The sequence below is a fragment of the Theropithecus gelada genome, chromosome 14 (genome assembly GCF_003255815.1).
Source record: "Theropithecus gelada isolate Dixy chromosome 14, Tgel_1.0, whole genome shotgun sequence".
NCBI classification, from domain to species: domain Eukaryota; kingdom Metazoa; phylum Chordata; class Mammalia; order Primates; family Cercopithecidae; genus Theropithecus; species Theropithecus gelada.
Window position 1 is genome coordinate 9,234,767 of NC_037682.1, and position 67,369 is coordinate 9,302,135.

Sequence of the window (67,369 nt, forward strand, 5' to 3'; positions counted from 1 at the left end):
GAAGGTGCTCCATGGACTTATTTTTCTCCCCGAGTTCCACATCTCAGATGCACACACGTTGCATTACCAGGACATGTCAGTGACGTGGCCCTGAGGGTAGGTGGTTTCACACCTGCCTCTTTGGGGCCCCAAGTCTCCTCCCAGCCTGGGAACACCTCAAGGTCTCCTAGGCTGTTATATAAGATTGCAAGGGCTCACGTGACTGCTCCCTGGAAAAACAGAGTGTCTGTCCTGGTTTTCTGACATAGACATATATTAATAATCATTTGAGAGTAGAGATAGTCCTTGGGAGTCCTTGAGTTCAACCTTCTCATTTTACAGATGAGGAAAACTGAGGCCCAGAGGAGAAGGGACTTGTCCAGGATGAGAATGGGCCAGGACCCATTCTCCTGACCACTGCCGAGAGAGCTACGAGTTACAGGCCACTGCCAGCGCCGCGTGGATCCCTGGCACGTGCCACGAAGTGTCCATTTCACAGGCAGGGAACTAGCCCGAAGTCCCAGCGTGGGCATGCCAAGGCCCCTAGCCTGATTCTCGAATCTTCGCCAAACCCTCTTACAGGCCAACACTCGGGGCCTTTGTGAGGGGAAACTAGCCCTGGATCACTCGGGTGGTGGCGGGGCTTGTACGTGACGCCACCACCCCACGGGCGTGACTAGACACGCGAGGCTGGCGTCCGGGCATGCGCGGGCCGCGCGGGGCGGCCCTGGGCTCCCATTGGCTCCCGTCGGCCGGAGGGGCGGGGCCTCGCGCGCCGCGCTTCCTCCCGCCTCAGCTTCCGCGTAGCTTCCCGGACAGCTGGATCCTTAGCGGGAGCCAGAGTGCGGCCGGTGGCGGGCTTGGCGGCGGGGCAGGATTCCGGGCAGGAGCCTGGCCTCTCAGGTGGCGGGCTCTGTGTCCCTGCGTGGTGAGAGCACGGCGACGTCTGGCCCGGGCCCCCGTCCCCGGCTGGCGGTGCGCCTTGTGCTGCCTGGGCATCCCGGTCGACCTCCGTTCTTGACCGTAGCAACCCGCACCCCTCCCACCAGTGCCCGGTCTGCACTCTTGGCCCCTCCAGGCAGCGCCGCTCAACCTTGCGAACCCAGCCTGGGACCCCTTACCGTCCTCACTGAGAGCTTGAGGAGACCTCCAACTCCCCCATCCCTGGCTCCCGGTAACTGCTGTTTCTCTTTGCCTTTGCAGATGGACGGGACAGAAGGCAGTACCGGGCAGCCCGGCCCCGCTGAGCGGTCCCACCGAAGCAGCGTGTCCTCCGTGGGAGCCCGAGGTGGGTCCCGCCCGCATCTCCTCTCTTCCACACCCTCCTGGGACCCTAGCCCTGGAGAAGTGGCTCTGGCTTGTCTTCTTTTTCATTAAAGATAATTTATGTATCAACTAAGAAATAATAAGGTACATTCAGATGTGGAAAACTCACAGAAGTCAGAGGCTCTGTCACTAGTTTACTGGCCAGGTTGGGTCCTCGTGAATCTCACATTCATTTGTAAAATGAGCTTATTTAACATAGCTGTGAAATTCAAATGAGATTGTATGAATGAAAAGTGAGGTCTGATGTGGTTCACGCTTGTAATCCCAGAACTTTGGGAGGCCAAGGTGGGCAGACCACATGTGCCCAGGAGTTCAAGACCAGCCTGGGCAACATAGAAAAGTGACACGTTCACTTTCTCTGTATCCTTTCTTTGTGTTTGTTCGTTCTTTCTTTTCTTTCCTCTCTTTCTTTCTCTCTTTCTCTCCTTCCGAGTCTCGCTCTGTTGCCCAGGCTAGAGTGCGGTGGCGAGATCTTGGCTCACTGCAAGCTCTGCCTCCTGAGTAGCTGGGACTACAGGCACCCGCCACCACTCCTGGCTAATTTTTTGTATTTTTAGTAAAGACGGGGTTTCACAGTGTTAGCCAGGATGGTCTCGATCACCTGACCTCGTGATCTGCTCGCCTTGGCCTCCCACAGTGCTGGGATTACAGGTGTGAGCCACCGCACCCAGCTGTGTCATTTCTTTCTCCCAAATAGCCTTTTGAAAGCAGGGATCAGGCCTGGCGCGGTAGCTCACGCCTGTAATCACAGTAGTTCACGCCTGTAATCCCAGCACTTTGGGGGGCCGAGGCAGGCAGATCACTTGAGGTCGAGAGTTCAAGACCAGCCTGACCAACATGGAGAAACGCTGTCTCTACTTAAAATGCAAAATTAGCTGGGCATGGTGGCGCATGCCTGAAATCCCAGCTACTCAGGAGGCTGAGGCAGGAGAATCGCTTGAACCCGAGAGGCGGAGGTTGCAGTGAGCTGAGATTGCACCATTGCACTCCAGCCTGGGCAATGAGAGTGAAACTCCATCATCTCAAAAAAAAGAAAAAGAAAAAGAGAAAAAGAAAGCAGGGATCATGATCTTCATTTGATAGGGAGAAAACTGGGCCCTAGGGAGGTTAAGTCGCAGGCAGGCTATGGAAGCTGTCCAGGTGATCACGTACTGCAGCTGCCAGTGCCTCAGTTCTCCTTGCCTGTGAAGTGGATCTGAACCTGAGCCTCCTGGAAGTGATTTTTTGATCTCTGAGAGTAGCTGCTGGAGCATAACAGACTGGGGGTCCAAGAAGCACCTTCCCTTGTGTAGACGAGAAACCGTGCCCTTCCACACACTCTTGGAGGGAGGAGTATTAGCTCTACTTTTACAGATGAGGCAACTGACACTTAAATTGGCTCGCTGAAGTTGGCCAGCGACCAGGCAGGGATGGGAACCCGAGTATGTCGGCCCCAAAGCTCGGCGTTCCTTCGCCTTGCCTGCAGTCCCAGGGATGGGGATTTGAATCTGGTTGCTCTTCTAGGTGTCTCCGTTTGGCTCTGGAACCCACAAGTTGTCACAGGGAACTCTCAGCTATTTGGGCTGTTCTTCCCTAGGCTGCTTCAGGCTGACCTGAAAGACCCAGTATTGACTCCTGAGGCTTAAAGAGTCCTAAGACTTGAAGAGTCCTAAGGAAGCTGAGAACTTGCTTTAACCTGGGTGACCTAAGGAATCCTCTCTTCCCATCTTAGCCTGAGTCAGAGAGAGACTTGCCTGAGGACAGCAGTGGGTTACCAGCTCTCGCTGCTGCCAGACAGACAGACAGACTGCCATAGCCTCAGGATGGTTTCAGCCTCTCTGTGCCGTAATTTCACATCTGTGGAATGTTCTTGTTCAGGGCAGAACAGCTGAATCCTTGGGGCAGCTATGGCGGTGAGGGGCAGGTTTGCAATGGCCAGGCTTAATTTTAATCTTGGGGGACTGGGGTGGGGCTGGTCTCTGGGCAGGAGTTACTGGGTTTCTGGGTGGTTTGAGGGCGTCGAGGAAGCACTAATAGACAGCAGCCATGATAGGGTCTTTGGGGGCTGCTGGGGCTGTGCCTCTGGCGTGGACTCTTGTCTCAGGAGTGTAGCCCTGGTCACCCCTGAGGGGTGTAGGGTGGGGGCTCCAGCCCCAGTGGGTGGTAGAGGGTACCTGGTTGGCCTGGCCTGGTTGTGCCAGGCAGAGGCCTCAGCTGAGCCTGCCTGGCCTCCATCACAGCAGCTGACGTGCTGGTATACCTGGCGGATGACACGGTGGTGCCCCTGGCTGTGGAGAACCTACCCTCGCTCAGTGCCCACGAGCTGCACCGCGCCGTCCGCGAGGTCCTGCAGCTCCCGGACATTGCCCTGGATGTCTTCGCGCTCTGGCTGGTCTCCCCTCTGCTGGGTAAGGCTTGGCAGTGAGGAGCCCAGGCTGGAGGGTTGGAAGAGCACTGACCAGTGTAGGAGGGAGGGGCAGTGTTTGGAGCCGCTGGCCACTGCGCATGGGGGAAGGTGGGACTTGGGTTTATCCTGAGCTGTCCACCCATCTAAGCACCTAGAGCCCTGAGAAGGCCCCCGCTCCTGGCCCTGCTGTCTGTCTTTCTGCTGGTGGTGGAGGGGTGGCCACGCCTGCCCCCCAGGTCGTGCTGGGGCTGGGTGGTCTGGGAACGGTACTGCAGGAGGGAGGGAGGAAGGGGGCCTTGTCTGCCGAGCATAACCTTTGCCACAACCTGGGTGGTGTTTGGGAGCCTTGATTTCCACCTTATCCTCAGGCCCAGGCCAGTCTTGCAGATGAGGAAGTTGTGGTTAAGGTGGTGAGACCACTGTGTGGCAGGAGCAAGACAGATTCAGACCTGAGTGGCTTCCCGGTCGGCCTCTTTGAACTGTTTCTGTTCCTTGGGAACAGGGAGGAGAGGGGACATGGCCCAGGAAGTAGGCCCCTCTGACCCTGAGGCTCTTAGCGAGGGTGGGAAGAGTAGACTTGACTTCTCTGGGAGGGGGGCCTCCAGCCCTGCCTGGCTGGCCTCATGACCACCCACATCCTGCCCTTTCAGGCTGAGATTGCAAGATGGAGGGACTTGGGGGCAGTGGCTCTCTGGACCCTCAGCCCGGGGTCCCTCAGTGAACAGGGTCTCTGAGCCTGCTGGTTCGCACAGGAGGGGGTCAAGGAAGAGGCTGCCCCATGTCGTTGTTTAGTAAATCGGTGCCATGGCCAGGCGAGTTTTCTTAGCTTACACATTCCCTTCATTGTAGAGGAACGCAGGCAAGAAGGGGGTGACCAGTCCCAGGACAGCCTGGGTCAGGCCCAAGGGTTACGTCTTCTGAGGTTGCTGGTGGGGGGAGAGGGAACATTTGGCGCCCCTGTTCCCCACCCTTATCCTTCCCTCCACCCCCTCCCCTCTGCCAGTAGGAGCTTCCTGCTCAGCTGCTGCTGGGAGCTTCTCGCCCATCCTCTTCCTGCTGCCCCGGCTCCTCGGCCGCCCCATGCCCAGCCCAGTCACCTCCCCTTCACCTCCAGGCCTCGGGTCAGGACTGTGGGCCCCTTGGTTTGTGTCTGAAAGCTAGGGGTACAGTTCTGCATGGGTCGGCCCCTGCCCTGCCTCGAGAAGCTCCCCGAGCCTGCTGGGCAGCCTGTCTCCGCCTCTCACCTCCTCCATCCCCGCTCCCTCCTCGCCACATTCCCGCTCCCACAGCCGGAGGCTGGAACTGACATGAATGGGCTGCTTTGTTGCCCAGCCCACGCAGGAGGATGGTGGCAGAAGACCCCGGCACATAGTCAGCACCCACTCTGTTCCCAGGCTGGGTTCAGGGAGGTTGAAAAGCCACTTCAGCTGTGAGTTGGGCCTCCCAGAACCCTTGCCCCCCTGCCCCCACACTCCTGATAGGGTGAACCAGTGACAGATGCTCCAGGGCCACGAGTGCCCTGCAAGGGCAGGGAGGGGCGCCGGCTTCTGGAGCTGCTCTTCATACCGGATGTTTTGGCAGGACTTAGCCTTCTCAATGCCATTGTCGCTCTGCATGGAACAGGGCTCCAGGGACCTTCCGTCCCATTTAGACAACAGCCTCCAGGCAGGAAGGCCCCATCTGGAAGTTCTGGGACTGCACTGAAGACAGGAAGGGGTCTTTTGAGTTGCTGGGGCTTGGGGTTAAGGCTGGTCAGGGCTGGGCTGTAGACAGCAGGAAGGGCATCCTTATCTCCAGGGTGTCTCTAGGCCCCATCTAGTCAGTTACTGCGCTCGTTCCACGAGGACGTGCAAAGCCTCTCTCAGGCTACGTGGTATTCTAGATGCTGGGAATACTGGAGGGAAGGCACTGGTGGAACTTAATTTAACTTTAATAATTTATTTATTTATTTATTTATTTATTTATTTTTTTTTTTTTTTGAGACGGAGTCTCGCTCTGTAGCCCAGGCTAGAGTGCAGTGGCCGGATCTCAGCTCACTGCAAGCTCCGCCTCCCGGGTTCACGCCATTCTCCGGCCTCAGCCTCCCGAGTAGCTGGGACTACAGGCGCCCGCCACCTCGCCCGGCTAGTTTTTTGTATTTCTTAGTAGAGACGGGGTTTCACCGTGTTAGCCAGGATGGTCTCGATCTCCTGACCTCGTGATCCACCCGTCTCGGCCTCCCAAAGTGCTGTGATTACAGGCTTGAGCCACCGCGCCCGGCCTAATAATTTATTTTTTATTTTTTATTTTTTTGAGACAGAGTCTCACTCTGTTGCCCAGGTTGGAGTGCAGTGGTGCAATTCTGGCTCACTGCAACCTCCGCCTCTTGGGTTCAAGCGATTCTCCTGCCTCAGCCTCCCGAGTAGCTGGGATTACAAGCAAGTGACACCACGCCTGGCTAATTTTTGTATTTTTAGTGGAGACGGGGTTTTGCCGTGTTGACCAGGCTGGTCTCGAACTCCTGACCTCAAGTGATCCACCCGCCTCAGCCTCCCAAAGTGCTGGGATTACAGGCATGAGCCACCGCGCCCAACCACCATTGGAACTTTAGAACCTAAAGTATGGTGAAGGGAGGTTTAGGAAGCAGAGTTCTGTTCCTGGTTTAGCCACTAGCCCCATGTGGCCTCAGGCATTGTGCCTTCCCGAGCTTCAGTTTCCCCGCTGTAAAGTGGGTGATCTCTGTGTCCTCCAACCCTGACATCCTTTGAGTTTCCAGACAGAGAGAGCATGAGGACTCTATGAGGGGAGTTGATGGAGCCCTTTCACCCAGTCAATAGGGAGGCGACTACTGGGGGTAAATAAATGGTGTTTCCCTACTGGAGATGGTGACATGGGTGGGGCCCAGGGTTTAGGTTGTAAAGGAGGGCTGTGGAGCCTCTGGGAAATCTGGACCAGAAATGATGGGAACAGAAATGATGGGACAAGAAAGGGCTGCAGAGGCTGGATGCAGGGATGAGTCGAAGGGCTGTGGGAAGGGGGCCCAATTGGAGGCTGTGACTGCTCTTCCAGGTGGAAGGCCCAGATAGCCCAAAGAGCAGAGATGAGGACCCCTGGCCTCAGGCCAGCAGGAGAAGCGATCGGCCATCAGTGGGGACCACGGAAGGGTAGAGCGGGGAGATGTGGATCAGGCAGGGCTCAGGAGGCTTGGAGCAAGCTCTGGCTCCTGTACCCCGGTGACAGACATCCCCATACATCTCTGGATGAACTTGGAAGTGGCCTCACACCTCTCAAAGGCAGAGACCCCCATGGCCACTTTTTTTTGGTGGGTGCTGGTGTGTGAGCTGAAAGGCTTTGTCCCTCCTGGCCTGAGGCACTGAGTCCTGGGTCCAGAGCAGTGGTGGCATGGGGCAGCCTGGAGTTTGAAGGGCTGGACTGGTGCACTTGGTCATTCTGCCAACCCCTGGTGAGGTCACTGCACCCCAGGGATACAGCGGTGGACAAGTCCGCAGCCCTGTGGGTGGCAGCAGCAGGGAATGTCAGGTAGTGATCAGCCTGTGAAGGCAAACAGATGTGGCGCCATCGGGGTGATGGTAAATTTTGAGGAAGGGCTGCCTTAGTAGTTAGGCGTCCAGGGAAGGCGGTCCTTGAACTAAGACCTGAGTCAGCCACAGGAGGATCTGGGACAAAGGAGTCCAGGAAAAGAGGAACAGCAGGTGCAGAGGCCTTGGCACAAGCAAGCTGGGGATGACTTGAGATTCAAGTCAGGAAATTTAAGAAGGCCAGGGTGGCAGGAGCAGCGCGGGAGAGGCAGTGAGAGGAGATAAGGTGGGAGGGCCAGGCAGGAGCTGGGTTGCGGGTGGGCCACAGAGGTGCAGAGCTTGCAGGATGGAAGGTCAGCTAGAGCTCCTTGGAGGTGTTGGGGGTGGGAAGTGACGACGGGGAGGCCCAGGCTCTGCCAGGGGGAGGGCAAGGCAGCCCCTCGGGTCTCTGGGCCCCAGTTGCCAATTTCAGGTTCTGCTTCCTGATGGCATTGCGGGTTCCTTTGTGCCCTAGCACCTTCCTTTAGCCATAGCCTCCAGCTTCAGCTTGCCCCGGGGCTGCAGTGAACAGTTAGTGGCTGGCTGTGCCTGGAGCCAGACCCTTGTCGCTTGCTGTGTGACTTTGGACAAGGAACTTGACCTCTCTGAGGCTCGTTTGCTCCATGGGTGAAATGGGGGATAGGATTATTGCAGAGTAAATGGCTCTGGACCCTTGGCACCTGCTCAGTTACTATTGGTTGTGACTGTTGTCATGCTATGCAGTGTGAAAGGTGGGAGGGCAGCCGCTGGACTGGCCGGAGGCTGCATGGGCCGCTCCCCATCTTGTCCTGCAGAGGTGCAGCTGAAACCCAAGCACCAGCCCTACAAGCTGGGACGCCAGTGGCCGGAGCTGCTGCTGCGCTTCACCAGTGCCCCGGACGACGACGTGGCCATGGGTCAGTGCTGCTGCCTGTCTGTCCTTGTCTCAGGACCACCTGAGTCTGCAGCTCTGGCTCCCAGCCCAGCCAGGGCCCTGCCAGCAAGGAACTGCCCTGACTGAGGGGCAGGGCCTGCGTCTCCCCCAGGCTCCGATAGCCACCACTGGCAGGGGAGGACGGGGTCCCTGAGAGAAGCCCCAGTGGGGGTGGGCTGGGAGCTGCGGGGGCACATTGGGATGAGCTGCGCACTCCACCCTCTGCACAGCCCTCCGGTTTTCTCAGCCGGGGTCAGTGAGGTTGGTGGCCAGCGCCTGGGCCAGTCAGGGGAGAGGGCAGGGCTAAGCAGAATGGGGATGCCTGGCAGTGACCTAGCCTGTCTCCCCAGATGAGCCTTTCCTGCAGTTCCGAAGGAACGTATTCTTCCCAAAGCGGCGGGAGCTCCAGGTGAGGCAGGAGCCCTGGTAGCCCCACCAGGCCCAGCCCCTTGTGCCCAGCCTCCTTGTCCCTAGACCTCTGGACATTCGCACCTCACCCCAGCCCAGCTGAGCGGCTCTCCCTGCCACACCCACCTGCAGATCCGCGACGAGGAGGTCCTGCGGCTTCTCTATGAGGAGGCCAAGGGCAACGTGCTGGCTGCGCGGTATCCGTGCGACGTGGAGGACTGCGAGGCTCTGGGCGCCCTGGTGTGCCGCGTCCAGCTCGGGCCCTACCAGCCCGGCCAGCTGGCAGCCTGCGCCCTGAGGTGAGGGCCTGTGTGACCTGAGGCGGGGGCGCTGGATGGGGGAGTTTGTCCTTGGAATCGAACTTACAAGCAGTCTTCAAACTTACAAGCAGTCTTCGGTCTCGCAAATTGGGGCAGGGTCCTGGAGTCAGGAGGCCTCAGCCCCGCATGCTCACTCTGGCCCTAGGCAGTTGCTCTGCCCCTCAGCCTCCTTTTCCTCACCTGCCCTGGGTGGGAGCCTCAGGTGAAGTGAAGTCTGGGAGAAGAATCTGGAGCCCTGCCTCCGGCCGAGGTCAGAGGAGCTGGGCTTTTGGAGTCACAGCCAGAGACCAACCAAATACTGACCCTTTGTCACCAGTAACAGGCCAGCTTAGTTCCAGACCACCAAATACTGACCCTTTGTCACCAGTAACAGGCCAGCTTAGTTCCAGACTCCTGGGATGTTCCCTAGGCAGTCAGCATGCTGGTTGTCCACCTCCCAGCCCTTTCTCCAAGAGCCGAGCTCTCTGCTGTGTAACTTAGCAGGGCCTTGGGTGGTGAGGATTGGGTCTGCCCTGCCAAAGCCCAGGCCAGTCTCTGGTCTCCATGGAGGATTATCCTGAGGTTTAGAAATAATTCCAGTGAAGGGGCCAGGCATGGTGGCTCACGCCTGTAATCCCAAAATTTTGGGAGGCCAAGGCAGGCAAATCGCTTAACGTCAGGAGTACGAGACCAACCTGGCCAACATGGTGAAACCCCATCTCTACTAAAAACAACAAGTAGGCCGGGCGCGGTGGCTCAAGCCTGTAATCCCAGCACTTTGGGAGGCCGAGACGGGTGGATCACGAGGTCAGGAGATCGAGACCATCCTGGTGAACACGGTGAAACCCCGTCTCTACTAAAAAATACAAAAAATTAGCCGGGCGAGGCGGCGGGCGCCTGTAGTCCCAGCTACTCGGGAGGCTGAGGCAGGAGAATGGCGTAAGCCCGGGAGGCGGAGCTTGCAGTGAGCCGAGATCGCGCCACTGCACTCCAGCCTGGGCGACAGAGCGAGACTCCGTCTCAAAAAAAAAAAAAAAAAAAAAAAAGAAAATGGTTTACTGACTGGGCGTGGTGGCTCACACCTGTAATCCCAGCACTTTGGGAGGCCGAGGTGGGTAAATGACCTGAGGTCAAGAGTTCAAGACCTGCTTGGCCAACATGGTGAAACCCCATCTCTACTAAAAATACAAAACACTAGCCGGGCGCGGTGTCACATGCCTGTAATCCCAGCTACTCAGGAGGCTGAGGCAGGAGAATCTCTTCAACTTGGGAGGTGGAGGTTGCAGTGAGCCAAGATGTTGCCATTGCTCTCCAGCCTGGGCAACAAAAGTGAAACTCAGTCTTAAAAAAAAAAAAAAAGAAAAAAAGAAAAGAAAATGGTTTTACCTGGAAAGGATATGGGCTTTGGACACACTCTAGCTGGTAAAAATACAGGCTGCAGGCTGGGCACAGTGGCTCTTGCCTGTAATCCCAGCACTTTGGGAGGCCAAGGTTGGTGGATCATTTGAGGTCAGGAGTTCAAGAGCAGCCTGGCCAACATGATGAAACTCTGTCTCTACTAAAAATACAAAAATTAATCACGCATAGTGGCGCCCATCTGTAATCCCAGCTACTTGGGAGACTGAGGCAGGAGAATAGCTTGAACCCACGAGGCAGAGGTTGCAGTGAGCGGAGATCGCACCATTGCATTCCAGCCTGGGTGACAGAATGAGACTCCGTCTCAAAAATAAAAAATAAAAATAAAAATACTCTAGGCCGGGCGCGGTGGCTCACGCCTGTAATCCCAGCACTTTGGGAAGCCGAGGTGGGCGGATCACAAGGTCAGGAGATCGAGACCACAGTGAAACCCTGTCTCTACTAAAAATACAAAAAATTAGCCGGGCGCGGTGGCGGGCGCCTGTAGTCCCAGCTACTCAGGAGGCTGAGGCAGGAGAATGGCGTGAACCCAGGAGGCGGAGCTTGCAGTGAGCCGAGATCGCGCCACTGCACTCCAGCCTGGGCGACAGCGTGAGACTCCGTCTCAAAAAATAAATAAATAAATAAATAAATAAAAATAAAAATACTGGCTGGGCACGGTGACTTAACGCCTGTAATCCCAGCACTTTGGGAGGCTGAGGCAGGTGGATCACCTGAGGTCAGGCGTTCGAGACCAGCCTGGCCAACATAGTGAAACCCTCATCTCTGTCAAAAATAAAAAACTAGCCGGGCGTGGTGGTGGGCACCTGTAGTCCCAGCTATTCAGGAGGCTAAGGCAGGAGAATCACTTGAACTGGGAGGTGGAGGTTGCACTGAGCCAAGATCACGCCACTGCACTCCAGCCTGGGAGATAGAGCGAGACTCCCTCTCAAAAACAGAATAAATAAATAAAATAAAAATACAAGCTGCATGCCAAAATCCTAAGGGTGACCTTTCAGTCTCCACCATTGGCAATCACAAGAATTTTGCCTGGCAGGCCTCATGGAGGGAAGCTGCCCTCCCACCCCAGTTTAGTGCATTGCCTGTGCATGGCAGATTTCCGGAGAGAGTTGCAGTCAAAGACTCCAGGCCCCCAGACTGCCCTGCTCCTAAGCTCACCTGCATTCCTAGACGGGCACCTCTATTCGGGGACCTGGGCTGAGGCAGTTTCCAACAGCTTCTACCAAGACCTCCTGACTGGAAGCAATGACTGAGATCCTTTCTCCGCTTCGACTCAGTACCTCTCATTCCAGCCCTTCTCCCCTGCCTCCCTAAAGTCCACTTCAGGTCAGGTCTGTAAAGAGCAAGGAGCTTTTATTCTTTTTATTCTGAAACTCCTTGACGGTGAAACTGTTCCTGTCTGACCCTCGTCCCGTGCTGTTCTGTAAAATGGAACGCTGGGGAGCTGGGACCTGTTTTTGCCTCTTGCTTGTAGGTTGCAGTGAATGAAAAGAAGCTTTTGTGTTACTTCAGCTTGCTTCGTTGTCCTAATTGACCACCTCCACACCTGGCAGCTTGAACTAACGATTCCCTTTCAAACACTTACGAAGCCACCTGCCGGCCTTCCATTTTCTAGGCTGAGATCCCAAATCATTTAGCCTTTCCTCATAGGGTCTATTTTTTTCTACCCTGAATTCATATAAATTGTTCTTTTCTGAAACTTTTCCAGTTCTGACATATCTCTTTTTATTTTATTTTATTTATTTTTGAGACAGAGTCTTGCTCTGTCACCTAGGCTGGAGTGCATGGCACGATCTCGGCTCACTGCAGCCTCCGCCTCTCGGGTTCAAGCGATTCTCCTGCTTCAGCCTCCCGAGTAGCTGGGATTACAGGTATCCGCCACCATGCCCAGATAATTTTTGTATTTTTAGTAGAGACAGGGTTTCACCATGTTGGTCAGGCTGGTCTCAAACTTCTGGCCTCCCAAAGTGCTGGGATTACCCAGGTGTGAGCCACTGCACCCAGCCTATTTATTTATTGTTTGTTTGTTTGTTTGTTTTTGAGATGGAGTTTTGCTTTTGTTGCCCAGGCTGGAGTGCAATGGCATGATCTCAGCTCACCGCCACCTCCACCTCCCGGGTTCAAGCAATTCTCCTGCCTCAGCCTCCTGAGTAGCTGGGATTACAGGCACCTGCCACCACGTTGGGCTAATTTTGTATTTTTAGTAGAGATGGGGTTTCTTCATGTTGGTCAGACTGATCTCAAACTTCCAGCCTCAGGTGATCCACCTGCCTTGGCCTCCCAAAGTGTTGGGTATTACAGGTGTGAGCCACCGCACCCAGCCCATATCTCTCTTTTTTATTTTATTTTATTTATTTTTTGAGATGGAGTTTGGCTCTTGTTGCCCAGGCTGGAGTGCAATGGCACGATCTCGGCTCACTGTAACCTTGAAGGGGTGGCCTGCCCCTCCACACCTGTGGGTGTTTCTCATTAGGTGGAACGAGAGACTTGAGAAAAGGAATTGGACACAGAGACAAAGTATAGAGAAAGAAAAATGTGGGCCCGGGGACCGGCACTCAGCTTACAGAGGACCCACGCCGGTACCGGTCTCTGAGTTCCCTTAGTATTTATTGATAATTATCTTTACCATCTTAAAGATAAGGGAGTGGCAGGACAATAGGATCATTTTAGGGAGGAAATTAGTAGTAAGACATATGGATAAAGATCTCTGTGACATGAATAAGTTCAAAGGAAAATGCTGTGCCTTGATATGCATATGCAAACATCTCCATAAACCTCTTAGCAGCATTGCACCAGCAAGTCCCGCCAGCAAGTCCCACCTTATGCCGTAAGGCGGTTTTCTCCTATCTCAGTAAACAGAGCATACCATCCGGTCTCACACTGAGATTTTCCATTGCCCAGGGACGGGCAGGATTTTTAACCAGCAAGCTGCCTTCAGGCACTTGTTTAACAAAGACACATCCTGCACAGCCCAAAATCCATTAAACCTTGAGTCACCGCAGCGCATGTCTCTTGCAAGGACAAGGTTGGGGGTAGGGTCACAGATTAACAGCATCTCAAATACAGAAACAAATGGAGTCTCTTATGTCTACTTCTTTCTATATAGACACAGTAACAGGCTGATCTCTCTTTCTTTTCCCCACAAACCTCTGCCCCCAAGTTCAAGCAATTCTCCTGCCTCAGCCTCCAGCGTAGCTGGGATTACAGGCATGCACCACCATGCCCTGCTAATTTTGTATTTTTAGTAGAGATGGGGTTTCTCTATGTTGGTCAGGCTGATCTCAAACTCCTGACCTCAGACAATCCGCCCACCTCGGCCTCCCAAGTGCTAAGATTATAGGTGTGAGCCACTGCGCCTGGCCCTACATCTCTTTTTAAATGTTGAAATCAAAATTACAGGCCGGGCGTGGTGGCTCACGCCTGTAATCCCAGCACTTTGGGAGGCCAAGGCTGGTGGATTACCTGAGGTCGGGAGTTTGATGATCAGCCTGACCAACGTGGAGAAACCCCGTCTCTACTGAAAATACGAAATTAGCCGGGCGTGGTGGTGCATGCCTGTAATCCCAACTACTTGGGAGGCTGAGGCAGGAGAATCCCTTGAACCCGGGAGGTGGAGGTTGTGGTGAGTCGAGATCGCGCCATTGCACTTCAGCCTAGGCAACAAGAGCGAAACTCTGTCTAAAAAAAATACACAATCTCTCCAGGTCTTACCAAAGCAACAGAGAGCAGACAGATTAGCTCTCTGTCCTCAGGTGTCCCGCTCCTGTCAGAGTAGCAGAATATAACACAATGCTTTACAGCTGGTCTCTTCCCAGAGTTTTTTTTTTTTTTTTAAAAAGACCCAAAATTAATCTCTTCCTTGAATTGCTGTCATAAGGCAGACATTTCCCAATTGCAGATAACTTCATCTGCTCATGCAAGCAATATTCCCCGAACGCTTAGCTTGTGGCTCAGGCCCTGTTCTGGGACTGTAACGTCAATAGTGAATAAGACAGAGAGGATCCCGTCTGTCAAGGCCCTTACTTTTTGTTGTTGTTGTTTGTTTTTTGTCTTGTTTTGTTTTGCTGTGTTTTTTCAGATGGAGTTTTGCTCTCGTTGCCCAGGCTGGAGTGCAGTGGCGCCATCTTGGCTCACCACAACCTCTGCCTCCCAGGTTCAAGTCATTATCCTGCCTCAGCCTCCCGAGTAGCTGGGATTGCAGGCATGTGCCACCACATCTGGCTAATTTTGTATTTTTAGTAGAGACGAGGTTTCTCCAGTGTTGATCAGGCTGGTCTCGAACTCCCAACCTCAGGTGATCCACCTGACTCTGCCTTCCAAAGTGCTGGGATTACAGGCGTGAGCCACCACGCCCGGCCAAGGCCCTTACTTTTTAGAAGAGGGAGAGCAAGAATAGACATTAAATCCATGAGCACAGTCATTTTAGACAGTGAAAGGTATCAAGATGAAAATAAAATAATGATGTCAGTGAGTGACAGGGTGCGTAGTCAGGAAAATGATCTGTGAGCTGCGTTGTGAATGATTTCTCTGCAAAGGGAACTGTGGGTACCAATCCAGATGGTTAGAAACAGCTTCATAGGGTTAAGAAACAGAAAGCAGTGCCTACGGCAGCAAGTGAGGGAGGCCAAGGAGGGGAGGATGTCAGAGAGGTGGACAGGCGCCTTTCACCAGGGAGTGTTTAGATTGCATTCTAAGCAAAATAGGAAGTTGGTTTGCCTTTTCTTTTCTTTTCTTTTTTTTTTTTTTGTGGGGTGGGTTGGAGCTGTGTGGTTTAGATAAAGGAGGAACAAGATATGTTTTTGTTTATTTGAGGCAAAGTCTCACTCTGTCGCCAGGGCTGGAGTGTAGTGGCGTGATCTCGGCTCACTGCAACCTCCGCCGCCTGGGTTCAAGCGATTCTCTTGCCTCAGCCTCCCGAGTAGCTGGGACTAAAGGTGCCCGTCACTACGCCCAGCTAATTTTTTTTTTTTTTTTTTTTAAATTTTTAGTAGAGATGGAGTTTCACCATGTTGGTCAGGCTGGTCTCAAACTCCTGACCTCATGATTCATCCGCCTCAGACTCCAAAAGTGCTGGGATTACAGACATGAGCGATCGCGCCTGGCCCCGCAAGATATGTTTTATGTGTGTGTTTCTGGTTTCTTGTTTTTTTTTTAGAGACAGGGTCTCACTTGGGTGCCAAGACTGGAGTACAGTGGCATAATCACAGCCCATTGCCACCTCAAATTCCTGGGCTTAAGCAACCCTCATGCCTTAGTCTCCTGAGTGGCTGGTACTACAAATATACAAGTGTGCACACCACACCTAGCTAATTAAAAAAAAAAATTTGTTTATAGAGAGACTCTCTCTCTATCTTGGCCAGGCCAGTCTCAAAGTCCTGGTCTCAAGCAATCCCTTGGCCTTCCAAAGTGCTGGGATTACAGGTGTGAGCCATGGCGCCCAGCCTATGTTTTTGTTTTGTTTTGTTTTGTTTTTGAGACAGAGTTTCACTCTGCCACCCAGGCTGGAGTGCAGTGGCACAATCTCAGCTCACTGCAACCTCTGCCGATTCTCCAGACTCGGCCTCCCGAATAGCTGGGACTACAGGCACACGCCACCAAGCCCGGCTAATTTTTTTGTATTTTTAGTAGAGACAGGGTTTCATCATGTTGGCCAGGCTGGTCTCAAACTCCTGACCTCAGGTGATCCACTGCCTCAGCCTCGCAAAGTGCTGGGATTACAGGTGTGAGCCACCGTGCCTAGCCTATGTTTTATGTTTTTAAAAAATCTCATTCTAGGCCGGGCGCGGTGGCTCACGCCTGTAAACCCAGCACTTTAGGAGGCTGAGGCAGGTGGATCATGAGGTCAGGAGATCAAGACCATCCTGGTTAACACGGTGAAACCCCATCTCTACTAAAAATACAAAAAATTAGCCAGGCGTGGTGGCAGGCGCCTGTAGTCCCAGCTACTTGGGAGGCTGAGGCAGGAGAATGGCATGAACCCAGGAGGTGGAGCTTGCAGTGAGCTGAGATCACGCCACTGTACTCCAGCCTGGGCAACAGAGTGAAATTCCGTCTCAAATCATCATCATCATCATCTCATTCTAGTTGCTGTGTGAAGAACAGATGGGGAGATGGGGAGCAAATATGGAAATTCAAGACCAAGTAAGTTAGGAAGCTCCCACAGTTGCTTGGACATCCCAAGAGGTAGGATAGAAAGGAAAGAGAGGGCTGGGCGCGGTGGCTCAAGCCTGTAATCCCAGCACTTTGGGAGGCCGAGACGGGCGGATCATGAGGTCAGGAGATCGAGACCATCCTGGCTAACACGGTGAAACCCCGTCTCTACTAAAAAATACAAAAAGCTAGCCGGGCGAGGTGGCGGGCGCCTGTAGTCCCAGCTACTCGGGAGGCTGAGGCAGGAGAATGGCGTAAACCCGGGAGGCGGAGCTTGCAGTGAGCTGAGATCCGGCCACTGCACTCCAGCCTGGGCGACAGAGCAAGACTCCGTCTCAAAAAAAAAAAAAAAAAAAAAAGAAAGGAAAGAGAGGCAGCAAAGGCAGCATCTACTATTCCCAACAGACCTCAGCTTTTATCAAGGCCAGGCAATCCTATCCAATTCTGCAAGTGTTGCCGCATGTACACCAAGGCAGGGGAGGGAAGGACAAAGATGTTATGTGTTATTTCAGTGTATTTCCAAGCCTCTAATGAACACCTTCTATGTTCGGATGGCACCTAAGGCTCCCGGGCAACAAAGATAAGGAAGACACAGTCCTGTTCCTAAGTTGCCTTCAAACTAGAGGGAGAAATAGAAAATTGCTGCAATATAGGTTACAGAACAAGATAGACAGGATCACTCCTCTTAAGGCCCTTTAAACAAATCAATATTTGTTTTATATAATTTTTATATGTCTAGTAGAAATGGGGTTTCACCATGTTAGCCAGACTGGTCTCAAACTCCTGACCTCAGGTGATCCACCTGCCTCTGCCTCCCAGAGTGCTGGGATTACAGTCATGAGCCACGCAGGAAGCCTGGCCCAGTATTTGTCTTTCTGTACCTGGCTTATTTCACTTTGTATAATGCCCTCCCGGCTTATCTACATTGTCACTGTGGGGAAAAGAAAGAGAGATCGGACTGTTACTGTGTCTATACAGAAAGAAGTAGACAAAAGAGACTCCATTTTGTTCTGTATTTGAGATGCTGTTAATCTGTAACCCTACCCCCAACCCTGTCCTTGCAAGAGACATGTGCTGCGGTGACTCAAGGTTGAATGGATTTTGAGCTGTGCAGGGTGTGCTTTGTTAAACAAGTGCCTGAAGGCAGCTTGCTGGTTAAAAGTCATCACCATTCTCTTAATCTCAAGTACCCAGGGACAAGCACACTGCGGAAGGTCGCAGGGACCTCTGCCTAGGAAAGCTAGGTATTGTCCAAGGTTTCTCCCCATGTGATAGGCTGAAATATGGCCTCGTGGGAAGGGAAAGACTTGATCGTCCCCCAGCCTGACACCTGTGAAGGGTCTGTGCTGAGGAGGACCAGTACAAGAGGAAAGAAGGCCTCTTGGCAGTTGAGATAGAGAAAAGCATCTGTCTCCTGCCCGTCCCTGGGCAATGGAACATCTCGGTGTAAAACCCGATTATATGTTCTGTTTACTGAGAAAGGAGAAAACTGCCTTAGGGCTGAAGGTGGGACGTGCTAGTGGCAATGCTGCTCTTTATGCACTAAAAAGGTTTATGGAGATGTTTGCATATGCATATCAAGGCACAGCACTTTTCCTTAAACTTATTCATGTCACAGAGAACTTTATTCATATGTCTTACTGCTGACCTTCTCCCTATGAAGGTCCTATTATCTTGCCACTTCTAAGATGGTAAAGATAATGATCAGTAAATACTGAGGGAACTCAGAGACCGGTGCCGGCGTGGGTCCTCTGTATGCTGAGCGTCCCCGGGGCCCACTTTTTCTTTCTCTATACTTTGTGTCTCATTTCTTTTCTCAAGTCTCTTGTTCCACCTAAGGAGAAACGCCCACAGGTGTAGAGGAGCAGGCCACCCCTTCAGTCCTACCCCTAAGCTTGGTTGGCTAAAGGCCCTTCCTACCCTCCAGGTCTCTCCTTGCACTCCGCCCCTACCTCCGCAAGTATGCCATGCCCTGGCAGAACTGCCTGCCCCCGCCCCAGCACACTGTGCTCCTTCACTCCAGTCAGACTCTGCGCATGCTGTCCCTTGGTCTGGGACACCCTTCAAATTGCAGCTCAAAGCTCGCCACCCCCTGGAGTCTCCCTAGCTCTGTGGGGCCAGGCACTCTGAACAGCCGTTATTACAGCCTTAATCACACTCCACTGTCATGGGCTGCAAGGTTCTGCCCAGCAGAGACACCATCTTTGCAACTTGTTCACATAGGATGCCTTGCTGAAGTGATATTGTGAATTGAGCAAATGAAAAAAAAAAGAATGAATGACTATTCCATTCCAATTCCAGCTCCTTTCTGTTTCCCTGACATGTCCGTAGCCTGCCCAACCCCACACAATCTGAGAGCTATTGGAACTGTTGGAGCTGCAGCTTCTCTGGGGCAGTAGCTGGGATCTGTCTGTCCTGGAGCTTCCTTCTCAGGAGGGTAGCCCACAAGCAGTGCCCGTGCCCTGAGAGTCCTTGCTGTTGAATATCCGGAAGAGGAGGATCCCTACTGCTCATGGACAGACAGCTGCACCGCAGTGACCATCAGCAATTAATTTTCTAAATCTGAATGGAAAATTTTTACCCTTCTCCCACGAAAATAACACCCTGGCCTCTTATCTGATTAAAAACTTTATTTCCAGAAGCAGAACTGTTTTTAACAGAGTTCAAGGAAGAAGTCTGTCCAAAAAGCCCACACTCCAGCTTTCTAAGCGCCCGCCTCTAGACTAACTCCCTTTCTAAGGCTCTATAACTTTCTTTTTTTTTTTTTTTTTTTTTGAGACGGAGTCTCGCTCTGTCACCCAGGCTGGAGTACAGTGGCCGGATCTCAGCTCACTGCAAGCTCTGTCTCCCAGGTTTATGCCATTCTCCTGCCTCAGCCTCCCGAGTAGCTGGGACTACAGGCGCCCGCCACCTCACCCGGCTAGTTTTTTTGTATTTTTAGTAGAGACGGGGTTTCACCGTGTTAGCCAGGATGGTCTCGATCTCCTGACCTCGTGATCCGCCCGTCTCGGCCTCCCAAAGTGCTGGGATTACAGGCTTGAGCCACCGCGCCCGGCCAAGGCTCTATAACTTTCAAGCAAGGAAACTAAGTAGCCTGGATTCCTACCCTTGAAGCCCCATCTTTAGAGCTCTCTTCCTGGGGCTTGGACGACTGCCATTCCAAGCTCAGACTTGGTGTCCCAACTTCTCTCCCTTCTACACCTTTATGACAGTTCTATTTCCACAGGAAAGAGACAGCCCGGATCTGCCTTCTGAAGAGGCCGTTTCCATGGGAAACAGGAGAGGAGGGGCTCTGGCAAGCAGCAAAGGTGCCTTCATAGGCAGCAAAGCCGCTCCACCTCCTCCTCACAGTCGTAGAATTTTTCAAACAGCTCAGGAGAAGTGCTGTTGCACTCAAACCACCTCCTCAAGGTGCCCAGGGCCTGGAGGGCATCAGCTTTCGTGGGCGGGGGCTCAAAGGCACCCTCTCTGTCCCTCTCCTCGTCTTCGGTGCCTGTCTCCTCTTTACACACTCCAGGCCCTGGCTCCTCACCCTCCAGGTCCACAAAGCGGGAAAACTCCTCTAGGCTCAGCCCGCCGGGAACTGGTGGCATCTCAGAGGCTTTGTGCGAGGACGGGGGCGTTTTGCCAGGAGCCAGCCCTTCCTGAACGAAGCTGCTGAAAATGAGCTGAGGCGGCACCTTGGCCCAGGCGGCAGACGCCACGTGCAAGGCGTCCAGCACGGTGATGCCCGCCGCGGCCTCAGCCAGCGAGGTGCCATCCCTGTCGCTTTGGATGGCAGCCAGTTTGCTCAACAGCCGGTGTCGGTAATGGGCCTTAAAGGCCCGGACCACTGAGCTGGGCAGGGGAGGCGTGGTGCTAGAGGCGGCCAGAGGCAAGAGCTTCACGTAGTAGAGCCCAGGCAGGCCTGCCAGTCCCTCCACCACTCGGGCAGCCAGCAGCAAAGCCACCTGTCGGCCCTGCTGTCCCATGTCCCGGTCAAACTGTGCCAACCACTCTAACCAGGGGACGCCCAGGTCAGGGTGATAGGAGGCAGGCAAAGCCTCACTGCGGACCCCAAAGAAGCATCTCGGGGCAGCCTGGAGCCCCCCCAGCAATATCTGCCGCTTCTCGGTGCCCCTGCTGTTGGCACACAGCAGCACTTGTACTTGATCACATGCACCCAAGTTGCCGGGCACTGCCCGATACAGTAAGGGCAATTCAGCACAGCCAAACACGTCCTCTGGAGAGAAGTCTTTTAGGGAAAGAGGCAGCTGAGCCTGGGATGTGAGGCCTGGGGGAGGTGGCTCAGAGGGGAATGAAGGAGCAAGAACATGGCGGGCCCCAAAGCCGACGTTGTTTCGGCGTTTCCAGCGGACCAGCCAGCCGATGCTGGGCACGAAGTCCTGGCCCATGATATCGGCCAGCTCCTTGGCTTTGTGGAGCAGCATGGGCCCCGTCACGTCCCAGGCCTTGGCCCGGGCAATGTGGTACCAGCAGAGCAGAGCCTCGTCGATCCCGCTGTACTTGGACTCCCGCTTGCGCTTGCGCTCTCGGTTGGCTGTGCCGCTGCACCAGTCCGCCAGTAGCTTCTCCTTATTCTTGCAGATGCGCGAGATCTGGGGCTGGGAAACCTGGAAGCGCCGGGCCACCTCCGACTGGGACATCTTGGACTCATCCAGGAGTTCCAGCACCTGGATCTTCTCGGCCAGGGACAGGGCGTGAAGCTTCTTCTTGCTGCTCAGCTCCATGGCCTCTCCGGGGCACCTGTGCGGGAAGGAAAGAATGAGCGGGTAGAGTAAGCTGAGGCCGGGAGGGCTAGGAGAGGAGCGCAGGAGGGAAAAGAGATTAGATGAGGACGTGCGCAGGCACCAGGGGAGACTGGACCCGCCGGAAGAGGCAGAAAGTGGCTAGGCCGAGTGGAAGCCAGCTGGCCCCGTCCCCAGGATGCCAGGGCAGAGCTGGGGAGGGGGGTCTCTCCGGTCAGAAGGACAGGGAAGTCTGGGCTGGGGTCTGGCCTCACTGGGGGAGAAGGATGAAGAGTGGAGGGGACAGCTGCAGAGATAACAAAGGCGCACGGATGGGGGAGGGCCTGGGGCTGGGGCCGAGGGGGCAGGTGTGGGCTACGGGGCAGCAGGGGAGGAGCCCCCGGCAGGGAGTGGGAGGCGGCCTGGGCTGTATTCAGATGACGCCGCTGGGGGCGGGGAGGTGGGTGGATGCACACAGAGTTGAGGTGACAGGTGTACAGACGACAAAGGGGACAGAGGGGGTCTGAAGGAGCGAGGCTAATTTGGTGCCGGGTCCTGAAAGGGAGGCTGGGCGAGGGTCCGCCCTGAGGGGAGCGAGAGGGCAGGGCCGAGGGCGCAGGTGCACGAGCGACAAAGGGCGGGAGGCCTGAGGAGGCTGCAGGCAGCGGAGGGGCGGGGTGTCCCCGCTGGGAGGGTGGTCGCCTGGGAGGGTCCCAGGGCGCCGGGACTATCGCCTGAACCCAGGCAGGCCGGCAGCCGGGCTCCGCGCCCTGGCCGGTCACTCCCCCACGACCCGGAGTCTGTCGGCGGGGTGGCCCCAGGCGCCCGCCCGCCCGGCCTCCCGCTCCGCACCCACCTCAGGCGCTGGTCCCGCGGCTCCAGCCCCTGCCCCTAGCCCGGCTCCCGAGCCCCTGTCCGGGCGGCGACAGCAGAACAGGGGAGGGATGGGCGCCACGACCCCGAGGGCACAGCGGGCCGAGGGGCTGCGCGGGCGGCGGGCGGGCGCGCGCACAGCAGGGCCCCGTGCGCGCCGCCCGCGCCGGGCTCTCTCCCGGCTCCGAAGTCCGCGGTGCGGCCCTTCTGCACCCACCCGCTGCAGCCCCGCCCCGGCCCAAGCAGATTGGCCCTCAGTGGCGCCCCGTCCCTCCCCCGGCCAAGTTTCAATGGACGCCGCGGAAGTGGCGGTTCGTCGAGCCCCCTGGGGGCGGAGCTTCTAGCGAGGAGGGGCGGGAGGCGGAGCCAGGAACCTGCAGGACATCCCCGGGCGCCTCCAGTAGCCGCGGACCTCGAGGGCCCGACGAGCCTTGTAGGCGGCATGAGGACCACCGAGCTGACTTGGCGTCCCAAAGGCTCCCTGGCCGTGACCCTAGGCCGCCTCGGCTTCTTCGTCTACCAAGCAGGGCTAACGGCCCTCACGGAGTTGTTTTCGGAAAACGATGAAAGGAGAAAATGGATGCAAGCTTTAAGCCACACAAAAGCTGGTTACCATGGACAGCGCTGGCTCGTCTGTCGGCCACAGAAACACTGTATGCCTGGGCCAGTTCTGATTTAGGACGACTAAGGACTAATTTTTATTAGATTTGGTACTTTACAAGATTCAAGTTCTTAAATTCAAGATCTGGTATCGTTCCCTTCCCTGCTAACCTTCAGTCCCTAATTAAACGCAGACGTCTTGATCCGCAGCCCAGCTGCTCTCCAGCCTCGCTACTCCCTGCGCTCACAGCTCCGCATCCTCTGCCTTCCTCACAGGCTTCCGTCCGCAACCCCATCCTATCGGCCGACACAGTCCAACTCTCCAAGACCCATCTCAAATCCCACCTCCCGCAAACCCCAAATTTCCTCATTTTGGCCTGCTATAGCCTTCTTAATTTGAACATTTCTTTTCTGGCTCTTGGACTACTCAGCCGCCAAAGAGCATTCATTGCTTTACTCCCTCTCCGCCTGGCCTACTTCAGTGGAAAAGCATGAGGACGGGCTGCGCTCTGCTCCTCACACAATCCCCAGCCCAGAGCACCCTGCTTATTTACTGAACATAACAGTGCAGGTAGGCCTAGGCTTTCCATAGGCAAGGATGACTTTCAGAATGTTCTAGAAAAAAGGATACTTCAGGGGGCCCGTAACTGCTTGATTCAAATATTTCCTTTAAAAACATAAAAACAGTAGTTGGACTTCTAAAACACACACTCAGGACATATATGCTGCCATGTAAGCTGTCAACATGTTCACTTTGTCTTCAGGGAAACTTACTTTGTGCACATCAACGTGCCCTGGGAAAGGCTGCAGGGCTGCACTGCGGGCAGTTCAGGCCCTCGGGCACTTGCTCTGGCCTGGGAGCACTGCAGGCAACTGAAGCCACACAGACCCTGCTCCTGCAAGAACTTCTGTGTGTCCCATGGTGATGCCATTAGTTTGCTTATTGATTATATAAACTTCTGGTCCTGTTTTAAATGTCTGAGATTGCAAGGTCAACTGTTACAAACCTGTCACCACTTCCATCTATGTATCCAAGACTAACAGAATTTTCTCCAAACCAACTGAAACACAAAAATGGATGTTAAAGTTGATTTTAACCCAAATTTTGTATTGATCAAAACAGCTTCATTGTTCTTTATAACAAATAATTGTTATAAACTTGAATTTATGTAATAACTTAAGACTAACAAAATAACCAATTTTATATTTGCTTTACATATTGGGGTTCCACAAAAAAATTTTAATTTGGGGGAAAAAAGCTGTATTTCAAAACTTTTTTTTTTTAAAAAAAAACACCATCATGGAAATCTTAACATGAAATGGCCTTCTTAATGGAGAGGCAGGAGATAAACCATCCAGCAGAGGGCTCTGTGTAAAAACATTTATTTTTACTAATGTTTAGAATACAGGAACTAAAGAAAGAAAAAAAAGACACCTCAACTCCAAAGCGACAGTGAGTTAGGGCCTGCCCGCGGCCAACGGGGAAGGCTACTCCAGGGTGTCCTGGCATGGACTGTCTCCCCACTACTTAATGTCAGTGCCACTAAGCAGAAAACTTGAGGAATCAGGGTGTGAAGACCTTATCAGCTGCTAGCGAGCGTGCAAGGGAAGAAAGGGATGTCTATGTGGCTTCCCCATGAGCTGAGAGCCAGCATACACGGGGCAGGTGGCAGAGGCTCCCAATTCAGTTAAGAGCAGGAGGCTGAATGCCCAGGTCCAGGAAGAACAAAAAGGGGATTTTGGAGGTAGGCTTTTTTGTCGTGTTAAAAAACAGGCACATTATCCATCTCCCTGTAGCCCCCGAGCTGCTGGCCTGGCCCCCTGATCCTTCCCCTCTCCCCACAAAGCCAAAAGGAATAAGAAGGGAGGCAGAAGATGAGAAATTCCAAGGGTAGGGAATGCTTCAGTCACTGGAGACCGCCCATAAGAGTGAGCCAAGAGAGCACTGGGAGTAACAAGGTGAAGCTGCTGTTCCCCCTGGGGTAGGGTGGAGTGGGACAGGGCAGAGCCAGGAGGGTGACTGAGAACATCCTGACTCCAGCAAAGAACCCTCTGTAGCAGGAACAGAGGGCCGCAGAGAGCCACTCTGGAGGAAAGAGGTGAGGCTATGCGGCACAGGGGCATGGAAAGCTCCTTGTGGACGTGGCCTCAGCTTGCTTGCTCCCAGCTCCCTGGCCTGGCTTGCCTCTGGGGGATGGGAAAACTCTGGAGACCAGAGTGGAGGAAGAACAGAGAGAAGTGAGCTGCTCTCCCACTCTTTCTAGGAGGACACTGTTTGAACCCTGTGATCACCAGGGCCTGGGCCCAAGGCAAGCAGAGTGAATGCACTTAATGGAGAGCAGAGAGAAACTGGGCCACACGTACGCCTAGGGGCAGTGTGTTGCTCCTTTCTCCCTGAGGGCCTGGGGCCAGAGGTGGTCAGAGCTGCCACCTCAGCTTGCAGCTGCCAAAGGCAGGCTGGCACAACCACCCCAAGGTTCTCTGGACTTGTGAAGGAGAGGAGGAATAAGGGAAAGATGGGTATGAAATATGAAGTGGAGAAGAGAAACAGCCTTAGATATGTCGGGGAGCAGGGGGGTGGCCACATCAAGAGGAGTTCTGGTTCTGGTAGATGGAAGCTTTCTCCTTCAACAGGTCCAGACATAGATGGCAGCTCCAACTTCCTGCAGAGAAGCAACATGGGGTCAGGATGGGTCCCACACAATCCCTATCTGCTTGCAATTCCTCTGCTCTTGACACCCCATCTCTATAGCAGGATCAGCTACAGGTAGGATGAGGGATGCTCTGCGGCAGGAAAGTTCCATGGTTTCCTGAGCTGGGATAAACCTCTAAGTCTTCAAATATTGTGAAATATCCTCCTCAATGGAGATGAAAGAAATCATCATCTAGAGGACTTCAGAATACCAGTGCCCAGGCCCTCTTGGCCCTATTAAATCAGAAGCTCTGGGAGTATGAAGAGGGCCTGGGAAGACAGAAGTTTGTCAAGCTACCTCAGTTTTTTTCTGAGACGGAGTCCTGCTCTGTCGCCCAGGCTGGAGTGCAGTGGCCAGATCTCAGCTCACTGCAAGCTCCGCCTCCCGGGTTTACGCCATTCTCCTGCCTCAGCCTCCTGAGTAGCTGGGACTACAGGCGCCCGCCACTTCTCCTGGCTAATTTTTTGTATTTTTTTGGTAAAGACAGGGTTTCACCGTGTTAGCCAGGATGGTCTCGATCTCCTGACCTCGTGATCCGCCTGTCTCGGCCTCCCAAAGCGCTGGGATTACAGGCTTGAGCCACCGCGCCCGGCCGCTACCTCAGTTTTAAGACTTGTGTAGTTTCATGAAAAAACACAAAATAATTGTCCCTTAAGAAAAACAATTGGTTCATTCCTTGTTTATTAATATTTACTATGGCTGAATTCTTCTAATTTTTTTGAATAAAATTAGTCCTTAATGCCTTGAAACGATAAGCAAAATTATACATATGTGCATGTGGACATTATTCTAGGGGAAAGGATCCACAGCTTTTATCAGCTCTTCAGAAACATGTGACTCAAAAATGTAAGTCCTTTCTAACCCAAAGGTCAATAAGGTTGGCAAACTTTTCTGTAAAGAGCCAGAGTGTTACATATTTTAGCGTTTGTGAGCCACATATAGTCTCATGCACATCTTTTTTTCTTTTTTTTTAAACTCCCTTTATTATTATTTTTTTTTTTTTTGAGGCGGAGTCTCGCTCTGTCGCCCAGGCTGGAGTGCAGTGGCGCGATCTCGGCTCACTGAAAGCTCCGCCTCCCGGGTTTATGCCATTCTCCTGCCTCAGCCTCCCGAGTAGCTGGGACTACAGGCGCCGCCACCACGCCCGGCTCATTTTTTGTATTTTTAGTAGAGACGGGGTTTCACTGTGTTAGCCAGGATGGTCTCGATCTCCTGACCTCGTGATCCGCCCGTCTCGGCCTCCCAAAGTGCTGGGATTACAGGCTTGAGCCACCACGCCCGGCCCCCCCTTTATTATTTTTTGTCAAAACAAGAGTTTCCGCTCTGTTGCTCAGGCTGGAGTGCAGTAGCATGATCTCAGCTTACTCCAACCTCTGCCTCCCAGGTTCAAGCAATTCTCCTGCCTCAGCCTCTCTAGTAGCTGAGATTACAAGTGCACAGCACCACGCCCAGCTAATTTCTGTATTTTTAGTAAAGACAGGGTTTTGCCATCCTGCCCAGGCTGGTCTTGAACTCCTGGGCTCAACAGATCCCAAAGTGCTGGGATTACAGAGGTGAGCCACAGCACCCAGCCAGTTTTTAAATTTTTTTTTTTTTTTTTTTTGAGACAGAGTCTCGCTCTGTCGCCCGGGCTGGAGTGCAGTGGCCGGATCTCAGTTTACTGCAAGCGCCGCCTCCCAGGTTTACACCATTCTCCTGCCTCAGCCTCCCGAGTAGCTGGGACTACAGGCGCCCGCCACCTCGCCTGGCTAGTTTTTTGTATTTTTTTGGTAGAGACAGGGTTTCACCGTGTTAGCCAGGATGGTCTCGATCTCCTGACCTCGTGATCCGCCTGTCTCGGCCTCCCAAAGTGCTGGGATTACAGGCTTGAGCCACCGCGCCTGGCCCAGTTTTTACATTTTAAGGGGATTTTTTTTTTCAGGCTAGGCGCAGTGGTTCACACCTGTAATCCCAGCACTTTCGGAGGCTGAGGCGGGCAGATCACTTGAGCCCAGGAGTTCGAGACCAGCCTGGGCACCATGGCAAAACACTGTCTCTACTAAAAATACAAAAATTAGCCGGGTGTGATGGCATGCCTGTAGTCCCAGCTACTCAGGAGGCTGAGGTGGGAGGATTACCAGATTACCTGAGCCCAGGGGAGCGGAGGTTTCAGTGAGCTGAGGTCATGCCACTCCACTCCAACATGGGCAACAGAGCAACACACTGTCTCAAAAAATAAAAATTAAAAAGAAAGAAAAGAAAAAAAAAGAAATAGCTTGCAAGCTGTTTAAGCTGGCTGTGGCTGGATGTGGCCCATAGGTTGTAGCTTGTAGCTTGTTGACCCTGACTTAGAACCTAGAACATCTGATACTTCCAGGGGTTGCTCCTCAGCTGCCTTAACACTCCAGTGAGGACGCTCGGGCCCGCAGCTCTCCACCACCTCAATGTCCCACGGAACTTTAATAGGAAAGCCATTTTGTAATATAGATAGTCTGTATGATGGTTAAAAACAAAACATAAACACGCGACTTCTCCCCAAAGCAGATTCATAAACTGGGCCTGACAGAAGCTGAGTACTCCCCTGCAGCTGTTAAAGGACTCTCAGACTTTGTCAGTGGCCTCATTCTCTAGAGGGGTGACAGCAGTTTGACCAATATGTTACAAGTCAGCTTACATCACACAATGAAACACTTTCTCTTGCCTGTAATGCTGGCCCACATCCTTTGTGCACAGTAACAGCTCCTGGGCATTTGTGTTCTGAGTAAGCTCCTGAATTTCTGTACAGGAGGAGTTTATGCACAGAAATCCAGCTGGAAGGGGACTTGTGGAGATGCAACCAATTCTTGGTGCCACCACTGGTTTCAGTGAATAGCTTCCATAAACTTGGACCATTATTACTCTAAGTTATGGGAGAATTCAGGCTCCAAAGTCAAGTCCCTTCCCAATTCAGAAGGGGAAGGGATAGGAAATAAATGCTCAAATCCATCAAATTTCAAGAGTTGACTGTAGAAGCTTCACATCAGATAATCTACCACTTGAGTTTCCATGACTGGTTGGAAGAAAATCAATCATTCCTTCTGGGTGACTGATCTCGGCTCAGCATCTGCTTTCTTCTGGGCTGTGGATTTTCTGTTGTAAATGTAGCTGATAATGTGCAAACACTAAACCCTTTAAGTTGAAATGTTAGGAAGGCATTCTAAACTGAGCCAAGGCAAGGGGCTTTACTCCCTAAGTTGGAAGAATATGTAAGTGATAACATAAAGAACACAGAACTCAGTATTTTCCAAGTAACTAATAAAATAATTGTTCTGAGTAAAAGATCTGGGCAACTTACCTTCAGGGGGCTCAGACATGGACGGGGTGAGACAGTACATGTGGTAGCCACGATCGCAGTCATCACAGAAGAGCAGCTGGTCCTGAAGTAGGCAAGAGGGAAGAGGATGGGGATTGAATGACTGATGTGCCTCAGGCCACTACAGGAAGTGGGAAGGCTTCTGTGACATGGCTATTTCCAAGAGGGGTAGGTAGCAGGTAAGAACAGATGCAGGAATCTTATGTAGGAACCACGCTGTCCCTCTCTACCGCAGATCCAGTCACTGTCATCTCTCACTTGAGTCCTTTCAGAGCTCCTAATCGATCAAATCGCCTCCAGTTTTTTTTTTTTTTTCCTAAAGCCCAAGCTCTATAGGTATATTTTTTTGAGACAGGGTATTGCTGTCACTCAGGCTGGAGTGCAGTGGTGCAATCACAGCTCACTGCAGCCTTGACCTCCTGGGCCAAGTGATCCTCCTACCTCAGCCTCAAGTAGCTGGGACTATAGGCACACACAACCACACCAGCTAATTTTTGAATTTTTCTGGAGAGACAAGGTCTCCTTATGTTGCCCAGGCTGGTCCTCAATTCCCAGGCTCAAGCAATTCTCCCACCTCAGCCTCCCAAAGTGCTTGGATTACAGGTGTGAGATGCCGTGCCCAGTGACTATTTCTTTTTGAAACAAGGTCTCGCTTTGTTGCCCAGGCTGGAGTGTGGTGGTGTGATCGTGGCTCACTGCAGCCTCAAACTCCTGGGTTCAAGTGATCCTCCCACCTCAGCCTGCCAAGCAGCTGGGGTTAACATGTGTGCCACCACACCTGACTAAGTTTTAATTTTTTTTGTGGAGACAGGGTCTCCCTATGTTGCTCAGGCTGGTTCTGAATTCCTGGGCTCAAGTGATCCTCCCGCTTCAGCCTCTCAAGTGTTAGGATTATATGCATAAGCCTCCATCCTTGTCCCTACAGTCTACCCTCCACACAGCAGCCAAAGTCTTCTTTTAAAAATATAAGACAAGGGCCAAGCGCGGTGGCTCACGCCTGTAATACCACCATTTTGGGAGGCTGAGGCAGGTAGATCACCTGAGGTCAGGAGTTCGAGACAAGCTTGGCCAACATGGTGAAACCCGGTCTCTACTAAAAATTAGCCAGGCGTGGTGGCAGGCGCCTGTAATCCCAGCTACTTGAGAGGCTGAGACAGGAGAATTGCTTGAACCTGGAGGCAGAGGTTGCAGTGAGCCGAGATTGTGTCACTGCATTCCAGCCTGGGTGACAACAGTAAAACTCCATCTTGAAATAAATAAATAAAAAATAAAATAAAATATAAGACAATACCAAACATGGTGGGTTCCTGCCTGTAATCCCAGCACTTTGAGAGGCCAAGGTGGGAGGATTGCTTGAGCTCAGGAGTTTGAGACCAGCTCAGCAATATGGCAAGACCCTGTCTCTATCAAAAATATAAAAAAAAGAAGCCAGGCATGGTGGTGTGCATCTGTGGTCCCAGCTACCTGGGAGGCTGAGGTGGAAGGATTGGATTGCTTGAGCCTAAAGGGAGAAGTGGTAGTGAGCTAAGATTGCATCGCTGCACTCCAGCCTGGGTGACAGAGAGACTCTGTCTCAAAATAAATAAATAAATACATAAAGAATAAATAAACAGCCGGGCGTGGTGGTTCACACCTATAATCCCAGCACTTTGGGAGGCTGAGGCAGGCGGATCACCGGACGTCAGGAGTTCAATACCAGCCTGGCCAACATGAAGAAACCCCATCTCTACTAAAAATACAAAATTAGTCAGATGTGGTGGCACATGTCTGTAATCCCAGCTACTTGGGAGGCTGAGGCAGGAGAATCGCTTGAACCCGGAAGGCAGAGGTTGCAGTGAGCCAAGATCGTGCCACTGTACTCCAGCCTGGGCGACACAGCAAGACTCCGTCTCAAAAAAATAAATAAATAAAATAAATAAATAAATACATACATAAATAACCATGTCACTTCCCTGATTAAAACCCTTTGACAGTGTCCTATTGTACCTAGAATAAAATCCAAGGCCCCACAGATCTGGCAGTGCTTGCCTCTCTCATCTCATCCCCCGCCATCCTCTCCCATGCCCTATCATTTGGCTTGTCCACTATAAGGCCTTGGCACTGGCTGCTCCTTTCCTAGGACTGCTCTACCTCCAAATCTTCTTGACTGGCTCCTTGGTATCACCAAAATTTCAACACCAGCATCCCCCTCCCAGAAGAGCCATACCTCACCATCAAAATAAATCACTTATGCAATTATTCTCTGCCACATTACTGGTTTCATTTTTTTCATGGCACATTATACAAAAATCTCACATCCTTGCTTATTGTTGTTCCTGTAAGAATGTAAATCTCATGAGGCAGGGACCTTGTTTGTCTTTAGTATCTTTAGTGCCTAGAACAGTGTCTGACATAAAATCAGCACTCAATGTATATATTATCTGGCAACAAATCAGAGTTCTGACTGAGATGCTAGGGAGGGGCATGTGGCATGTAGGAGGGATCTTGCTCCCTTTTTAAAAAGAGAAAGCTCACTTTAGAGGGAACTGTGCAAACAGCAGTAAAAGCCCAGAAGGAGCCATGCTGAGGAGGGGGCGGGGATACACACGTCATTCTCAGAGGTGCCGCAGATGTTGCAACATTTGCACTCGATGCACTGCCAGCGGTACGTCTTCACTGCCGCCATCATCACGGGGGTAAACTGGAGGCAAGATGGATGCCCTGTAGTGGGGGAAGTGAGTGAGACAGACAGTTGGAAATGCAGGGGGAAGAGAAGAGCTCCTGCTTGTGGCTACATCTTCTCTTGGTTAGGTAAAGTGAGGTGGGCTGGTTATGACAGCACTAGAGGCCAGCAAGCCAAGAGCCCCTTGGGGACTGGGCACAGCAGCAGCCTTCACGGGAGGCAGTACCTGAGCGGCCACAGTCAGAACAGGACACCAGCTCCTCGGGTTGTCCCGTCTTCTTGTTAATCTTTGAGTCCCCCAGGCAGAAGTCACAGTAGTTGTTGGGCAAGGCCAATCCATCAGGACCCTTTTTGGCTGCAGAGAGAAAGACTTTTGATGACGCCCATGGGGTCCCTGAGGCACTCAACACCCATGCAAGGAGTGGTTTTCATAACCAGGCCAACTTCTGCTTGCCCACCACTTCTGACACCTCAGCTTACATTTCTGCTCCTCAGACCTCTGGGAAACAGGAGTGGGTGGCTGGGAGTCTTCCTTGTCCTCGCCCTCCTCCTCAGCCAAGTGGGAGTGGGCATAGTGGTAACTGAGGCCTGGTCGGTTCTTGTAACGTTTTCCACAAACTGAGTGGGGAGAAGATTGCAGAGAAAGGTGTTAGGATACAAGAGTAACATGTCCCCACCCCTGCAAACTGTGGGGGCTCCACCTGAGGCAGAGGGCAACCATCCCTTCCCCTAGCAGCTCTACTGTGGGACAGGCCTTGAGTGATGGCCCCTTTCCCTCAGCCACGAGCATCAAGCCCTGGGGCTCTCTAGCCTCTGGGACTCTTTTACCTCCTAAACTCCAACCCCATGGCCACCACTGCTCTTCCATGTTGACTTTTGGGGGCTTAGCCCTCGCCCCATCACTAGTTAGTTGCTCTGGGATATAGTAACAGTCTGGGACGCTCCAGGTCAGGAAAGGGAAGGATATTCCTATAAGTCTTTGGTGTGGCAGGAAGGGGGAAAAGCGGATAAAACTCCAAACGTTTTTACCCATCAGTAAACGTGGGAGGCTCATGCTACCCCACACAGACCACGGAGCCCATCTCCTCTGAATGTGCGTAAACAAGCAGGGGTGGGTTTCTTGGGGATATCCTATCAATGAAGCCAGTTGGGCAGTTGTCCCCAGAGAAATTCAAACACACTCCCACATAATTGCCCTGCCCAGGCCTGCCAATCAGCAAGGAAAGCAGATCCCCACGAGGCATTTTGTCATCTTGACAGGTAATACCAAGAAGGGCAAGGGGGCCAGCAGGAAAGGAATGGGGAGAGAGGATGGCAGGAGGTGGTGGGGCAGTGGGGAACATGAGCTGACCACCAGGTGCCTGATCTGGGGAGGGAGCGGAAGGGTCTGATTGTAATGGGCTCCTGATAATGCTTCTGAAGCCACCCCATGCACTGGGCTGAGCAGCTCTAGGAGTAGGTTTGTGGGAGACAAGCAGTGGTAAAGGCAGCCTCCAGGACTTTGAGGAGTACAGCACAGCAGAAGTTCCACTGCTCCTACCCCCATGCCATTCCAGAGATTTTAAAGCTAGCATCCCAGGAAATGAGAAAGGCAGGAGGAACAAGGGAAGAGGGAAAAAGGGACAGGAAAACCACAAGTCTGAAAAGTTGAGAGAGCTACCTCTCTGGGGCGCTTTCGAGGTATGCTTTTGTTTGAAACTATCTGAAAGACAGAAAGAAAAGTCATGAGAAGAAGGCCTTGATACACTTGAGACAGGAGCAGCATCAGCAGGAAAGCGGAGCAAACGAGAGAGAAACCCCAGCGGCGATGGTGCTCCCAGGGTGGAGGGACAGAAGCGGGGCAAGGCAGAGAGAAAGAAAAAGAGAACAGATGTTGAAAAACTCAGTGTCAGACCCCTGGGGCCCTGGCTTAACTGAGGCCAGGAGACCTGCAGGCCGTCTGTTGAGAGGCCAACCCTGCCTGCTGTGGCCCCCACAAGCAACCCCACCCCAGAAGATGGCAGAAATCTTTCCCAGAGCATGCAGGTCCCACCCGTCATATAGCAGGGCCCCAGGCCTCCCAGGGGTCTCAGACGGAAGCAGTCAGCAGGCAGGACAAGAACCCAGGTTTGTTTTAATACTCTGGGCAAAAACATAACCCTCCCTCCTCTCATAGCCTGAGCAGGAGCTGGGTCCAAGGCAAGGTCTACCCACCCACTTGTGAGGCACTCACTGTCACAGGCATACGGTTTATCCCGGTCCTCCAGGATGGAAGCATCCAGCTTCTTACGGGCACTGCCCACACCCTTACCCTGCCAAGAAGAGCAAAGAGACACCCTTATTGTGGTAGCTGGGCCTGAGGAGTTAGACTCTTTGGGAAGTGGCTGCTAATCTCACTTGAAATAAAACAAGGAATTCCCTAGGCCACCCTGTCCCAAGATGCAGGTAGCATGCTGGCCCCTCACCTTGGATTTCCCCTTTCCCCGACGCTTGGGAGTATCTTCTTCATAGTCTTCATCATCGAGGTCATCCAGGAAGTCATCTGGTTCTAGGATCCGCTGAGTGGACAGCAGGGTTAGCATGGGTAGAAATATGTGCATCCAAAAGCTCCCCTATGATGAGATTGGCCAAGGCCACCCAGAACCTCCTCTGTGACCTGGTCCCACCCACAGGTGAATGAGCCTCATTTCTCACCAACGCCTTTCAAGCACCCTACAATCCTGTTCCTGCTCCCTTCCATACTTTGGGATTTCTTTCCCCTGTGCTTCACATTATTTCCTTAGCCTGAAATGCTTTCCCTACCATGCCACATGGCCAAATTAAATAGCATGCTTCCAAAAGGTTGCCCCGATGCCACAAGCAGCCATTTGCCTCTCCTGCCTCTGATTGGCTACCCTGGGAGCACATTTTTGGTGGTTCTGTCCTGACACTCGCCTCCTAGTTTAAATGAAAATGTTGTTGCTTATTTGTGTGACTTTATGGGAAGTTTTTTTTTTTTTGAGACGGAGTTTCACTCTTGTTGCCCAGGCTGGAGTACAATGGCGCAATACTGGCTTACCGCACCCTCCGTCTCCTGCGTTCAAGTGATCCTCCTGCCTCAGCCTCCCAAGTAGCTGGGATTACAGGCATGCGCCAGCATTCCCGGTTAATACTATATTTTTAGTAGAAACAGGGTTTCTCCATGTTGGTCAGGCTGGTTTTGAATTCCCAACCTCAGGTGATCCACCTACTTCGGCCTCTCAAAGTGCTGGGATTACAGGTGTGAGCCACCGTGGCCGGCCATGGGAAGTTTTTTTTTGAGACGGAGTCTCATTCTGTCGCCCAGGCTGGAGTGCAGTGGTGCGATCTCAGCTCACTGCAAGCACTACCTCCTGGGTTCATGCCTGAGTAGCTGGGACTGCAGGTGCCCACCACCACGCCTGGCTAATTTTTTTGTATCTTTAGTAGAGACGGGGTTTCACCATGTTAGCCAGGATGGTCTTCATCTCCTGACCTCATGATCCGCCTGCCTTGGCCTCCCAAAGGGATTACAGGCGTAAGCCACCGTGCCCAGCCCATGGTAAGTTTTTTTTTTTTTTTTTTTTTTTGAGACGGAGTCTCGCTCTGTCACCCAGGGTGGGGTGCAGTGGCTCGATCTCAGCTCACTGCAAGCTCCACCTCCTGGGTTTACACCATTCTCCTGCCTCAGCCTCCCGAGTAGCTGGGACTACAGGCGCCTGCCACCTCGCCCGGCTAGTTTTTTGTATTTTTAGTAGAGACGGGGTTTCACCATGTTAGCCAGGATGGTCTCGATCTTCTGACCTCGTGATCCACCCGTCTCGGCCTCCCAAAGAGCTGGGATTACAGGCTTGAGCCACCGCGCCCGGCCATGGTAAGTTTTTAAACTGCTTTGTTTCAGCTTGTCTGTGAAATGGGGAACACAGAACCTCCCCCATAAGGTTGTACAGACTAAAGGAGAAAGGGCATGAGAAAGCACTTAGCCCAATGCTGGCATATTTATAGCTCTTATTTTTATATATAGTCTTATCTTCTCTGTTGGCAGAGACCAAGTGTGTTTCACTGTGCAACCTCGGGGACCAAAAAACTTTGTGACACAAACTTTTGTGATAAAAGAGTAAAGTATTTAGGGATAAAAGTTTGTTTCCCTCCCTCCCCAGACAGAGTCTCCCTCTGTTACTCAGGCTGGAGTGCAGTGGCATGAGCAGAGCTACAGCCTCAATCTCCTGGGCTCAAGCAATCCTCCCACCTCAGCCTCCTGAGTAGCTGGGACTGCAGGCGTGTGCCACCATGCCCAGCTAATTTTTTATTTTTATTTTTAGTAGAGACAAGGTCCTGCTATGTTGCCTAGACTGAAAAGTTTTTGATATATGCATCTTCCTCTCGAACGGTTTAGCAAAGACAGATAAGGCAAATGTGGCAAAATGTGAAACTGATAAATCTAGGTAAAGAGTATACGGTATTTCTTTGCACTATTCTTTTTTTTTTTTTTTTTTTTGAGATGGAGTCTTGCTCTGTCGCCCAGGCTGGACTGCAGTGGCCGGATCTCAGCTCACTGCAAGCTCCGCCTCCCAGGTTTACGCCATTCTCCTGCCTCAGCCTCCCGAGTAGCTGGGACTACAGGCGCCCGCCACCTCGCCCGGCTAGTTTTTTGTATTTTTTAGTAGAGACGGGGTTTCACCGTATTAGCCAGGATGGTCTCGATCTCCTGACCTCGTGATCCGCCCGTCTCGGCCTCCCAAAGTGCTGGGATTACAGGCTTGAGCCACCGCGCCCGGCCTCTTTGCACTATTCTTGTACCTTCTGGTTTTAATTTTTTGTTGTTGCCCAGGCTGGAGTGCAGTGGCATGATCCCGGCTTACTGAAGCCTCCAACTCCCAGGCTCAGGCGATTCTCCCACCTCAGCTTCCCTAGTAGCTGGGACAACAGGCACATGCCACTATGCCCAGGTAATTTTTTTTATTATTACTTTTTGTAGATATGGGGTCTCACTTTGTTGCCCAGGCTGGTCTCGAGCTCTTGGGCTCAAGCAATTCTCCTGCCTTGGCCTCCCAAAGTGCTGGGATTATAGGCATGAGCCACTGCACCTGGCCTCTTTTAATTTTTTAAATGAAAATTATATATGTGGGCCGGGCGCGGTGGCTCAAGCTTGTAATCCCAGCACTTTGGGAGGCCGAGACGGGCGGATCATGAGGTCGGGAGATCGAGACCATCCTGGCTAACACGGTGAAACCCTGTCTCTACTAAAAAATACAAAAAACTAGCCGGGCGAGGTGGTGGGCTCCTGTAGTCCCAGCTACTCCGGAGGCTGAGGCAGGAGAACGGCGTAAACCCGGGAGGCGGAGCTTGCAGTGAGCTGAGATCCGGCCACAGCACTCCAGCCTGGGCGACAGAGCCAGACTCCGTCTCAAAAAAAAAAAAAAAAAAAAGAAAATTATATATGTGTATAATAATAACGTTCTGTGATAAAAGTGGATGAATGAGTGAGAGTCTATACTTAGAAGCAAAAGAGAAGCCAGTCAGTACCTGACAATAACCAGGGATTGAAGTAAGAACAGAACTGCAGGGGCCTGCTTCCTGGACCCCAGCTTCTGTTTCAGTTCTAGAAACTGCATGGCCCCAGTGAAGAGGAGGCTGATTTCCATCAAAGCTCCCTTAGCCACAGGGATAATCTTGTACCTTTCGCGCTCGACTGTTGGTCACAGGAAACTCGCCCAGGCTGTCATCATCTACTCGGGGATCCGGGGCGCCTCGCTTCTCCAGGGGGTCAGTGCGCAACAGAGCCTCTAAACTACTGCCATCCTGAGAGATCAGCCCCTCCTTCTTCAGGGTTTGGTCTGTGTCTGCAAGCAAGATCAGGATGAAGCAAAGCTCAGAATGGCTGAAAGCAGACTGCTCTGAGTCCACATAATGCTAGGGCTTACCAAAGGTCTGTCACTGTCTTTTGTTCTCCGGATGCCCAGGAATTAAGACACCCTAGTTCACTTGGCACCATAACTTATCTGTTTACCTGTCTCCCCTTCTAGACTAAGCTCTTTTTTTTTTTTGAGACGGAGTCTCGCTCTGTCACCCAGGCTGGAGTGCAGTGGCCGGATCTCAGCTCACTGCAAGCTCCGCCTCCCGGGTTCACGCCATTCTCCTGCCTCAGCCTCCCGAGTAGCTGGGACTACAGGCGCCTGCCACCTCGCCCGGCTAAGTTTTTTTTTTTGTATTTTTTAGTAGAGACGGGGTTTCACTGTGTTAGCCAGGATGGTCTCAATCTCCTGACCTCGTGATCCGCCCGTCTCGGTCTCCCAAAGTGCTGGGATTACAGGCTTGAGCCACCGCGCCCGGCCGACTAAGCTCTTTAAAGGAAAGAATCACATCATATTCATTCGAGTATATTTGGGATCTAGTACTGGGCCTGGTGTATCGTAGTGATTAGCAGGCTTTCACCATGCAGCAGGCCACGCCTCTGCGCAGGAAGTATGTGCCTTACCTGGCTTAATAGATGGGAAGGAAAGTCGTGGATCCTCAGGGGGATGGGCTCGCCGCTTTTTCCGCCAGCGCCGGGCAGGGTAGGAGTACAGCTGTCCAGAGGCCAATCCTACGGCAGGAAGAAAGATAGAAGTCAGGCCCTAACCCAGTATTAGAAAATAATACCAAACACTTTCTAATTACGTAGTCCCCTCCTTTTGAGTTCTAGAGCAAGGGAGGAATTCTGACAGTGAGGGCCTAGGGGGTTAGATGGAACAGTCTGTGGAAAAGAAAAATAGATATATAAACTTAGGGGCCTTGGCTAATACATAGTTCTCCAGACACACAATGGCCTCAGCAGGGTAGAAAACAAAGATGCTGGTATCAACCTATCTGCTTCATCCTCCCTGCGTTTCTAACCACAGGAAGACCATATTCATCCATAGGTGGAAGGCAGTAGGGAAAACCCTATCAACTGTCTCATCACCTAAGATGAGGAGGCTTCTTCCTCCTTATGCTCCTGAGTCCCCTTCTCCCAAGTCTGGACCCTCACCTGGACCCCGGTGTCGCTTTTCCATCCAGATGTAACAATTGCTCTGGGCTACTCCGGTCTGTGAGTCCAAGAAAGGCAGGCGCACGCTGCGCTCAGCACAGAGGCGAGCATTGTAATTGTGGCACTGCTCCATGGCATCTTTGTAGTACTGCTCCCCAAGGCTGCAGAGAAGATAGAAACCAGGCGTGTGTGTTGGAGTGGGGAACATAGGGTACTGAGCTATTCCTCTCCCCTGTCATCTGCTTCTCTAGAAGGCTCAAGGGACTGGGAGGCTGTCTCTTCCATTCTATTTGCCTCCACTTCTGCCTCACGGGACACCAAGCCCCTTTTCTAGGCCACCATTAGGAATTACTTTACGAATAAATTACTATCAGGAACACATGATTTCATCATGTCTAATCAGACTTAAGTCTAACCCCCAAAGAGGGTAAGGAACTAATGTTCACTCCATGTGTCTCACAAGCCCAGCCCTGTGCTAGTTAAGATGTTATTTCTCGGCCGGGCGCGGTGGCTCAAGCCTGTAATCCCAGCACTTTGGGAGGCCGAGATGGGCGGATCACGAGGTCAGGAGATCGAGACCATCCTGGCGAACACAGTGAAACCCCGTCTCTACTAAGAAATACAAAAAATAGCCGGGCGAGATGGCGGGCGCCTGTAGTCCCAGCTACTCGGGAGGCTGAGGCCGGAGAATGGCGTGAACCCGGGAGGCGGAGCCTGCAGTGAGCTGAGATCCGGCCACTGCACTCCAGCCTGGGCTACAGAGCGAGACTCCGTCTCAAAAAAAAAAAAAAAAAAAGATGTTATTTCTCAACCCTTATGACGCTGAGAAGCAAACAATAGTCCCCCCTAAGTTCCTCCTTATTTCCTCCTTCCTAGAATCACCTCCCAAATAAACTACATGCTCCCACATCCTTGCCCCAGGGTCTGCTCCAGAGGGAAAGAGTTCAAGGTCTAGGGGACTTATTAAAATGTATTCAGCAAACTAGTAAATCCATACAATGAAATTCTATTTAGCCATAAGAAGGAAGCTCTTCACATACTGATATTAAAGAATTTCAAGTTGGCCAGGCGCGATGGCTCAAGCCTGTAATCCCAGCACTTTGGGAGGCCGAGACGGGTGGATCACGAGGTCAGGAGATCGAGACCATCCTGGCTAACACGGTGAAACCCCGTCTCTACTAAAAAAATACAAAAAACTAGCCGGGCGAGGTGGCGGGCGCCTGTAGTCCCAGCTACTCGGGAGGCTGAGGCAGGAGAATGGCGTGAATCCGGGAGGGGGAGCTTGCAGTGAGCCGAGATCTGGCCACTGCACTCCAGCCTGGGCGACAGAGCGAGACTCTGTCTCAAAAAAAAAAAAAACAAAAGAATTTCAAGTTAACTAGGGACAAAAAGCAAAGCAAGGTACACTGCTGAGAAGTGTCAAAGAAAGCTATCATTTATGTAACAAAATGGAAAAGAAACTGCAGGTCAGCAGGGACAAAAAGTGGGTGACTAGGCCACTTCCTTCCATATGCCTTTTTATATCTTTTGAATTTTGAACTAGGTTTTTAATCAACTAATTAATTTTACATTTATGGAAGATATCTACAAGTACCTGAAGTTCCTTGAAGTTTTTATTGAGCGCCATCACTGATAAGAAACTTGTTTGCTCTAAGGCCCATCTTAGGGTGCTTCTCTATTCTTACAAAATAAAATTATATAAGAAAAAATCTCCTTGGTCTCAAAAGACTCAATTTGAAATCTGAATCAAGGGTAAACCTTTAAGTGGAAAACTGGAAAACTGCACAGTGCCAGGTTCTAAGAAGCATGTACGTAGAACCTATCTTGTTCTCATCTTGCAGGGTTTAACCAGGACTTTGGTAACGGAGGTTAAACAAACTCTATCAGTTCATATTTATATTCAATCAATCTTTTTTTTTTTTTTTTAAGAGACAAGGTCTCACTATGTTGCCCAAGCTAGACACAAACTCCTGGCTCAAGTGATCCTCCTGCCTTAGCCTCCCAAGTATCCGGGAATAGAGGCATGTGTCACAGTACCCGGTGTCAATCAATCTTAAACCAAAGGCAGAACTGATTTCTTTCTCATAGTATCCCCAATACTCACGAAGATGTCTGAGATACAGTCAGACCTGACTTGAGAGTAAAAAGACCTGGCTGGCCTGCAAGTCACCACATGAACATGGACATTTAGTCAACCCAGGTGGACCTTGGCTATTCTTCTATAGATTGAGGAGGTTGGACCAAATGAGCTTTGACATATCAGGATTTTACAAGAAACAGCCTGGGGATGAAACGGCAAACAGATTAAGTCTCTGTGGTTTCTGTCCGTAACTCGGGCTACACCAAAAAATCCTGATGTGGAATGTGATGGGGGCCTTCAGCGAGCAGCCACAATAGACCACTGCATAACTTACCATGTGCCCAGCAAGTAAAAAAGACATATAGCACACACAGAGATGGCAACGCCACAAATACGGCCTGGTATGATTCAATGAGCTGTAATGACTGTAATCTGAGGTAGGCACGAATCTCACGTTGGAGAGCAGAATGGAGAAAGCAGCCTCGCCTCTGCGAGCTCGCCTTTAGGAGGCAGCCACATCTTCACCACACAGAATAAAACTGGATAAACAAGGCTGAGTGCCGCAGCTCCTTTGTTTCTGCTGATGGGAATTGATACTGACACTGGAAGTCAAATGGAAGGCAGGGCCAGGCTGGCGAGGGCTGCAAAGTCAGAGCAAGGAGGCTGGAAACAGTATTGGGAGGAATGAATGAGAGATGTTCTGTCAGGGCTCTTGTGAGCTACGTGGGATTTCAAAAGGTAAAGCAAACAGTCTTGGGGGTACAAGGGCTGGGAATGAAACGCGGAAGTGTTTGTGAGGGGAGAATCTGATGAAGAGAGAACAGGACAGGATGAGAGTGAGCTCTTAAGAACTTAAGGGAGGCTGGGCACAGTGGCTCATGCTTATAATCCCATCACTTTGGGAGGCCAAGGCCAGTGGATCTCTTGAGACCAAGACTTAGAGACTAGCTTGGGCAACATAGTGAGATCCCATCTCTACAAAACGTTAAAAATAAATAAACCATCAGCTAGGTTTGGTGGTGCAGGCCTGTGGTCCCACATAGTCCCTGGGGTGGATGAGGTAGGGGAATCATTTGAGCCTAGAAAGTTGAGGGTGCAGTAAACCAAGGTTATACCACTGCACTTCAGCCTGGGGGACAGAGGGAGGCTCTGTCTCTTAAAACAAAACAAAACAACAACAACAACAAAAACTTAAGGCTCCAGTACCAAGAAATGTCAAGTTAACATTAACACTGTTCTCTCTCTCTCTTTATATATATATATATATCTTTTCGAGACAAGAGTCTTGCTTTGCCGCCCAGGCTGGAGTGCAGTGGCGCAATCTCGGCTCACTGCAGCTTCTGCCTCCTGGGTTCCAACGATTCTCTCGCCTCAGGCTCCCGAGTGGCGTGCGCCACCATGCCCAGTTAATTTTTGTATTCTTAGTAGAGACAGGGTTTCACCATGTTGGCCAAGCTGGTCTCAAACTCCTGACCTCATGATCTGCCCACCTCGGCCTTCCAAAGTTCTGGGATTGCAGGCATAAGCCACCGGCCCAGCTTCATTTTTTTTTTTTTTTGAGATGGAGTCTTGCTCTGTCACCCAGGTTGGAGTGCAGTGGCGCAATCTCAGCTTACTGCAACCTCCACCTCCTGGGTTCAAGCGATTCCCCTCCCTCAGTATCCCGAATAGCTGGGATTACAGGCACATGCCACCACGCCCAGCTAATTTTTGTATTTTTAGTAGAGTGGGGTTTCACCATGCTGGCCAGGATGGTCTCAATCTCCTGACCTTGTGATCCGCCCGCCTCGGCCTCCCAAAGTGCTGGGATTACAGAGCCACCGCGCCCAGTAGCCTCTTTCTTTTTTTTAAGACAGAGTCTTAAAGTGTCACTCAGGCCGGAGGGCAGTGGTGTGACATCAGCTCACTGCAACCTCCGCCTCCTGGGTTCAGGCGATTCTTGTGCCTCAGCCTCCCGAGTAGCTGGGACTACAGGTGTGCGCCACCCCACCTGGCTAATTTTTATAGTTTTAGTAGAGATGGGGTTTCACCATGTGGGCCAGGATGGTCTCGAACTCCTGACCTCAAGCGATCAGCCCGCCTCAGCCTCCCAAAGTGTTGGGATTATAGACGTGAGCCACTGCACCCAGCCAAGACTTTCATTTCTGACATCACATTTGGCAGGGACAGAAACTTACAAATAAGAAAATTCTTAAGGCCGGGCGTAGTGGCTCATGCCTGTAATCCCAGCACTTTGGGAGGCCGAGGCGGGTGGATGACCTGAGGTCAGGAGTTCAAGACCAGCCTGGCTAACGTGATGAAACTCCATCTCTACTAAAAATACAAAAATTAGCCAGGTGTGGTGGTGGGCACCTGTAATCTCAGCTACCCGGGAGGCTGAGGCAGGAGAACTGCTGGAACCCAGGAAGCGGAGGTTGCAGTGAGCCAAGATTGTGCCACTGCATTCAAGCCCGGGCCAACAACAGCGAAACTCTGTCTAAAAAAATAAAAAAAAAAGAAAAGATGAGCCAGTGGTCCGACCTCAACATACTCAATGTATAACATCAGCTGTCAGAAGACTACGTACACTATAATCAAGAGAAGTGCAAGAAAATTATCTCCAAATGAACTGGAAGAATGGAAGCCCCTTCTTAAAGGGATAATTCTGCGGGAGTACATATTAATTGCGATCTGAGGCCCTGTGCAGCTAGAAATGAGGAGGAGAGAGTTGGTTTCTCATTACTGGCATTCAGGAATTAGTGGCTGGTGATGCTCACAATCTCTACAGTTTTTCAAAGAGAAACAAGATGTCATGCTCTGTTTAAATGGGCAACCCCTCACTTATGACACAACTTGAAAGCACTGGCAACCCTATTTCCCCGAGGAAAAGCTTCCAACACGAAGAGCCTCACTACGTTTAACTCTCAAAACCTAGGCAAGTCTGATACTCCTCCAGTACAATGAGAATCTTTCTTTTTATTTTTGGAGAAACTTGTGTAAAACATCCCCTTACAATGGGATGAGGGAAGTCAACAAAGACGCAGGGAAACAAAGAAAGAACATCTGAGTCAGGAAGGATAACTGGATAAATGGTAGATCAACAGTGTCATTTCTAAATTGAGAAAAATGTCAGCCTGAAGAGAGAGCTGGGGAAACTGGAGTGGGCAGATCAGAAAGACAATAGTGTTGGGAGGAGGGGTGGCTGAAAGAGACAGCAGGATAGAGCAGAAAGCAACTTAAAAAAAAAAAACCACAAGAGGAGGAAAGGCACTTAGCTTAATGGAAGTGGGAAAGCATTCTCAAAGAAAAGGCTTCAGGCAGGAGGGAGAAGCAACTTACTCTTTAAAAAGGCCCCTACGAAGAGAGGGGCTCAGGCCACGACAAAGACAGATGAGAAGCTGTGAGTCCCTTAGAATACTTACCGAACCTTTACCTCATCACCCAGCCAAAATCCAAAAACCCTGACTGGACAGTTAGACACCACTCAATTTTCCCACCCTTGCACCAAGCCCAACATACCCATTAAAAGAAGCTCTATTCGCCCACCGGGCATTAACCCAATCTAAAACTCATTCTGATTCTCCTGTAGGAATAAATCAAGTCAGTCCCAAAGCATCTTTAACTCACAGGAAGCAGTTCATAGGCCAGTGTCCATGGCCCCAACAGCTATTAACTTTAACTTTGCTTGAAATCTGACCAGCACAACCGTATCGCATCATAGGAAGAATGCCCACTTAAATATGGCCCTTTAGGCTACTAAGCTGTCCTGAACGGCTTCGGTCCAGTTGCAGGTTTTTGATGGTTGCCACTGGAAGGCGCCAAGGCCCACTCCCCTTCTGGATCCGCTCCTCGACAAATGCTTCCCAAGAATATTTGTAGTCTTAGGTACCTGCCACCCAAGATCCTCCCAAACATCACGGGGCTGCTTGGAACTGAAACAGCCAGCCCCGCAGTGCACCCCACAGGGGCCCCCGAGCCTGTTGCTGCAGCGGACGGGACGGGGCGGGATGGGCGGCGGGTTAGCCGTGGGGCCGCCCGGGCCTCGGCCCCGCTCCTCCGGACTGAGGCGTCTCGGGAGAGGACCGGGACGGTGAGTCTCGCGTGCAGGCAGGGCGCCATGCTCTGGAAACCGTCAGCCCAGAGGAACGCTGAGGCCACACAGCCCAGCAGAGAGGCCGCCCGTCGGGGCTCCAGTGTGCCCCCATCAGGGCCTCCACAAGTTTCCAAAGAAGCGCAACGTCTTCTCCGGAGTCTCCTATTGCCCTCCCCACCAGGAGTCGCAACATGGCCTTCCCGGGGATGTCCCTCTCTCCGCCTAGTCCCTTTCCCCACAGCCCCCTACTCCCAGGCCCTTTACAAAACCTGCCGCCCTAGGAGAGAAAGAAACCACCACTCACAGCTTCACTACATTCTCCACCACAGCCGCCATCTTCCCTGCTCCTCTCTCTCGGGCCGGGAGGCCCCAAAGTCCGCAGCGCGCAGGCGCCGGGACCGCACCGGGGTACCAGGTTCCTCGCCCTCTGCGCAGGCGCCGTCCGGGCGCGCGCACGAGAGCGAGCACCGAAGAAAGAACTTTAGGCCTGTCCCCGGGGGCCGAGTAGGACCCCACGGGAGCCCGACGCGCAGGCGCAACCGGAGACTGGCGTGCGTCCCGGAGCTTCGGTTCGAGGCCCGCCTCTTCTATTTAGAGCAGCAGGAGGCGGGGCCGGGCGCGGTGGCTCACGCCTGTAATCCCAGCACTTCGGGAGGCCGAGGCGGGCGGATCACGAGATCTGAAGATCGAGACCATCCTGGCTAACACGGTGAAACCCCATCGCTACTAAAAATGCAAAAAATTATCCGGGCGTGGTGGCGGGCGCCTGTAGTCCCAGCTACTCGGGAGGCTGAGGCAGGAGAATGGCGTGAACCCGGGAGGCGGAGCTTGCAGTGAGCCGATGTTGCGCCACTGCACTCCAGCCTGGGCGACAGAGCGAGACTCGGTCTCAAAAAAAAAAAAAAAAAAAAAAAAAAGAAGAGCAGGAGCCGGGCGCGGTGGGTCAGGCCTGTAATCCCAGCACTTTGGGAGGCTGAGGCGGGTGGATCACCTGAGGTCAGGAGTTCGAGACCAGCCTGGCCAACGTGGTGAAACCCCCATCTCTACTAAAAATACAAAAATTGGCCCGGCATGATGGCAGGTACCTATAATCCCAGCTACTCGGGAGGCTGAAGGGGGAGAATAGCTTGAACCTGGGAGGCGGAGGTTGCAGTGAGCTGAGATCATGCCATTGCACTCCAGCCTGGAAGACAGAGTGAGACTCTGTCTCAAAAAAAAAAAAAAAAAAAAAAAGAGCAGGAGGAGGGCAGTCACGGTGGCTCCCAGCACTGTGGGAGGCGGAGGCAGGAGGATTGCTTTGAGCTCAAGAGTTCGAGACCAGCCTGGGCAACATATCGAGGCCTCCTCGCTACTAAAAATTTAAAAATTACCCGGATGTGGTGGCGTGCACCTGTGTTCCCAGCTACTCTAGAGGCTGAAGTGACAGGATTGCTTGAGCACAGGAGGGTCGAAGGTGAGTGAGCCATGATTGCGCCACTGCACTCCAGCCTGGGCAACAAAGCCAACTCTGTCTCAAAAAAACCAAAAAACAAAAAACAGCCCAAGTCAATCTTCAACTATCACCTCTTTTCACCCTTTAAAAGCAAATAGTACTCCCTATCTCTGTTACCTTGTTTCTAGGTCCTGCTTCCATCCAGTTTAATGGGAACTTTGTTCCCACCTGTTCACTTGAAACAGCTCCTGTCACCACGACCTCCCTTTCAGCAGATTTAGAGATCTATTTTCTGTCCTCATGAGCCTGTCGACCCCCATTACACCGTTGGCCACTCTCTGCTTTTCAAACTCTTCTCCAGATCTTTGAGACGCCTTTCCCTCCTGGCTGTCCTTCCCCACTGGCATTTCCTTTCACCCTCTTCCTCTGTTCAGCCTCTGTCAGAGTCCTCAGGGCTTGGTCATTGGTACTTGTCATTTTTCTTTTCTTTTCCTATTTTTTTTTTTTTTGAGACGGAGTCTTGCTCTGTCGCCCAGGCTGGAGTGCAGTGGTGCGATCTCGGCTCACTGCAAGCTCCGCCTCCCAGGTTCACGCCATTCTCCTGCCTCAGCCTCCCGAGTAGCTGGGACTACAGGCGCCCGCCACCACGCCCGGCTAGTTTTTTTTTGTATTTTTAGTAGAGACGGGGTTTCACCATGTTAGCCAGGATGGTCTCGATCTCCTGACCTCGTGATCCACCCGCCTCGGCCTCCCAAAGTGCTGGGATTACAGGCTTGAGCCACCGCGCCCGGCCTTTTTCCTTTTTTTTGAGAGAGAGTTTGCTCTTGGTGCCCAGGCTGCAGTGCAGTGGTGCAATCTCAGCTCACTGCAACCTCCACCTTCCAGGTTCAAGTGATTCTCCTGCCTCAGCCTCCCGAGTAGCTGGGATAACAGGCTCCCGCCATCATGCCCAGCTAATTTTTGTAATTTTAGTAGAGATGGGGTCTCACCACGTTGGCCAGGCTGGTCTCAAACTCCTGACCTCAAGTGATCCGCCTGCCTGGTCCTCCCAAAGTGCTGGGATTTCAAGCGTGAGCCACCACACTGGCTATCATTTTTCCAATATACCTTATTTCACCAATTCCAAGATGCACATATTCTCCCCCCTCATTTTAATATTTCAGAAGCAGGACACATGTTACCATTGCTATGTCTTTGTTTGTTTTTGAGGTGGAGTCTCTCTGTCGCCCATGCTGGAGTGCAGTGGCACGATCTTGGCCCACTGCAAGCTCCGCTTCCCGGGTCCACGCCATTCTCCTGCCTCAGCTTCCCGGGTGTCTGGGACTACAGGCGCCCGCCACCACACCCGGCTAATTTTTTGTATTTTTAGTAGAGACGGGGTTTCACCGTGTTAGCCAGGATGGTCTTGAACTCCTGGCCTCGTGATCCACCTGTGTCGGCCTCCCAAAGTGCTGGGATTACAGGTGTGAGCCACTGCGCTGGGCCTCCTATGTCTTAAAATCATATTTAGCAGATGAGAGTTGTGAGGTATTTGTCATTGCTAACCCTGCACCAGTTTCAAAACATGCAGAATAGGTGTTAGCAGCTTGGAAGAAAAACCCAGAGATGATGCTGGTGTATTCTTTTTCCCAAGACAAAGTCTTGCTCTGTTGCCCAGGCTGAAGTGCAGCAGTGCAATCTCAGCTCACTGCAACCTCTGCCTCCCGGATTCAGGCAATTCTTCTGCCTCAGCCTCCTGAGTAGCCAGGATTACAGGCACGCACCACCATGCCTGGTTAATTTTTGTATTTTTAGTAGAGAGGGGTTTTCGCCATGTTGGCCAGGCTGGTCTCGAACTCCTGACCTTGTGACCGCCTGCCTTGGCCTCCCAGAGTGCTGGGAATACAGGTGTGAGCCACTGCATGCGGCCTATAAAAATATTTTTTAAAAATTAGCTGGACGAGACAGAAAGTAGCATGGTGGTTGCAGGCACTAGGGGGTGGGGAGAATGGGAGCTAATGTTTAATGGAGACACAGCTTCAGTTTGAAAACTGAAAACAATTCTGGAGATAGATGGTGGTGATTGTTGCAAAATAACCTAAATGTAGTTAATACCACTGAAATGTATACTTAAAATGGTAAATTTTATGTTATATATATTTTACCACAATAAAAAAAAATGCGGGCTGAGTGCAGTGGCTCATACCTGTAATTCCAGCACTTTGGGAGGCCAAGGCAGGAGGATCACTTGAGCTCAGGAGTTTGAGACCAGCCAGAGCAACATAGAAAAACCTCATCTCTACAAAAAAAATAAAAATAAACGGCTGGGCACGGCGACTCACACCTGTAATCCCAGCACTTTGGGAGGCCGAGGCAGGTGGATCAGGGCTAACACAGTGAAAACCCATCTCTACTAAAAATACAAAAATTAGCTGAGCATGGTGGCACATGCCTGTAGTCCCAGCTACCAGGGAGGCTGGGGGAGAACCCAGGAGGTAGAAGTTGCAGTGAGCCGAGATCGTGCCCCTGCACTCCAGTCTGGGTAACAGAGTGAGACTCTGTATCAAAAATAATAATAATAATAATAATAATAATAAAGGCCAGGCACAGTGGCTCACGCCCATAATCCCAGCACTTTGGGACGCCAAGGTGGGCAGATCACCTGAGGTCAGGAGTTTGAGACCAGCCTGGCCAACATGGCAAAATCCTGTCTCTACTAAAAATACAAAAATTGTTCTACAAAAATGAGCTGGGCGCCAGGCACGGTGGCTCACACCTGTAATCCCAGCACTTTTGGGGGCCGAGGCAGGAGGATCACAACATGGCCAACATGGTGAAACCCTGTCTCTACTAAAATACAAAGAATTAGCTGGGCGTGATGTGCGAGCCTATAGTCCCAAATACTTGGGAGGCTGAGGCAGGGGAATCACTTGAACTTGGGAGGCGGAGATTGCAGTGAGCTGAGATAGGCGCCTCTGCACTCCAGCCTGGCACCAGAGCGAGACTCCATCTCAAAACAAAACAAACAAACAAAAATTACCCGGGCATGGTGGCAGGCGCCTGTAATCCCAGCTACTCGGGAGACTGAGGCAGGAGAATCACTTGAACCCGGAGGCGGAGGTGGCAGTGAGCCGAGATGGTGCCACTGTACTCTAGCCTGGGCAACAGAGCAAGACTCCATCTCGAAATACATAAATAAGATGTCCAGAAATAATAACAAGAAAAAATACATTCACACACACACACAGTAATGTCTGTGAAAGGCTGGGGGAGTGGTGGGTGTCTGGGATTTGAGGGTCATACAGGTGGAAAAGAACTGGCTGAGGGTGGAAGAAGGGGCCACTGGGCCCCACCTTAGGCCACCCCCCTCCTCTCTGTCCCCAGCATCCTCACCTGGGTCGACTCCTCCTGGTCATGCCTGCCATGGCCACCTCCATCCCCGACCTGGCCTGGGTGGTGGTCTTCCTCAAGTCTCCATCTGACCACCTACCTCTCCTGCTTTCATGTCCTTCAGCAGTGTCCCATCGTCTCAGCGTCAGCCTGGCCAGCGAAACTATCCCTGCTGAGCCAGCCTGTGTTCCAGCTTCACAGTCCCGCCCTTCCCGAGCTCCAGCTTCTTCCTTCATGACACATTGCAACCATTTGTAACACCTTTCCTGGATGGGCATGGTGGCTCATGCCTGTAATACCAGCACTTTGGGAGGCCAAGGTGGACAGATCACCTGAGTTCAGGTGTTAGATACCAGCCTGGCCAACATGGTGAAACCCTGTCTCTACTAAAAATACAAAAAATGAGCCAGGCGTGCCGGTGGGTGCCTGTAGTCCCAGTTACTTGGGAGGCTGAGGCAGGAGAATTGCTTGAATCCAGGAGGCAGAGGTTGCAGTGAGCCAAGATTGTGCCACTGCACTCCAGCCCAGGCAACAGAGTGAGACTCCATCACAAAACAGACAAACAAACAAATGAAAAATTTAGCCAGGCATGGTGGCGTGCACCTGTAATCTCAGTTACTTGGGAGGCTGAGGCAGGAGAGTAGCTTGAACCCGGGAGGCAGAGGTTGCGGTTAGCCAAGATTTCGCCATTGCACTCTAGCCTGGGCAACAGAGTGAGACTCTGTCTCAAAACAAACCAAACCAAAACAAAACAAAAACAAAAACAAAACTTCCCTGTGGCTAGTAGTGTTATCCCTAATTTTCTCAGTAACCTTGTGAGGTAGCTATCAGTGGCTCCATTTAATTTTTTTTTTTTTTTTTGAGATGGAGTCTCACTCTGTCGCCAGGCTGGAGTGCAGTAGTGCAATGTTGGCTTGCCGCAACCTCCGCCTCCCAGGTTCAAGTGATTCTCCTGCCTCAGCCTCCCTAGTAGCTGGGATTACAGGCACGTGCCACCACGCCCAGCTAATTTTTGTATTTTTTTTTTTTTTTTTTGAGACGGAGTCTCGCTCTGTCGCCCAGGCTGGAGTGCAGTGGCCGGATCTCAGCTCACTGCAAGCTCCACCTCCCGGGTTCACGCCATTCTCCGGCCTCAGCCTCCCGAGTAGCTGGGACTACAGGCGCCCGCCACCTCGCCCGGCTAGTTTTTTGTATTTCTTAATAGAGACGGGGTTTCACCGTGTTAGACAGGATGGTCTCGATCTCCTGACCTCGTGATCCGCCCGTCTCGGCCTCCCAAAGTGCTGGGATTACAGGCTTGAGCCACCACGCCCGGCCTAATTTTTGTATTTTTAGTAGAGACGGGGTTTCACCATGTTGGCCAGGATGGTCTCGATCTCCTGACTTCATGATCTGCCCACCTTGGCCTCCCAAAGTGCTGGGGTTACAGATGTGAGCCACCATGCCTGGCCTGCTCCATTTTAGAGATGGGGAAACTGGGTCTCAGGCTAAGTGCAACTTGGAGGTCCACACTCTTTTGCTGTGTGGTGGCGGCCTCTGTCTTCACTCTGGTTCCTCAGTGCCTGTGCTTACACATGAGTTTTCTAGCTGGTAGCTCTGGTTTGGCTCAGAATCACATCTGATCACATTAATGGGTCCTGACACCCCCTGCCCTCCCTGCTAGGCATTCCTGATCATGTTGTTTTCTTCGAAGTTTTTACCACTGCTGGAAATCATCTCTTATTTGTTTACCAATTTAATATCCCCCTTCCAACTAGAATTTAAACTCCCAGAGAGCAGGGATGACATCTGCCTTGTATCCCCAGCATCCGGAGCCATGCCTTGTGTACTGGAGATGCTCAGTAAACAGCTGTGGATGGGATGAATCTTGAAGCAGCACCGTGAGACCCTCCCAGCTCCAAGCATCCCTCCTGCATGCTCCCTCGATGCTCTGAAGCTGGAGAAGCTGTTGGTCCCTTGCACACTTTGTGGTTATTCTTTTATTCTTGGGTGTCCCCCACCAGACCCCAGCTGACTGGGCAGGGATTGGCCCCAGGCTTGGCACAGTGCTGAGCCTATCCGAGTGCTCAGCCACCTCTTCCCAAACATCTGAATCAATGTTGGAATATCCACAGAAACACTTGGTTTGCTCCTGTTGCATTCTCACAACAGGCTCAGCGTCAGGTACAACCTTCCTGAGGGCAAGGCCTGTCCTCCACAAAGCCCTCTGGGGCTGGGGTCTCCAGAGGCGAGCCCTCAGCTCTGGGAGACTGTCTACCTCCATGGGGAAACCTGGGGCAAGGGGACAGGGAGCTCAGCCACCAGCAGCAGCATGTTTTATTGCAACCAGAATCCCCGGTCACGTGGGGAAGGGATGGAGCTGGGGATGAGGCAGGACGCATCTGGTCCCTGACAGGGCACTCCCTGTCCAGGATATAAAGCCAAAGGCCCGGAACAGCTCGCCCAGTGGCCGAGCCCTGCGGCCAGCTGTGCCCTGTCTCTTCCCCTGCCCCCAGTCAGGGCATCCAACGGGGCTGAGGCAGAAGGGAGGTGAAAATGGGGGTCGGTTTCAGCAAAGCCTTCACCCAGGGACCTGAGGGAAGAAGGAGTATTGTGGTGGGGTCCAGGTGCCCCAAGACGCTCAGGGCGCCCTGGGCTGACTTCAGGACGTGTCCATGTGGTTACTAGAGGAAAGTGATGGGGCCTGCCCTGCCCACGTGGAGAGGGAGGGAGAGGGGAAACATGGCTCAGAAGGAGAATCACTGGCCAGCGACCACACAGGTGGGATCTTGGGACCCTGACTCTGCCGCCAGGGCGGTGTCCATACCCCACCTCCTGGCTCAGACCCACCTGGGCCCCCAGCCTAGTCAGCCTCGGGTCCTATGTGGGGATCTGCATGCTATCCAGGTCCTGATCCATGATCTGCAGGACATCGTCCAGGATGGAAGGCCCCAGGTCCACATGCAGGGACAGTAGGGAGCTGGCATGGGACAGGAAGGGCTCCTCAGCCCCTGACTCCGGCGTCAACCCACTGTGGGGGGAGCCAGTCTCTGGAATCCTCCAGATGTCCACACTCCCTCCCTCCTGTGGGGAAGGCTGAGGGGTCTCCAGGTGCAGGCGAGGGGGCTTGGGTGGAGCCTGGGCTGTGGGCAGGGTGAGAGCCTGGGGTCCACCAATAACCGGGAGGGAGATGGCGTTCTTAAGCAGAGGTGATGGGCCATCCGGGAGCTCCCGCCCACACACAGTTGCGGTGCGGGTAAACTGGAAGGGGAGGTCGAAGGTGCCATCCTCCTCAGGCCCCTCCACCACAGTCCCCGGCAGGAGGTGGAACTTGCCCTGCAGGAAGGAGATGTCACCAAACATGTCACTGCCGCCACCACTGCCGATATGAATGGTGTGGCGGAAGTCCCCCAGCGGCGGGCTGATCATGTCCGAGGACAGCAGGTCCCGAAGCTTCTCCTTCTTGCCCTTGCGACTGCCACGCTTCAGATAGATGGGCACCTTGGTGGACATGGTGACCTCACCAGCAGGCCTGGCTGTGAGGCTACAGGCTGCCTGCGGAGACCACGCCTCCTCTCAAACTCTCAGCCAGAGGAAACACCTGTTCCAAGGGGTGGTTTGCTGGTGCCCAAAGCTTGCCAAAGGGCTCCTGACTACAGGGTGGGGCACGACCAAAGTTGGCCCAAGGAATTAAAAAAGATTAGAAATCAGTGAAGTCAGAGGGCTGAGATAACAAAAATCACGTTCTCCCCAAAGGACGGCAATTCTTCTGAAGAATTGAAGCCAGAAAGGTAGGAGCTGTGTGGGCAGCAGTGCACTTTGGTCTCGTCACCGAGGGTTACTTGTCCCTGGTCCAGGGCTGAGGAGCTGAAACACAAAGGGTGCACACCTGTCAGAGACAGCAGGACTAAAGTCAGACGCAAACATCTTTTTTATTTTTAAGATGGAGTCTCACTCTGTTGCCCAAGCTGGAGTGCAGTGGTGCAATCTCAGCTCGGTGCAGCCTCTGCCTCCTGGGTTCAAGCAATTCTTCTGCCTCAGCCTCCTGAGTAGCTGGGACTACAGGCATGTGTCACCACGCCTGGCTAGTTTTTGCATTTTTTTTTTTTTAGTAGAGACGGGGTTTCACCCTGTTGGCCAGGCTGGTCTTGAACTCCTAACCTCAAATGATCTGCCCGTCTCGGCCTCCCAAAGTGCTGGGATCACAGGTGTGAGCCACTGTTCCTGGCCAGAAACATCTGTCTTGTTTCTGGGCCTCTTGTGGTAGCCATGGGAGCCTGAGGGGGTGGGGCACTCCCCTCGCAGGGAGTTGTGCTGGGAGAAGCATGTCTTCACTCTAAGACCCACTGCATCTTAGAGACTCACCACCAGGGCCAAGCCCCTCCCCTTACAGGTGGGAAACTGAGGTGGAACCTGAATGACAGGTCCAAAGTCACACAGAAAGTCTTACTCTAGTCTCTTGCCCTGGGTCCCCGGCAAGGTAGATCTCATCACCCTTATCCAGGTACTCATGCCATACCCCCCACCTCCATTGCATATCTCGTGTGCCCCACAATGTAAGTGCCAGATTGTGGGGTGCCTCACAAATGGCCTTGGCTCCCTACTTGACCAAAGACAGAGAGCTTTGTGGCCACTGTCTCTCCTGCCCAGGCCTGGCAGGGACCTGGAGCACAGCAGGCGTTTGGCCAAGGGTGTTGAGTGGCTGGCACTTCCCATTTGACCCAATCGTATCCCACCTGGAGGTGGGGTCGCGTTTTCTCCTCTCCCTATTAGGAGCTCCTTATGGGCAGGGGCTGAGTCTAGGATAGTTTCTGGCCCTCCTCCCTACCCTGGCACCTAAAGAGAAGGTGGAGTGGGGAGTACGTATATTTTTTAGGTGAGGGGGGCTCTGCTCTGTACCTGGCATTCTTCTGTGCTCTTTGCAGACACATCTCAATTAATCAACACAACCACCCTATTATCAACCCCATTTAAAAATCAGAGGTGTTGGGGCTGGGCGTGGTGGCTTATGCCTGTAATCCCAGCACTTTGGGAGGCCGAGGCGGGCAGATCACAAGGTCAGGAGATCGAGACCATCCTGGCTAACATGGTGAAATCCTGTCTCCACTAAAAATACAAAAAATTAGCTGGGTGTGGTGGCGCACGCCTGTGGTCCCAGCTACTTGGGAGGTTGAGACAGGAGAATCACTTGAACCCAGGAGGCAGAGGTTGCAGTGAGCTGAGATCACACCACTGCACTCCAGCCTGGGCTACAGAGCAAGACTCCGTCAAAAAAAAAAATAAAATAAAATAAAAAGAAAATCAGAGGTGTCAAAATTCAAAACTGAACCTGAGGTGAACCTAGAGGTGAAAAATTTTGGAGGATTCCCACAGGGCATTGCAGAGAGAGAGAGACAAAATGCAAAAACATGATATAGACGATCTGTTTATTGAAAGAATTGACTGCCTGCCTCCCCGCTCTGATACATATGCATGTTATGCACCTGCATGTGTACAGGTCTGTGTAGAATTCCATCCTATACATATATATATATATATATATATATATATATATATATATATATATAAAGAGGCTGGGTGCGGTGGCTCATATCTGTAGTACCAGCACTTTGGGAGGCCGAGGTGGGCAGATAATCTGAGATCAGGAGTTCGAGACCAGCCTGGCCAACATAGGGAGACCCCGTGTCTACTAAAAATATGAAAATTAGCCAGGTGTGGTGGCACACGTCTGTAATCCCAGCTACTCAGGAGGCTGAGGCAGAATAATTGGTTGAATCCAGGAGGCAGAGGTTGCAGTGCACCAAGATCACGCCACTGCACTCCAGCCTGGGTGACAGTGAGACTCTGCCTCAAAACAAAAAACAACAACAACAACAAAAAAAAACAGAGAAAAATCTAGAAGGCCAGCCCTAGGTTGCCATATGGGCTACCTTGACTAGGGTACACAGCAGGGATGGGGTGTGGGGTCACTGATATGGGAGGAAAGGAGTCATCAATAAAAATAACCTGTAATATTTTGGTCCCGTGACTATGACATGATCAATGTGTGTAATATATATAAATATGAAAAGATGGTCATCCAGATGTTAACAATGGTTATCTCAAAGTGGTAGAATTTCAGGATGACATTTCCTTTCTTGTCCAGACCTCTATGAATTCAAATTCTTACTAATAAGCAATGTATTATTTATATGCACATAATATTTATGTAGTCAGAAAAAAATTAAGCTATTTTTAATGTCGAAAAATAAATAGCTATGAAGGGGTGTCATACTGATTTCACAGAAAAAAGACATGAAGCCAGCAGCCCCTCTGCTTGAGGGTGGGGGATGCATGTGGGACCTGATTGGTCCGGTACACACAAGCCCAGATGTAGACTCAGCATAAAAGGCAAAGAGAGAAACTTGTCCAAGGTCACCCAGTGAGTAAGGGCAGGGTGGGAATTCAAGCCAGATGAGCCCACCCTCCTGTACACCCCACCCCCAGCCCCAGCCAGGGCTCACCAAAGGTGGCTCTTGCCAGTTCTTTGCCTCAGTTTTCATTCTGGACAGGGTGACGGTGGGGGTGAGGGGGTTGGGAGGAGGGAGCAGGAAGGAGGAAGGAGGATGCAGGAGAAGCAGAGTCCAACTGCACCCCCACCACCAGCTAAGGCCCTTGCTCAGGAAACCCCACCCCAGGACCGGACACCCGGGTCAGTCGTACTGAGCCACAGAGGCCGGACATCTTGCCCCTCCCAGAGCACCTGGAGCTTAACAGGAAACAAACGAATAACTTTCCCATGGTAGAAATCCAGCTCAGCTTGCAAGGAGCTGGGGGGAGGGTGGGGACGCATGAGCACCCCGAGGTCTTGGAATCCCGTCACGCATTCATCCTGTGTCAACCATGCCAGGCCTGGGGGCCATGCTGACAAACATGCAACTTGTCGCTCATTAGGAGAGAAGTCCTGGTGGGGCTGACTGGTGGGATGTGCCCAGAGCCTGGGCCAGGTCCTCCCCACACCCCCAACCCCATCACACAGCAGTGCCAAGACAGCCTGAGTGTTTCCACAACAAATTGGGCGTCCCTGACAGCTGTCTCACTCACAGCCAGATGTACACACCCAATTCCAGATGTGGGGAGAATTGAGGGTGAGGCCAGCATCAGCGGCCCAGGGGAGAGCTGGGAATTACAACCCTCACACCGGAAGAATTCAGATTTGGCAACCGCAAGACCCTAGGATCCAGCCTGTCACGCACAGTTTCCCATTTTAATACTTCTAGCCACAGCATGGTGGGGTCATTACCGCCCTTTACAGAAGTCAAAGCTGAACCTCAGAGATGTTAAGTAACATTGGCGAGGTCATCCAGTTAGGAAGAGGAAGAGTGGGTACCCAGCCTGGTCCGTGTGGCTTCCATGCAGTGGGCCACGCCTACCTCCATAATATGGTTGGGGAGCGGGAGAGAAACAGCTAGGCTGGGAACAGTGGGTCCCCAGACCTCCTCCATCTACATTCTGACCTTTGGCTGCCCCCATCTGCCCAACTTTCATGTGTCTAGAGATATAAGAATGAGCTCTCCATCAGGACAGGGCTATGCGGGCTGGGAGGGGAGCTCCCTGCAGCAGTCGGGGAGCAGATAGGAGCATCCTAGCTCTCTGTGATTGCCCTGGACAGGAGCCCTGGACCTCCCAACGAGAAAATGACTTCCGGCAGGCAGGGATCCTCCAATCATGAGGAATATTAGGCCATCTCACACACCCCTCCCCCCCAAATCAGGAGACTGTCCTTAAATCCGGCTCCACCTGGGACTTCCTCTGTAACCTTCAGGAAGACGCCTCTCCTCTCTGGGTCTCACCTTTCCCATCTATAAAATGGGCTGACAATGAAGCCACCACTAGAGGGCTACTGGAGATCCCACTGCAATATTGCAAATGAGAGCACCAGTGTACAACAGCGGGGTTCAGCGGGTTACTGTAGGTTCTATCATTCATTCAGCAAATATCTACAAGACCTTCCTTCCTCAAGCACTTCGGTTCTCCGGGGCCAGTGCTTTGAACAATATCAAAAACGAACGGCTGCTGCCCCAGGCATCCACCTCCTCCCGCCCTCCTAGACCTCGCGGATGCAGAGTCCCTCTAGCCGGCCGCGGGGTCTCCCGGGGTCCCCGTGCCTCTGGAGAGGCGCTCGGCTCCGCGGCCGCCAGGTGGCGCGCGTGCTCCCTTGAGCGCCCCGCGTCCCGGAGGATTCTGAGAGCGCACCGGGGTCTCCAACGCCCCTCCCCCCGGGCTCCAGGCAGGCGCTCCCCAAGGAGCTGCGCGTTCAAGTACCAGACGGGGATTGCCTGCGAGATCTTTTTGCTTCGGGGTTTCTGGTCCCACAATCGGAGAAAAAGGAGGCGATTGGGGACCCTGCCCTAGTCTCTAAGCTCTGGGAGGAACCGCCCCCGTGCTTTCCGGCCTGGGCGATGTCCTAGTGTCCGCTTGGCGCAGGGCCAGAGCTCGGGCGTGCGGGCCCCCGCTCCTCCCACGGGTCCGGCTCCTTAGCTCCGGCTCGGGTTCCGGCGCCGACCCCACCCCGTTCCTACCCGGGCGCAGCCCAGCCCAGCACGGATCCGTTTCAGGACACTCGCGGCCGCAGCTAAAGATAGGACACCTCACCATCGGCTAAAAATATGGCCCCCAGCCCCGGTGGGGACGCTGGGCGGCGGGGCACCCCTGGGTCTCGGGAGCGGGGCGGGGGCCCGGGTACAGAATGGAGGGCAGAACGGGGAATTCGGGGTCAGGATGCGCGGCGCCCCACGGACCGTGGCGGGCACGGGCGAGGCTGCGGGCACCCACATGCAGGCGGGAAACCCATGGAGCCCTAGGCGCCCTCGAAAGGACCTGAGCGAGGTGAGAGGCAGGGCCAGGGCGCGAGCTGGGGCGGGGCGCCACAGAGATGGGCCTCTCGGGGGCGGGGGGGCCGCGGAGTTGCGAAAATCCCAGCCTGAACTCACCGTGAGGCAAGCAGACGGCGGACCGGCGGACAGCAAGGTGTCAGGAGCTGGACAGCGCGGCTGCGGAACCCGACCGGCGGTGAACTTACAGAGCCCACCGCGGACCCCGCAGCCCCGCCCCGGCCCGCGGAGCCAATGCCTGGGCCGCGCCAGCCAAGCCCCTCCCCATCCCCGCCCAGGCCCCGCCCCACTCCGGGCACCGCCCGGGGCTCCGGGTGTGGGAGGTGCAGCTCCCGGGTCCAGCGGTCGCGCGCGCCCTAGGGTCCTGTCCTGGTTCGGGCGTCTGAGGTCCGTATGGCGCAGGGTGGCCTCCCGGGACTCCGGCTGTGCCCATGGGAACTAAAACCCTCGGTTTTAGAAAGGCCGAGAGACAGGCTCCCGAAAGACCGAATTCTTCAGAAATCGCAGAGAGACGGAAGGACAGGATCCTTCCCTGCAGGGCTGGATCGGGGAGGCGCCGGCACAAGTATATCAGTGACTTCCTGGGAATGAATGAGGCCTTGGAAGCGCCTACGTTAGAATACTACAAACTTGGCCGGGCGCGGTGGTTCAAGCCTGTAATCCCAGCACTTTGGGAGGCTGAGACGGGCGGATCACGAGGTCAGGAGATCGAGACCATCCTGGCTAACCCGGTGAAACCCCGTCTCTACTAAAAAATACAAAAAACTAGCCGGGCGAGGTGGCGGGCGCCTGTAGTCCCAGCTACTCGGGAGGCTGAGGCAGGAGAATGGCGTAAACCCGGGAGGTGGAGCTTGCAGTGAGCTGAGATCTGGCCACTGCACTCCAGCCTGGGCGACAGAGCGAGACTACGTCTCAAAAAAAAAAAAAAAGAATACTACAAACTTACAAGCGAGTTGATGAGTTTACCTTCCGCGAGAAAAGAGAATATGGGAAGGCAGAGGCCGCGTGGCCTGGACCCCCGTCTTTGCTGTCAGGCTTCCAGAGTGAAGGTGGGGCTCATACTCAGACTAGTTCCTGGTCCATTCGTTCATTAAATCAGTCAGTCGTTCTTACAGGGCCAGAAACTTTTTTTTTTGAGACGGAGTTTCTCTCTTGTTGCCCAGGCTGGAGTGCGATGGCGTGAGGCTCACCGCAACCTCTGTCTCCTGGGTTCAAGAGATTCTCCTGCCTCAGCTTCCTGAGTAGCTGGGATTACAGGCATGTGCCACCACACCCGGCTAATTTTTGTATTCTTAGTAGAGACGGGGTTTCTATATGTTGTCCAGGCTGGTCTCGAACTCCTGACCTCAGGTGATCTGCCCACTTTGGCCTCCCGAAGTGCTGCGATTACAGGCGTGAGCCACCGCGCCCGGCCCAGAAACATGTTTTGAAGGGCAGGCACCCCACAGGGTGCTGGAGACAGACTGAAGGCAACTGCACCGCTCAGTGACTCAAGAGAAATTTATTGAGTATCTACCAAGTGCCCAGCGCTGTTTTTGTCCCTGGGGATTCAGCCTCTGGATTGGGACCTGCAGCCCAGAGAAGGCAAATGGGGAAATCCAAGTTCCCAGGTACATCATGATACCCTTCCAGGTGGGTAAGTGCTAAGAAGAGTGGGGTGGAGGAAGTGGTGGGTAGTGATGGGGTGGACAGACCTCACTTTCTAGAGGATGACAGCTATGCCAGCTCAGTGTGACCAGAATGGTTGACTTCTATGCTGTCACTGTGGGAAGGGCTTTTAGGGAGGCAGGGCCAGGAAGACCTCAGGGAGGAAGGCAGGATGCTGGTGGTGGGGGAAGATGCCAGACAAGCTGGGAGGTCTGGATGGGAAGAAGGGGATCATGGTAGGCAAAATAACAGCCCCCCTAAATATGTTCACATCTGGCCAGGTGCTGTGGCTCATGCCTATAATCCCAGCACTTTGGAAGGCTAAGGTGGGAGGATCGCTTGAGTCCAGGAGTTTGACACCAGCCTGGGCAACATAGTGAGACCCTGTTTCTACAAAAAATAAAGTAGCTGGACATGGTGGCTCAAGCCTGTAGTCCCAGGTACTCTGGAGGCTTAGGTGGGAGAATTGCTTGAACCTGGAGGTTAAGGCTGCAGTGAGCTGTGATCATGCCACTGCACTCCAGCCTGGGCAATAGAGCAAAACCCTATCTCAAAAAAAAAAAAAAAAGCCCGCATCTGAACCTGTGGAATCTGTGAATATGTTTTGTTACATGGGAAATGGAAATGAAAATTGCCAATGAGGGCCGGGCGCAGTGGCTCACACTTGTAATCCCAGCACTTTGGAAGGCCGAGGTGGGCAGATCATGAGGTCAGGAGATCGAGACCATCCTGGCTAATATGGTGAAACCCTATCTCTGCCAAAAATACAAAAAATTAGCTGGGTGTGGTGGCGGGCGCCTGTAGTCCCAGCTACTCAGCAGGCTGAGGCAGGAGAATGGCGTGAACCCAGAAGGCGGAGCTTGTAGTGAGCCCAGATCGATCCACTGCACTCCAGCCTGGGCGACAGAGCGAGACTCCGTCTCAAAAAAAAAAAAAAAAGAAAATTACCAATGAAATTATGGTTGCAAATCAGTTGACTTTAAAACAGAGAGCTTATGCTGAGGTATCTGGGTGGGCCACTGTCATAACAAGGGTTTTTAAAAGTAGAAGCAGGAGACAGAGAAAGAGATGTGATGGGCCGGGCGCGGTGGCTCATGCCTGTAATCCCAGCACTTTGGGAGGCCGAGACGGGTGGATCAAGAGGTGAGGATATCGAGACCATCCTGGCTAACACGGTGAAACCCCATCTCTACTAAAAATACAAAAAATTAGCCGGTTATGGTGACACGTGCCTGTAGTCCCAGCTACTTGGGGGGACTGAGACAGGAAAATCGCTTGAACCTGGGAGACACAGGTTGCAGTGAGCCGAGATCGCACCATTGCACTCTAGCTGGGGTGACACAGCAAGACTCCGTCTCAAAAAAAAAAAAAAAGAGATATGATGACCGAAGAGCCAGAGAAATGCTGTGCTGCTGCCTTTGAAGATGGAGGCAGAGGCCCCAAACCAAGGAACTCCTTCAGAAGCTGGAAAAGACAAGGAAACAGATTCTACCCTATCTACCCTAGAGGCTCCAGAAGGAACACAGCCCTGCCCTCACCTCCTCACCTTGATCTTAGCTCAGTGAGACTCATGTTGGCCTTTTTTTTTTTTCGAGACAGAGTCTTGCTCTATCGCCCAGGGTGGAGTGCAGTGGCGCAACCTTGGCTCACTGCAACCTCCACCTCCTGGGGGGGTTCAAGCGATTCTCCTGCCTCAGCCTCCTGGATAACAGGAGCCCACCACCATGCCTGGCTAATTTTTGTATTTTTAGTAGAGAGAGGGTTTCATCATGTTGGCCAGGCTGGTCTCGAACTCCTGACCTCAAGTGATCTGCCCACCTCGGCCTCCCAAAGTGCTGGGATTACAGGCATTAGCCACTGCGCCCAGCCCCACATTGACCTTCTAACCTATAGAACTGTAAGATCACAAATTTCTGTTGTTTTAAGCCACCTAGTCTGATAATTTGTTGTAGCAGTGATAGAAAACGAATCCAGGGAAGTTCAGGTTTTAATCTTGAGCGTGCCCTCAACTCTGCAGGGAGTATTGATCAGGTGGATTCTGCTAGGAATGGCCTGGCAGGTTGGAGGAAAACAGGCCTGGACCATTGAGTAAGTGGGGATGATGGCCCTGGGCCAAGCTGTGGTGGGGGTGGGTAAAGGGTGTGCCTCTCCCCATTCTTGCCATCAGGCTTTGCCAGGCGCCAGTCCACCCAGGCCGCCCTGTGCCCTTTACTCATTGCTTCTTGTTCCTGAATTCCTTACATCCTCCTGGGGGTGCCTAGTGACGTGGCCAGAGCCTGAATCACGATCCCCATTTTACAGATGGAAACTAAAGCTCAGGGCACTGACAGTGATTTGCTGAGCCTAGAAGTGGCAAGGCATGTGGGCTCTGGCCCCTCCTTCTCCTCTCAGGCTTCTAACCTCACAATCATCATTCCTGCCCATCCCCGGGGCGCAGCTCTCAGAGAGGAGGGGCAGCTCAGTGCCTTGAGTCCTGGCCTCTGAGCCATCAGTCAGGTTCTGAGCTGTCTCTGCTGTTGCTTTGCTCTGTGACCACAGGCAAAGGACTTTCCCTTTCGGAGCCTCCTTGTCTGTAATATGGGGTGTAGCATCAGCTCAGGCAAGTCCCAAACCAGATAAGGGATGGACGTGCACGTATTTTGTTTGTGGGAATACGCAGCCCCTCAAGTGACATGGTTTCACGGAAACATGAGAACAAGAGCTTTGGGGCCTGGCCAGCTGGCTGTGCTGCTTGATCGGAATGGCTGTAATGTTGAAGCCACCTGAGCCTGCGGGAATGAGGCTGAGGCCAAGCCCCCATCCCCTGCCCATCTGCTGAGAGTCCTCCATTGATTGGGGGGGGGTAGGGGTCAGGGAAGGGTCAGATGCTCCATTCAGAGCTGGGGACAAAACAAGTTACAGGGATGGAAGAGGGAGAGACAAAGCCACTCACCCAAGGCCACACACAGCTGGGGACCAACCCGGAGCTCTTTGAAGAAGTTCTGGGCTGGGTGGGTGATTAGGGAACCCTCGAGTAGGGATAGAGAGCAGCGGAGCCCCCAACCTGGTGCAAGCTCTTGCTTTCCTCCCTCAGCCTTCCAACCAGGACTAGAAATGCTACCGGCACTCTGGAGACTGTTTTCAACCCACCTGGATGTGAAGTGTTCGGCCCAGTGCCAGTCCCCTTGCCATTCGATCCACTCCTGCTGTCATTCAGAGCAGGGGCCCTGACCAAGTCCACATTGCAGAAGTGATCGGTGCCTGGCCCCGGGTTCTGCGCTGTGCAAGCACGCAGGGAGGGCGCTTCTTTCTCCCCATTCACAGATGCGGCTGTCACTTGGCTGGGGCCCAGGGAATCCCTGGGGAGGTTCTGCTGAATGGACAGGATCTTTGTGTGTACACCCAGCACCGCCATGGGAGCCCTGCAATTCATAAGGCCATGTATAAAACAGGATTTCGTTTCCTAAAATTGGCTTTTTTGTGCAAGTTCTCAGGCTGTATGTAGGGGCCTGGGGTGTGGGTAGGGAGGCTGGAATAGCCTGAGCCACAGGGAAGCGTGGCCTGCATTTTTGACCCAAGAGACACTCAGGTCAAGCGCTGCATCCCCCAGTCTGGACCCCAGGGTCTGATGCCTCAGCCAGGGCCTGAACTGTCCTAGCCAGAAGGGCTCCTGGACACCCCGGTAGTTCAGGGGAGGATCCAAAAGGGCATCTGGGGCTGGGTGCAGTGGCTCACACCTGTCATCCCAGCACTTTGGGAGGCCAATGTGGGCAGATCAACTGAGGTCAGGAGTTCAAGACCAGCCTGGCCAACATGGTGAAACCCTGTCTCTACTAAAATTACAAAAATTAGCCAGGCGTGGTGGTGCACGCCTATAGTCCCATCTACTTGGGAGGCTGAGGCAGAAGAATTGCTTGAGCCTGGGAGGCGGAGGTTGCAGTGACCAAGATCACACCACTGCACTCCAGCCTGGGTGACAGAGCAGACTCTGTTTAAAAAAAAAAAAAAAAAAAGGCCAGGCACAGTGGCTCACGTCTGTAATCCCAATACTTTGGGAGGCCGAGGCAGGCCGATCACGAGGTGAGGATATCGAGACCATCCTGGCTAACACGGTGAAACCCCGTCTCTACTAAAAATACAAAAAATTAGCCAGGCGTGGTGGCGGGTGCCTGTAGTCCCAGCTACTCTGAGGCAGGAGAATGGCGTGAACCCGGGAGGCAGAGCTTGCAGTGAGCTGAGATCGCGCCACTGCACTCCAGCCTCGGGGACAGTGTGTGACTCCGTCTAAAAAATAATACAAAAGGCTGGGCGCGGTGGCTCAAGCCTGTAATCCCAGCACTTTGGGAGGCCGAGACGGGCGGATCACGAGGTCAGGAGATCGAGACCATCCTGGCTAACACGGTGAAACCCCGTCTCTACTAAAAATACAAAAAAACTTAGCCGGGCGTGGCGGCGGGCGCCTGTAGTCCCAGCTACTCGGGAGGCTGAGGCAGGAGAATGGCGTGAACCCGGGAGGCGGAGCTTGCAGTGAGCTGAGATCCGGCCACTGCACTCCAGCCTGGGTGACAGAGCGAGACTCCGTCTCAAAAAAAAAAAAATAAAAAAATTAATAATAATAATAATACAAAAAAAAAAGGGGGCATTTGGGAGGGGCAGAGCAGGCCACAATGGAGAAACATCCAGAGTAGGGTATTTGGCTTCCGTCTCCTCAGCCTGGAGCCTCTCCCTTGTCCTGAGATGGGCCCAATAGGCTCCCCCACCGACCCCACAGCCGCCTCCCCCACTGTGATCACTACACAGGGACTGACTCAGCCCTTCCTTCCCCTCTCAGCCTCTCTTTCCTGGAAATCGCCATCATCAGCGGCCATAGCACCCCCATGGGACCTGGGGGATGGAGTTGGAAGCCCCCTCCCGCAACACTGGCCAGATTGGAGGGACCAGCAGGGAAGCTCCCTCCTACCCCCGGGGAGGCTGAAGCCAGCTCTCCATGGCTGCACCACCTGGAATCCAGGACCCTGGGAGGCAGATGAGATAGCAGGGACCTAGGGTCTGGGAGCAGAGTCACAGGGAAGGGTGGTATCTAGGGGAGGCGCATCTTGGGGGTGCATCTAGGGGAAATGCTAAGAGGTGACAGGGGTCTCTGGAGGTGCCCCAGTCCCTCTGCTAGGATGCAGGGTGGCAGGGACCTGAGAAGGTGCTCAGCCACCCTCCGGAAGCTTCCGACGTCCCAGCCTGAGCTCAGCCTGCAGGGCCCTGTGGCCTGAGCCAACCCCAGACCTCGGTTGGATTTTTCCTTGATTGTTTCTTGCTTCCTTCCTCCCCTAGACTCCTGCCAACTCCAGCCCTACCCTCCTGGCTCTTCACCCCACTTCAGAGAACTGTGACCCACTGCAGGCTGGGATTTGAGATGAGAGGTCACCCTCGGAGTTACCTCCAGCTGCTGCCTCTGCCTCGGACCCCTCCTTGGGAGTTGGGTGGCAGGGCCTTGCTGGGGGGACTTTCCTTTGCATCTGGATTTTGGTCTCGGGCCCAGGGCTATGGGGGTTTCCAGCGTGGTGACAGCCTTGTCCTAGCAGGGACCAGCCCAAGCACTTCCTCCCTCTGGGGGGCAGCCCTCTGGGAGTGTCCCAGCCCCAAAGCTGTCATTTTGCCCTAGGGAGTAAATTGTGGAGTCAGCAGAGACTGTCTTCCACACTTTCTGTGCCTTCCAGGTATCTTGTCCTTACTCATTTTGAAAACCTAGGCTTGCATTTCTCTTGTGCCTAGGGCTATGCTGGACTAGAGAAGGCACAGGTGGCCAAAGCTGGGCCCAGCCCTCAGGGAACAGATAGCCTGCGTGAGAAACAAATAATTGATTCTGCCCTCTGTCCCTCCCAGGCCAGCATGGAGCAGACTCAGCCAATGACTGGGAATTGAATGAAAAACCAAAGAGGACAGCCATGAGATCTGTCTGCTACAGGTGGGAAAGCAGATGGGAGAATGAGAAGGGCTTCAAGGAGAAGGTGATATGTGAACAGGTCACAAATGGATGAATAGGAGTTTTCCAGGCACAGAAAAGGAAGGACATTCCAGAGGAAGCAGGCAGAGGCCTGGCAAGGCAAAGGCCAGGAGGATTGCAAGTAAAGTCATGGTATGATCAGAAAACAAGAGATGTCCAGTTGCCCATGGCATAGGAGAGGGGCCAGGCCAAAAGGGTAGTGGGTAAGCACTATATTCCCTGCCCGGCATCCATCTCTCACTCTGATGACTGTCCCTCAGTTTTCTAGTCTCCAGTGTGACTGAACCCACACCCCCAAGCTCTAAAAGTGGGTTTGAGTCCTGTGCCTAGCCCATCTGAGTCATGGGAAAGGCTCTGGCATATGACATCAAAGAGCCCAGGAACTTGCTGGGACTGTTAGGGTCACAAATGCCAAGATGCCAGGCCAGAGCTGCTGGTGGCCAGCTCTGCCACCCTAAGGGGAGAGCCTACCTAAGAATAAAGCCAACATAGAATAAAACAGCACCAAGAGAATGAATCTCAATGACATTGCCTGTGCTGCTGGATCCAGTCATGCCTGAAGCAGTTTCCATTCTACGAGTCAACACATTCCAGTTTTGGCTTAACACAATTAGGGTTGGGCTTCTGTCACTTGCCACTGAGAATAAAGGGCCCATTGCAGAGGAGCTAAAGGCAGGTGATCACTCAAGAGAATTGCCGAATGCCGTGGGAAAGGCAACGAGGATCTGTGTGTACAGGTACAATGCCATCAGAACTACATTTTCTTTCATTTAAATTGTTTTTTGAGGCCGGGCGCAGTGGCTTATGCCTGTAATCCCAGCACTTTGGGAGGCCGAGGCGGGTGAATCACCTGAGTTTAAGAGTTCGAGACCAGCACGGGCAACATGGTGAAACCCTGTCTCTACTAAAAATACAAAAATTAGCCAGGCGCGGTGGCACCCGCCTGTAGTCCCAGCTACTCGGGAGGCTGAGGCAGAAGAATCACTTGAGCCTGGGAGGTGGAGGTTGCAGTGAGCCAAGACTGTGCCACTGCACTCCAGCCTAGGCGACAGAGTGAGACTCCATCTCAAAAATAAATAAATACATAAAAATAATTACTTTTTTTTTTTTTTTTTTTTGAGACGGAGTCTCGCTCTGTCGCCCAGGCTGGAGTGCAGTGGCCGGATCTCAGCTCACTGCAAGCTCCGCCTCCCGGGTTCACGCCATTCTCTGGCCTCAGCCTCCCGAGTAGCTGGGACTACAGGCGCCTGCCACCTCGCCCGGCTAGTTTTTTGTATTTCTTAGTAGAGACGGGGTTTCACCGTGTTAGCCAGGATGGTCTCGATCTCCTGACCTCGTGATCCGCCCGTCTCGGCCTCCCAAAGTGCTGGGATTACAGGCTTGAGCCACCGCGCCCGGCCTAAAATCGTTATTTTAATTTTATTTTTAAAATTGTTATTTTAGAATAATATTGGTTAAAGCAAAGCAAAGACAAATGGATTATCATCCTATTCATTTGTAGTAATGCAGTGTTCATGAAAATGAATTTAGTGCCATACTCCAAATTACAATAACTTGTGATTATTTTTTATGGAGATGTTTGTACTGACCCTTCAGCATGACATTACTGCAATGTGTTTTCCCATGTTCTATCTA

At 52.7% G+C, this 67,369-nt stretch overlaps 5 protein-coding genes across 8 annotated transcripts in view; 1 reads left to right on the forward strand and 4 right to left on the reverse strand.

Annotated features, from left to right (window-relative positions):
* Positions 1-722: 722 nt before the first annotated feature.
* On the forward strand, positions 723-9,064 carry LOC112606191 (FERM domain-containing protein 8). 2 transcript variants are annotated; one of them, XM_025356330.1, is made up of 6 exons: positions 751-907; positions 1,183-1,267; positions 3,525-3,692; positions 8,043-8,144; positions 8,512-8,570; positions 8,702-9,063. In XM_025356330.1, exons 2-6 carry the CDS (start codon positions 1,183-1,185, stop codon positions 8,870-8,872), a joined length of 585 nt encoding a protein of 194 aa, XP_025212115.1. In that variant the 5' UTR covers positions 751-907; the 3' UTR covers positions 8,873-9,063. The 2 variants fall into 2 exon arrangements, with proteins under 2 accessions (XP_025212116.1, XP_025212115.1); XM_025356331.1 differs by lacking the exon at positions 8,043-8,144 and having other exon boundaries at positions 723-907; positions 8,702-9,064.
* A 9,982-nt stretch (positions 9,065-19,046) lies between these two features.
* On the reverse strand, positions 19,047-22,204 carry TIGD3 (tigger transposable element derived 3). Its single transcript, XM_025357762.1, has 3 exons — positions 22,018-22,204; positions 19,495-21,180; positions 19,047-19,174 (listed from the first exon to the last, which is right to left on the reverse strand). Exon 2 carries the CDS (start codon positions 21,162-21,164, stop codon positions 19,749-19,751), a length of 1,416 nt encoding a protein of 471 aa, XP_025213547.1. The 5' UTR covers positions 21,165-21,180; positions 22,018-22,204; the 3' UTR covers positions 19,047-19,174; positions 19,495-19,748.
* Positions 22,205-24,000: 1,796 nt separating this feature from the next.
* DPF2 (double PHD fingers 2) lies at positions 24,001-44,919 on the reverse strand. Of its 2 annotated transcripts, XM_025356384.1 has the most exons (12): positions 44,762-44,919; positions 38,306-38,466; positions 37,775-37,882; positions 36,976-37,139; positions 33,765-33,857; positions 33,533-33,611; positions 32,981-33,022; positions 31,801-31,938; positions 31,547-31,675; positions 31,246-31,358; positions 28,641-28,722; positions 24,001-25,297 (listed from the first exon to the last, which is right to left on the reverse strand). In XM_025356384.1, the coding sequence occupies exons 1-12, from the start codon at positions 44,791-44,793 to the stop codon at positions 25,221-25,223; spliced, it is 1,218 nt and encodes a 405-aa protein (XP_025212169.1). In that variant the 5' UTR covers positions 44,794-44,919; the 3' UTR covers positions 24,001-25,220. The 2 variants fall into 2 exon arrangements, with proteins under 2 accessions (XP_025212169.1, XP_025212170.1); XM_025356385.1 differs by lacking the exon at positions 32,981-33,022 and having other exon boundaries at positions 24,002-25,297.
* A 6,300-nt stretch (positions 44,920-51,219) lies between these two features.
* CDC42EP2 (CDC42 effector protein 2) lies at positions 51,220-58,346 on the reverse strand. 2 transcript variants are annotated; one of them, XM_025358262.1, is made up of 2 exons: positions 58,210-58,346; positions 51,220-53,104 (listed from the first exon to the last, which is right to left on the reverse strand). In XM_025358262.1, the coding sequence occupies exon 2, from the start codon at positions 52,748-52,750 to the stop codon at positions 52,118-52,120; it is 633 nt and encodes a 210-aa protein (XP_025214047.1). In that variant the 5' UTR covers positions 52,751-53,104; positions 58,210-58,346; the 3' UTR covers positions 51,220-52,117. The 2 variants fall into 2 exon arrangements, with proteins under 2 accessions (XP_025214047.1, XP_025214048.1); XM_025358263.1 differs by lacking the exon at positions 58,210-58,346 and adding an exon at positions 55,741-55,988.
* A 7,714-nt stretch (positions 58,347-66,060) lies between these two features.
* The window catches only part of POLA2 (DNA polymerase alpha 2, accessory subunit), a 51,639-nt gene continuing 50,330 nt past the window's right edge, over positions 66,061-67,369 (reverse strand). Inside the window, exon 14 of the mRNA XM_025355289.1 lies at positions 66,061-66,127. Coding sequence (XP_025211074.1) covers positions 66,061-66,127 — 67 coding nt within the window. The remainder of the gene's footprint in view (positions 66,128-67,369) is intronic.

Coding starts and splice junctions, on each gene's coding strand:
- CDC42EP2 (XM_025358262.1), bottom strand. CDS start 52,750: ATGTCCACCAAGGTGCCCATCTATCTGAAGCGTGGCAGTCGCAAGGGC.
- TIGD3 (XM_025357762.1), bottom strand. CDS start 21,164: ATGGAGCTGAGCAGCAAGAAGAAGCTTCACGCCCTGTCCCTGGCCGAG.
- DPF2 (XM_025356384.1), bottom strand. CDS start 44,793: ATGGCGGCTGTGGTGGAGAATGTAGTGAAGCT. Junction 33,023..33,532: donor TAAACCGTATGCCTGTGACA/GTGAGTGCCTCA, acceptor TCTGTCTTTCAG/ATAGTTTCAAACAAAAGCAT. Junction 25,298..28,640: donor CATGTCTGAGCCCCCTGAAG/GTAAGTTGCCCA, acceptor GCTTCTCTGCAG/GAAGTTGGAGCTGCCATCTA.
- LOC112606191 (XM_025356330.1), top strand. CDS start 1,183: ATGGACGGGACAGAAGGCAGTACCGGGCAGCCCGGCCCCGCTGAGCGG. Junction 1,268..3,524: donor GTCCTCCGTGGGAGCCCGAG/GTGGGTCCCGCC, acceptor CCTCCATCACAG/CAGCTGACGTGCTGGTATAC. Junction 8,571..8,701: donor CAAAGCGGCGGGAGCTCCAG/GTGAGGCAGGAG, acceptor ACCCACCTGCAG/ATCCGCGACGAGGAGGTCCT.